Genomic DNA, 72089 nt, shown 5'->3' with positions numbered 1-72089 from the left:
CCCACACCTGTGGCCATGCTTCACCTCATGCCACCATAAAGTATGTGAGTAATAACAATGTTGGCCTCTGTAGCAGGTCTGCTGCTGCTTAGACAGACGGAAACAGGCAAGGACGACGACGACGAAGAAGAAGAAGAAATCTAAATAATATATTTGTATTTCACAGCATCGATAATGTTGAACTTTTTGCATTTTTTACCTGAGTAAGGTATGCCTTGCTCCTCAGTTAATTATTGTATAGTATTTCCATGTGTCCTCGCGTTACTTGATTCTCTCCAATTTTTTTAGTTTTTTGATGGAGAAATAAACTTGCGAAATATATACACTTCGGCAGTTCATTATCGCTTAAAATCTGTAATAGTGCCGTAATTTTTATTGAAATGTTATTGTCAATAACATACAAATATGAAGAGCTTTTCTGTCGAGTAGTTCATATTATCACGAGAGCAGACTGCCGCATTGCGACACGTTTATAAGCGACTAGCTGGAGGGAGTCGGATCATGTTCAGTTTGACGTAATTCATAAAAATTACAGCTCATCTACAGTCCTACAGAATTAATGCGAGGGTACTTTACGAACACTGTTTTGCAGCGATCGATACTACTGCCGTCGCTGTCGAGAGCGCAAACATTGTGTAGCTTTTGCAGAGAGCAGCGAGCCGGGTTTGTTGTAAGCGTGGCGTGATATGTTATCGTATTCAGAATACGTGTAGAACAAAAATCTGAAATTCAGTAATAGTTACTGGAAATATTAAAAACAAGCACCAAAATGTTCTCGTCTTCCATTGGTGCTTACAACTTAGTTGATCACATGATGGTTTTCCAGAAAGATTGAGAGTGCTGTGACTTTAAAGTGGTGGTAAATGTACTCACCTGCTACATATTTCTTTAAGGTTCTGCGAATTGAAACTGAAGGAAATGCTAAGAATAATCTTTTACTCGATTATGTTGTGTGAATAATATGTTGGAAGAACTTGCACATGTGTGCGTGTGCGTGTGCGTGTGTGTTTATTACTTAGTGAGAATTATACCAATAATGCTTTCAATGTATGATAATGAACTAATGATACGTAACCACTTTTTCTTTCTGAAGAACTGATCATAATTTTGTTACTAAAATTCTTACTCTCTACCGTATTTGCTAGATGTTATTGACTCAATATCTCCTACTTTGGAGTGAGATGACACGGAGATAAACATTCTGAATCATGTTTGGTCGAATCCCCAGGACACCCTGATTTTACTGTCTCCCTAGATCGACTGAGGATATTACCTGGATGGTATCTCTGGAAACTAAGCGGTCATTTCTCTTTTTCCCAGTTTATTCCTCATTACATTACCTACTTTTTTGCTATAGTTTTAATGAAAATAAAATTAGTGACTGGAATCAACTGTACCTCGCCACTCACTGTGATTATTGCATTTATATACAGACAGCCAAGTCTGTGTACCCAATACTGAACTTCTGGTGGGTGGAAGGTTACGTGTATGTCTTTTATTCAGTAAGGCCCACCAATGAACTCGCAGCTTTGCCAAGGTGAGCCGCGGATTTACCTCTTGTACAGATTCCACTGTACGCAGTCCTTTGGAAATTGCATCTAAATTTACATGTTGGACAACAGTGCTACAGATTTACATATTTTCTTCCTGACAAGACATTCTAATTGCTGTGTGATTCGTCTTGATCAGTGATTCCCAACGGAGGTTAATTACCAGTGAAGGACAAAATGAAATATTTTGAGGGGTAAAAACCAAAAGGTTCGACTGTGTTTCGGTTACAATAATTGTCACTATCACCATTTCGTATGGCTATAACACTGATTACATAAGTTACTAATAACTAATTCTTTTATTGTTTGAAATAACGCTTGACACAATCTGGTGTATGTTACAGCAGGTGAAACGTAAGTATGAACGTCTTCCATACACTATGTACCGCGCACCTGTGATAGTAAAATCGAGAAATGTAAGTCTCATAAGCTTAAATATCCCATGAAAATGTCTTCTGCGATTTGTAGGCAGTTCGTACAGTTCGCCAGAAGTTGCAGTGTTAAACGAATAAATTGATAGCATAACATAACAGACGTTCGCAGATGATGCTGTAATTTACCGTCTAGTAAGGTCATCCGAAGACCAGTATCAGTTGCAAAGCGATTTAGAAAAGATTGCTGTATGGTGTGGCAGGTGGCAGTTGACGCTAAATAGCGAAAAGTGTAAGGTGATCCACATGAGTTCCAAAAGAAATCCGTTGGAATTCGATTACTCGATTAATAGTACAATTCTCAAGGCTGTCAATTCAACTAAGTACCTGGGTGTTAAAATTACGAACAACTTCAGTTGGAAAGACCACATAGATAATATTGTGGGAAAGGCGAGCCAAAGGTAGCGTTTTATTGGCAGGACACTTAGAAGATGCAACAAGTCCACTAAAGAGACGGCTTACACTACACTCGTTCATCCTCTGTTAGAATATTGCTGCGCGGTGTGGGATCCTTACCAGGTGGGATTGACGGAGGACATCGAAAGGGTGCAAAAAAGGGCAGCTCGTTTTGTATTATCACGTAATAGGGGAGAGAGTGTGGCAGATATGATACGCGAGTTGGGATGGAAGTCATTAAAGCAAAGACGTATTTCGTCGCGGCGAGATCTATTTACGAAATTTCAGTCACCAACTTTCTCTTCCGAATGCGAAAATATTTTGTTGAGCCCAACCTACATAGGTCGGAATGATCATCAAAATAAAATGAGAGAAATCAGAGCTCGAACAGAAAGGTTTAGGGGTTCGTTTTCCCCGCGCGCTGTTCGGGAGTGGAATGGTAGAGAGGTAGTATGATTGTGGTTCGATGAACCCTGTGCCAAGCACTTAAATGTGAATTACAGAGTAAACATGTAGATGTAGATGTAGACGTCAGGCGCCATTTCTCTGGTGTTTTGGCAAACATTTGAAATTTAGTTTCTGCAGTGAGTAGATGAATGCAGCCTGAACAAGTATTGCTCAACACGTCTTTCATGTGACGCCAATTGTCGGTTTGTTTACCGTTACAAATAAAATGGTTTTTAAAATGGAATTTTACTTACCCATTCGCTCAAGCGGTCCTGAATCTGTGTGGTGCAGTATTAGTTTTATCGTACTGTACTAACAGGGGCAGTAAATCACGTAGAATAACCATTACTCCGACAGGGTCAGCACCTCCGTGTACCACAGTGATTGCTACCACAATGCAGCAGCGCTCCTCACTCGCTGTTGGAGAACTGTCATTCTTCGTGTCCTTGTTGGTACATATCGATCGACAGAACGAATATCGCACTAGACTAGTTTGTGAGAGCTGTATCGAACTGACACGTTAAATTCCTCTTTAAAAATCATTTTGTTTGTAATCGGAAACAGACCGTTGCTTTCTGTCTACACTAGGCGTCACATGATGATGACTGATATTTGTTTGGGCTGCTTACAGGTACACACGTCAAAAATTAAATAACAAATATCTACCGAAGCACAACAGAAAATGCTCCTGACGACTCTGTATAATGGTTTCTACATTGCTGTAGGACCTGCGCTGTATTATTGTGATTATGGTTTTTATCATTACTGGTGAAAGTGCTCAGATGCAAGCATTGGCAGCCTTAAGTCTTTCAATTTCTTCCAGCTCAAGTGATTTATAAGCAGTAAGTACAGTGTATATTTTAAATGAAGGTGCAGGGTGTGGGTGAAGCAAGCGTCGCTAGGTAGAGGAGCGCTGCCAAGGAAGCATGTTTTGTAAGAAGCGTCTACCTTCAATGTCGGTAGTTACGTTTGTTTTCTGAGAAGCTGTAAGAAATGAGAACTTTGAATAAGTGTTTCGAGCAATATATAATATCAATGGTGCCGTTGACTCATTAGTTCAGGGATTAATGTCATACCTAGAGAAACTAAATACTGTTTAACCTCCTTTATTTTAAAAATAAAAGTATTTCAAGAAATTTTTATTCTTAAATATATTTAGGTTCTTAAGAGAAAGACGGTGGGGGTGAGGGTGCGGGCACTAGCTAATATCTGATTGTTTTCAGCGGTACTGTCTTAGAAAAGCTGGAAGCACTGGCTAGAGTTTTGTAAAATATTTCTCCAGTTGGAAATCATAGCTAAACACGACGGCTCGTCCTACTGCAATCTTCTCTACGAGGCATAAAAGCGGAGAAACTCCTCGCTAGGTATTCAGCAGCTACGGCGGAGCGATCGGCTATTGGCCATCACCCAAGACAATGGCATAGCACTCGTTTCCACCATAGACTCGCAGTTCTCTAATTTCGCTGCCGTGGTGACTACGTTGCTCCTGTTCTTATCCCATGTTCGGGGTGTCTCCTAAGAGGTGTGCTTCTATTCCTGCAGTTCAGGCGTTAAATATGTTCTGCTTTTCAGTTCTTTAACTCAAAAATACATTAGCAACTGCGAGACTCGATTTTTGTTCGTCTGTATTCGTTTATTTACCACCATTCTTTTTTTATAATCCCGGATGTGGTTCGTTTGTTATGTGAAATGCATTTTCACAGGGTGTTTTCAAATGGTATAGAATTTTGTTCTTACTCATAATACTTCAACACCTAACCAATTCATGGCCTGATTTGTGGAATGCATGTAATAGTACTTGCAGTCAATTTTTACATATCCTGATGATTTCAATCTTTTCTTTTCATGCGGCCACCGGTTGCAAGTCGCACTTGTTCCTCTATTATGAAAGATTTTGTCATATGTGCGCCGAAATTATTCATTGCCTTGTTTTATTTCTGCCTTGTGTACGGAGTTGGGCACAAATATTTCATTGCTGGTATACCATAGAACACGTTTAATGCAAGAATCGTTGTAGTTTACAATGTGGAAAATGATTATTATAGCTTGCATTATTATGAGACATACCTTTGCATTCTAGAGCAGCATCCGAAAATGCTGCAGAGGCAGAGTGGTGCGTGGTGGATTAGAAAGTGGTGAAGGAACTCACCGAGGGAGGCTCACATGGAGAAACCTGTGGACCTGTCTTCTTTTTTGACTTTACTGGTGTGGCAGCGCATACCAGTGGCAGTATCATTCATGCATACGATCTATTGTTTGTCATCACAGCAAATACAGGGATCAGGGCAGAACAAAACGTCCATGGGGAGTTCGACCACATTTAAGTGGTAATATGGTTCAAATGGCAATGAGCACTATGGGACTCAACTGCTGTGGTCATAAGCCCCCTAGAACTTAGAACTACTTAAACCTAACTAACCTAAGGACAGCACACAACACCAAGCCATCACGAGGCAGAGAAAATCCCTGACCCCGCCGGGAATCGAACCCGGGAACCCGGGCGTGGGAAGCGAGAACGCTACCGCACGACCACGAGATGCGGGCTAAGTGGTAATATGTGATAAAAATACGCTCACTGCTACTGCAAAAGACACCACACTTACAGTGCATTCGCGCTGCTGTCTTGCACAATATGGACATACCACGTCACAACCTTCTACTTTATGCGTGTGTACAGCATGTTGACACATCATTTCTATCTTTAGTCGAACAGGGTTAGTAAAGAGTGCCTCTCAGATTCTCTGGGGTGTCTCGTACCGTATCACTGGAATAACTGCTTTGATATTCTGAATACATCTGACAGATCCAAAAAGGACTTTTCCACATTGTCCGAAGTCCAGAGTGTCGCCGAGTCATACATAAAAAAAGGACTCCAGCTTAAAAAATTGCTAGTGGTTTTACGACAAAAGGCGTTAAATCTCTGCAGGCTGAAGAGTATATCCATCATTCCCCAATATCATGGAGTTGTTAGAAATAATTTGTGTCAAATTCAGTCCTAACAAGGAATCCTTTTTAATGGCACACGACCCGTATCCTATATACTGGAACATACGGAATTCAATTAGGAATGACGTGCCCTTGAGATGGAGGGAAACTCTAGAACATAAACTGTAAGTTATACAACAAGTAACTGTAAATGGGTCGTTCTTAAAACTATGTGGTTACTTCAATCCGAGCAAAACTCGGTAACTCTGTAAACATGATCACCAACGGCTTACTTAGGAAATCGCTCAAAGAATTTGTGTGAATCTGCATCTACATTTACATTTATAATCCGCAAGCCACCCAACAGTGTGTGGTGGAGGGCACTTTACGTGCCACTGTCATTACCTACCTTTCCTGTTCCAGGCGCCTATGGTTCGCGGGAAGAACGACTGCCGGAAAGCCTCCGTGCGGGCTCGAATCTCTCTAATTTTAAATTCGTGATCTCCTCGGGAGGTATAAGTAGGGGGAAGCAATATATTCGGTACCTCATCCTGAAACGCACCCCTAAAAACCTGGACAGCAAGCTACACGGCGATGCAGAGCGCCTCTCTTGCAGAGTCTGCCACTTGGGTTTGCTAAACATCTCCGTAACGCTATCACGCTTACTAAATAACCATGTGACGAAACGCGCCGCTCTTCTTTGGATCTTCTCTATCTCCTCCGTCAACCCGACCTGGTACGGATCCCACTCTGATGAGCAATACTCACGCATAGGTCGAACGAGTGTTTTGTAGGCCACCTCCTTTGTTGATGGACTACATATTCTAAGGACTCTCCCAATGAATCTCAACCTGGTACCCGCGTTACCAACAATTAATTTTATATGATCATTCCACTTCAAATCGTTCCGCACGCATAGTCCCAGATATTTTACAGAAGTAACTGCTACCAGTGTTTGTTCCGCTTTCATATAATCATACAATAAAGGATCCTTCTTTCTATGTATTCACAATACGTTACATTTGTCTATGTTAAGGGTCAGTTGTCACTCCCTGCATCAAGTGCCTATCCGCTGCAGATCGTCGTGCATTTCGCTGCAGTTTTCTAATTCTGCAACTTCTCTGTATACTACAACATCATCCGCGAAAACCCGCATGGAACTACCGACACTATCTACTAGGTCATTTATATGTATTGTGAAAAGCAATGGTCCCATAACACTCCCCTGTGGCACGCCAGAGGTTACTTTAACGTCTGTAGACATCTCTCCATTGAGAACAACAGGCTGTGTTCTGTTTGCTATGTAAGTAGGCTGTTTATGTTTTCTTATTGGCAACGTTACGTAGCGCTCCATATGAAAATCACTGGCTGTGCTGTGTGCAGTCTGTGGCTAGTTTGCATTGTTGTCTGCCATTGTAGTGTTGGGAAGCGGCAGCTGGATGTGAACAGTGCGTAGCGTTGCGCAGTTGGAGGTGAGCCGCCAGCAGTGGTGGATGTGGGGAGAGAGATGGCGGAGTTTTGAAATTGAACTGCTATATATATATTATGATTATTAAGGTAAATACAGTGTTTGTTCTCTATTAAAATCTTTCATTTGCTAACTATCCCTATCAGTAGTTAGTGACTTCCGTAGTTTGAAGTTTTTATTTAGTTGGCAGTAGTGGCGCTCGCTGTATTGCAGTAGGCTCGCTGTATTGCAGTAGTTCGAGTAACGAAGATTTTTGGTGAGGTAAGTGATTTGTGAAACGTATAGGTTAATGTTAGTCAGGGCCATTCCTTTGTAGGGATTTCTGAAAGTCAGATTGCGTTACGCTAAAAAAAATATTGTGTGTCAGGTTAAGCACAGTCGTGTATAAATGTTCTAAGGGGACGTTTCAGCTAAAAACTCTTCAATCCAGTCACACAGCTGGTCTGATATTCCGTAGGTTCTTACTTGGTTATCAGGCGACAGTGCGGAACTGTATCGAACGCCTTCCGGAAGTCAAGGAAAATCGCATCTACTTGGGAGCTTGTATCTAATATTTTCTGGGTCTCATGAACAAATAAAGGGAGTTGGATCTCACACAATCGCTGTTTCCGGAATCCATATTGATCCCTACGGAGTAGATTCTGGGTTTCCAGAAATGACATGATACGCGAACAAAAAACATGTTCCAAATTCCACAACAGATCGATGTCAGAGATATAGGCCTATAGTTTTGCGCATCTGCTCGACGACCCTTCTTGAAAACTGGAACTATCTGCGCTCTTTTCCAATAATTTGGAACCTACCATTCCTCTAGAGACTTGCGGTACACGGCTGTTAGAAGGGGCAAGTTGTTTCGCCTACTCTGTGTAGAATCGAATTGGTATCCCGCCAGGTCCAGTGAACTTTCCTCTGTTGAGTGATTTCAGTTGCTTTTCTATTCGATGTCAGCCATTTTTTCGTTCGTGCGAGGATTCAGAGAAGGAACTGCAGTGCGGTCTTGCTCTGTGAAACAGCTTTGGAAAAAGATGTTTAGTATATCAGCTTTACGCGTGTCATCCTCTGTTTGAATGCCATCATCATCCCAAAATGTCTGGATATGCAGTTTCGATCCACGTACTGATTTAATGTAAGACCAGAATTTCCTAGGATATTCTGTCAAGTCGGTACATAGAATGTTACTTTCGGATTCACTTAACGCTTCACGCATAGTCCTCCTTACGCTAACTTTGACATCGTTTAGATTATGTTTGTGAGAGGTTTTGGCTGCATTTAAACTTGCAGTGAAGCTCTCTTTGCTTTCGCAGTAGTTTCCTAACTTAGTTGTTGAACCACGCTGGGTTTTTCCCGTCCCTCACAGTTTTACTCGGCACGTACCTGTCTAATACGCATTTTACGATTGCCTTGAACTTTTTCCATAAACACTCAACATTGTCAGTGTCGGAACAGATATTTTCATTTGTTCTGTTAGGTAGTCTGAAATCTGCCTCCTATTACTCTTGCTAAACTGATAAACCTTCCTCCCTTTTTTGTATATTCCTATTTACTTCCATATTCAGGGACGCTGCAACAGCCTTATGATCACTGATTCCTGTTCTGCGCTTACACAGTCGAAAAGTTCGGGTCTGTTTGTTATCAGTAGGTCCAAAATGTTATCTCCGTGATTCGGATCTCTGTATAATTGCTCGAGGTAATTTTCGGATAGTGCACTCAGTATAATGTCACTTGATGCTCTGTCCCTACCACCTGTCCTAAATATCTGAGTGTCCCAGTCTATATCTGGTATATCGAAATCTCCACCTAGGACTATAACATGGTGAGGAAGTTTATGTGAAATGTATTCCAGATTTTCTCTCAGTTGTTCTGCAACTAATGCTGCTGAGTCGGGAGGTCGGTAAAAGTAGCCAATTACTAACCTAGCTCATTGTTGAGTATAACATCCACTCATAATAATTCGCAGGAACTATCCACTTCTATTTCACTACAGGATAAACTACTACTAGCAGCGACAAACATGCCACCACCGGTTGCTTGCAATCTATCCTTTTTAAACACCATCTGTGCCTTTGTAAAAATTTCGGCATTTGTCTCTGGCTTCAGACAGCTTTCCGTGGTGAAAGTGAAATAAGATAAAAGAGATGTTCATAAAAACCGTAACACTTATGCTCTGTGAAGACCGGACCTGCGCCAAATGATGGCAAATAATGCAGAAACAGAGCACCCACAAATAATCCAATACCATTCATGATGGTTCTTTCATTTGTGATCTGTGTGATCAGTATGCGTATTTATTACACTTCTTGCAAAGAGACAAACAGCTAATATTAGAACTCGCCATGATCAGGAGCGGGCGTACAGAAGTAATACGAACAGTAATACTCAAATAGCGCGATTCGTCCTACAGGCACAAACAGGGTTTATTATGTTATGGAAGGTCACCAAAGGATAGAAGCCTGTGTGTCTATTACATAACTGACACCCATCGGCGAGTGGGTAGGGGACTGTTTCCTCCACTTCTATCTGTAGTTTCACTTTATTCTCTCAACTGCAGCCAGCAAGATTCGTCCTTCAACTACAGAGTTGCAAATAATGTTTCTTTCCTTAAACGCCCTTCAGTTTTCTTGTACAACTGATTATGAAGATTTCTACATTTGCTAGAAAATAGGCTGATTTTTTAATGTGATTGAAATCATCATCGCAGTTGAACACATTTTGAGCTTGATGTTACACAGGTTGACTCAGTTGCCCCTTTTTCTGTGTTTTATGCAACCTGAAACATTTTCAGATTTTACATGCAGGATTTTCATATTCTCTCACTCGCTACACACAAACTCTTAGACCTACAGAAAATCCGGCGGTTCTAGGCGCTACAGTCTGGAACCGCGCGACCGCCACGGTCGCAGGTTCGAATCCTGCCTCGTGCATGGACGTGTGTGATGTCCTTAGGTTAGTTAGGTTTAAGTAGTTCTAAGTTCTAGGGAACTGATGACCTCAGAAGTTAAGTCCTATAGTGCTCAGAGCGATTTGAACCAGTTTGAACCTACAGAAAAACTGAACATGATCTTTGTGTAGGAAATTTAATGCATTAAAATTTTGTACTGGAATAAATTTTCGGTAGAGGCCACGGTTTTCGAGTTATTTAGGCAAAACGTGTTTGAAAGTCACTTTTGTACATTTCTGTTGTTTAAACCTTTCAGACCGTCTAGCTATAATTGTGTACATTAAGCTTTACTGTGTCTTAGCTGCAGCATTGAAAGTTATGTGAATAAATAAAAATTATAGCTGAAGTGTACTGTCTCTGGTTGTAAGCCTGAGCTGTGATAATAATACAACTGTTGTAAAGTGACTTGACTGTCGTAAAGTGAAGGTAAACATGCACAGTATTAGTAATTAAATGTCATAATGAAAAGGGAAGTATTTCATATTGTAGAAGTTAGCACTCTGACTACAAGAATTTTGAACAGAATAAACTGCCTGTTTAACTTGGACATGAAACCAAGAGTAACTGTTTTTGCAAAATTTGATCAGGGCGTCATTGAATAAATACCATAATCAAAATTCTTTCCCTTTACCTCTAATCTGCGCAGATCTGGATAACGCGTTGCAGTACTGCTCGGTCTTGTGCGCCGCTATGCTAAAGCTGTAAATTACTGTATTTCCAGAGACACTAAAGAGGTTCAATGAGTTCTCTGTTAATTACAAATCGAACATACTTCGTTGGATCAACCATCAAAAAAGAATTATAAGAGAAAGGTTGGTAAGAAAATGAAATATGCGCATAAATGACAACACTCTGCTTTCTTCGTATATTGAGAAAAAGTGCTCAAGGCAGATTTTATATTTGATGAACGTCTCATCATCCAAACAACACACTTACCTATCTCTCAAATGTAACAATTTTTTTGTACAATAACCAAGTTAGTTCGATGGCGCAGCAATAGTGAAAAATAATAACATAAATATTGCGTTTACCTGACATTCCATTAGATTTCTTGCTTCACAAATCAATCTCGTAATCATGTTGGTTGCACAAAACGATAAGTTTTAATTTGAATCATAATATTGCCATAGCTTCCTCACCAACACTGTCTGTCCCCTGCGCCCTCGCGCAGCTCAAAGATGTTAGCTGAACTTCTGCAATACAGCTTGCAACATGGCAGCTCGCTCACAATCGATTCAGATATAAAAAATGCACATACCAAAATTATACATGACACCTATCAGCATAAATACACTCCTGTAAATTGAAATAAGAACACCGTGAATTCATTGTCCCAGGAAGGGGAAACTTTATTGACACATTCCTGGGGTCAGATACATCACATGATCACACTGACAGAACCACAGGCACATAGACACAGGCAACAGAGCATGCACAATGTCGGCACTAGTACAGTGTATATCCACCTTTCGCAGCAATGCAGGCTGCTATTCTCCCATGGAGACGATCGTAGAGATGCTGGATGTAGTCCTGTGGAACGGCTTGCCATGCCATTTCCACCTGGCGCCTCAGTTGGACCAGCGTTCGTGCTGGACGTGCAGACCGCGTGAGACGACGCTTCATCCAGTCCGAAACATGCTCAATGGGGGACAGATCCGGAGATCTTGCTGGCCAGGGTAGTTGACTTACACCTTCTAGAGCACGTTGGGTGGCACGGGATACATGTGGACGTGCATTGTCCTGTTGGAACAGCAAGTTCCCTTGCCGGTCTAGGAATGGTAGAACGATGGGTTCGATGACGGTTTGGATGTACCGTGCACTATTCAGTGTCCCCTCGACGATCACCAGTGGTGTACGGCCAGTGTAGGAGATCGCTCCCCACACCATGATGCCGGGTGTTGGCCCTGTGTGCCTCGGTCGTATGCAGTCCTGATTGTGGCGCTCACCTGCACGGCGCCAAACACGCATACGACCATCATTGGCACCAAGGCAGAAGCGACTCTCATCGCTGAAGACGACACGTCTCCATTCGTCCCTCCATTCACGCCTGTCGCGACACCACTGGAGGCGGGCTGCACGATGTTGGGGCGTGAGCGGAAGACGGCCTAACGGTGTGCGGGACTGTAGCCCAGCTTCATGGAGACGGTTGCGAATGGTCCTCGCCGATACCCCAGGAGCAACAGTGTCCCTAATTTGCTGGGAAGTGGCGGTGCGGTCCCCTACGGCACTGCGTAGGATCCTACGGTCTTGGCGTGCATCCGTGCGTCGCTGCGGTCCGGTCCCAGGTCGACGGGCACGTGCACCTTCCGCCGACCACTGGCGACAACATCGATGTACTGTGGAGACCTCACGCCCCACGAGTTGAGCAATTCGGCGGTACGTCCACCCGGCCTCCCGCATGCCCACTATACGCCCTCGCTCAAAGTCCGTCAACTGCACATACGGTTCACGTCCACGCTGTCGCGGCATGCTACCAGTGTTAAAGACTGCGATGGAGCTCCGTATGCCACGGCAAACTGGCTGACACTGACGGCGGCGGTGCACAAATGCTGCGCAGCTAGCGCCATTCGACGGCCAACACCGCGGTTCCTGGTGTGTCCGCTGTGCCGTGCGTGTGATCATTGCTTCTACAGCCCTCTCGCAGTGTCCGGAGCAAGTATGGTGGGTCTGACACACCAGTGTCAATGTGTTCTTTTTTACATTTCCATGGGTGTATATTTCCACAATGAAAATCCTAGGTATATATTTGTGGATGTTCAACTTTTTCATCATATGCAGGTGCTGTCAACTGTTGGGCATCACTATGAAAACATCGGCAAGTGAATGCAGCAGTGCGCAGCAGCTCGTGACCACCAGAATACACGCATGTGGTTGGTTCGCTGTATTCCACGGTTTAATTAAACAATGTTATCGTTTTTTTTCATTGTGATTATGGAATGATCACATTATGTAATACAATAGAGAATATTTCATAATTAGTTATTTTAGTTCATAAACTGAAGCCAATTATAGAAAATATATTTTAGAGTGGGTACATATTCCTGTATAAATATTGTATCTAAAACTATAAAAAAGCACGTAAGAGCATGACCACACAAAAAAAAAATTTCCGGCCTCCAGAAAAAAATTTAGGTTGAAAGGGTTAATTCGGAAACAATAGTCTCAAGCAAACACGTATCCCAGTAAGAAAATATATCTGCATTAAATTTCATACAAAAATTCCAGTTAATTTTTAGTGAAGGACTGGTATGTTTGACATAGCGAGTGAGAGAATATGACAAACTTGCATGTGGTATTTGAAGGTGTTGCGGATTGCATATAACTCAGTTGTAGGGGCAAATGAATCACCCTGTGTATATGCATATGAGACGACTGTGAGTTCTTGTTTAATAAGTCTTGACACCTTTGGAATGAAGAAAATCAAGTATTCTACTTGAGATCGATTTGGCAAGTACTTTAAGGGTTTTGGAGGTATGGAACGCTAGATGGCTACGCTCAGGTCACGCAGTTTCTGTGGTGGTTTGTGGGAGTGGTGCTGTGGTCCTATAATGTCCCAGATGTGTTCTATCAGTTTCAGATGAGGTGAATTTGATGCCCAAGACATCAGCGTGGGTTCTCTATCATACACCTCATGCCACTGTAGTGCTATTGTGGCCTTGAGACACTGACAGTCACCATGCCAGAAGATACCATCAAATCAAATGGTTCAAATGGCTCTGAGCACTATGGGACTTAACATCTGAAGTCATCAGTCCCCTAGAACTTAGAACTACCTAAACCTAACTAACCTAAGGACGTCACACACATCCATGCCCGAGGCAGGATTCGAACCTATGTGATAATGTACGTTATACAACCATTTCAATTGCTCCGCTGGAATGTTGGCTAGTTATCTTACGGAAACTGCATTTAAAGGTCAAGAGGGGTGTGTACATCCCATATAAGACTTCAGTTTCATTAATGAAATATTTGTTAATGGTTCGAGGCAGCAATACTCTATTTAAATAAAAAAAAAAGACTGACAGGCAGATTGCAGACGATATTTGTTAAAATAGAATCTAACACAGACAACGTAGGTAAAATATGAAAGGTAAGGAAGCGTACTAGTTTCTCAATCAAAGGACTTGTTGAAATGATACCAAGCATTACTATTCTGTACTGAGAGAAATAACCCAATATGTGAGCAGGGTTAAACCACTCACTATTAAGGATTTTGAGTAAATAGAGTACATGTGCTGTTAGACGCAAGTGCTGCACTGAAGCTGGTGAAACGTTTTATCGATCCGGGATATTTTTCTCCACAAAACAGTCAAATATACGTGGGCAGTTCAATAAGTAATGCAACACATTTTTTTTCTGAAACAGGGGTTGTTTTATTCAGCATTGAAATACACCAGGTTATTCCCCAATCTTTTAGCTACACAACACTATTTTTCAACGTAATCTCCATTCAATGCTACGGCCTTACGCCACCTTGAAATGAGGGCCTGTATGCCTGCACGGTACCATTCCACTGGTCGATGTCGGAGCCAACGTCGTACTGCATCAATAACTTCTTCATCATCCGCGTAGTGCCTCCCACGGATTGCGTCCTTCATTGGGCCAAACATATGGAAATCCGACGGTGCGAGATCGGGGCTGTAGGGTGCATGAGGAAGAACAGTCCACTGAAGTTTTGTGAGCTCCTCTCGGGTGCGAAGACTTGTGTGATGTCTTGCGTTGTCATGAAGAAGGAGAAGTTCGTTCAGATTTTTGTGCCTACGAACACGCTGAAGTCGTTTCTTCAATTTCTGAAGAGTAGCACAATACACTTCAGAGTTGATCGTTTGACCATGGGGAAGGACATCGAACAGAATAACCCCTTCAGCGTCCCAGAAGACTGTAACCATGACTTTACCGGCTGAGGGTATGGCTTTAAACTTTTTTTTGGTAGGGAAGTGGGTGTGGCGCCACTCCATTGATTGCCGTTTTGTTTCAGGTTCGAAGTGATGAACCCATGTTTCATCGCCTGTAACAATCTTTGACAAGAGATTGTCACTCTCAGCCACATGACTAGCAAGCAATTCCGCACACATGGTTCTCCTTTGCTCTTTATGGTGTTCGGTTAGACAACGAGGGACCCAGCGGGAACAAACCTTTGAATATCCCAACTGGTGAACAATTGTGACAGCACTACCAACAGAGATGTCAAGTTGAGCACTGAGTTGTTTGATGGTGATCCGTCGATCATCTCGAACGAGTGTGTTCGCACGCTCCGCCATTGCAGGAGTCACAGCTGTGCACGGCCGGCCCGCACGCGGGAGACCAGACAGTCTTGCTTGACCTTGCGGCGATGATGACACACGCTTTGCCCAACGACTCACCGTGCTTTTGTCCACTGCCAGATCACCGTAGACATTCTGCAGGCGCCTATGAATATCTGAGATGCCCTGGTTTTCCGCCAAAAGAAACTCGATCACTGCCCGTTGTTTGCAACGGACATCCGTTACAGACGCCATTTTAACAGCTCCGTACAGCCCTGCCACCTGTCGGAAGTCAATGAAACTATACGAGACGAAGCGGGAATGTTTGAAAATATTCCACAAGAAATTTACGGTTTTTTCAACCAAAATTGGCCGAGAAAAAAAATGTGTTGCATTACTTATTGAACTGCCCTCGTATATCCAAGGTTAGTTTGTCATGGAGGACAATCCAATTAAAATGTTAGTAAAACCACTAAGACTTAATTCACATGATAATGCACCACAAGGCACCGGGGAATAACTTTAGGTGAGCATAGGGTGTACTGGATTCACCATGATATTTTACATGCGCAAGGCTTTTACCCATACAGGAAATAGATTTTACAAGTGTGGATGCTTTTCGTGCTAATAGATTAAGTTTGATTAAGGGGGATTTTAATTGCTAACTTAACTGCGCTAGAAAGGCCAAGTATGGGCTGTAGCCATAAGCAAACAGTTTGTGCAGCTGCAACACTTTACTTTCTCCCACATATATCCTGTGACACGACAGAAACGGAGAAACCAGGAAACTGATGCTGGTGTATAGGTTTCCTGTCAATAGCTCTTTGGGTCCATAGCTTAGTTTTCCTTGAGCCTGATGAATAATACCATTTTATGAGCATTTGTTTTGGCAGAGCGGTAAACTACGTAGAAACAGATTACACAGACTGCAACACTATTTACAGCACGGTAGCCAGCTTGCTAGGGTCAACTCCTTGCTACGTTGTCAATCAAATCAAGACCGGGTAGTATCATAATAGTGGGAAACATTTCTTTGCAGCCGGCCACAGTGGCCATGCGGTTCTAGGCGCTACAGTCTGGAACCGCGCGACCGCTACGGTCGCAGGTTCGAATCCCGTCTCGGGCATGGATGTGTGTGCTGTCCTTAGGTTAGTTAGGTTTAAGTAGTTCTAAGTTCTAGGGGACTGATGACCTCAGCTGTTAAGTCCCATAGTGCTCAGAGCCACCATTTCTTTGCGGCGATGCACTGGTAACAGCTCCATAATCCCAGAGGCTTTTCCTTCTCTTGCAAACAATCATCATTAACAAAAAGCGATTGCTGGTTGTAGGCAATCTGTTCATGTTGCTGTGCTAAATGCGTTCCAAGCATATGAAGATGTACGGACACCTGTAATGTAGCTGAGACTATTTTTCAAGGAGCGTGTATTATGTTGGGGTACGCTTCTCTAAGAACAGTCGGAACCCATCATCAGTTAGTCAATAGAAGATGTGTGTGATCACAATCGTTGAAAACGTTACAGATACTTTCACGCTTTGCAGTAAGTGTCGCTTTACTGCCCAAGGGTGCAATACATCCCTCAAGCTACGATAAAGCCTCACTGGAATACGTTACTCACCTCGAAATTTCCTCACTGGGTGGCAGCCGCTGAATTAGAGGTGTTGTGTGTAACGCAGAGGTTTGCAAAAAGCAGAGGGAGTATGCTGCGGGCAGTACATTACTTTTTTGACACGAGGAACATAGACGGTACTGGAAATTAAATTGTAAAATACTCCAAATAGGGTGGATAAAGTTAGAGTTCCGTCCTCATTACCAGTCGTGTGTGAAGTGGAAGGGTCTATTTCATGATGCTGTTAATTGGTGGGAAAACGTCTTGATAACTAGTATCCAGAAACTATTTAAAAATGTTAACTTCAGGCTAAATAACGACTACAGTAAGAAGATCAAATATTACTACCTTCTAACTCGTGAAATGCAAGTGAATGTGGATGTGGAGGAAGATGGAGAAAGAGTTAAAAAAATTCAAAAAAAATTTTAGAGCTGCAGAAAAGTGAACTAGAAGAGAAAACCATCATATTCAATGATTAAGGTCGTGTACCAGATGATAAGTGAACCATTTATCGTCTTAAAAGAGATCAAATGATAGATATAAACAGAAATATGTTTCAATATCGTGTCAGAGGGCGGAAACGAATATGTTCGCTAGGAGGGAGAAAGGGATAAATGATCATTTCCAAAGGCTGTAAGGAGCAGAATCACCTGGTGATACAAATAAACAACACACAAGCTGTTACGAAAATGTGTGTATCTCTGTCACAAGAAAGTGTTACTACTATTTCAGAACCAATATCAGAGAAAAAAGAAATGAGATGATGAAAAGTAATTCCAAACACATAAATACAGGGGGAACGGTATCTCCTGCAAATTTTATATAACTTTCTAGCCATTCTACAAGGAAATCTTCACGAAAGCAGTGAGGGACAGACAACACTACGGGCACTTTCACTATCAAAAAGAACCTGGAACTGTCGTACTCGTTCCCAAGGGAAGAAAACAAATTATGAATGGACTCGAAAATCATATCTTGTTCCACAGCAGCGAGTTTGGAACAAACGCTTCCAGATAGCCTCGGAACACAACAGACGTGTAATGTACCCAGAAAAGCCATCTTTTATTTGTAACGTTTATATTTCATGTAACACACTCGCTTTAGTCCTCGCCCTGATACGCTTGTCATGTTTTTTTCCCTCTTGTCAACATTTTACGTATGTTCTGCTTCATTATTTATGATGCCTATCTCCCTTCCCATTTTTTTCTGTTTTTTATCTTGACTCCTTGATATTTACATATAGGTTGATTATAATTTTAACATATTATTTACAAAGTTTTATTTATCATGTACTCGTGCGTTGTAATGACTTCATGAAGCTCCCATTCTTTTACTAGTGGTATTTAATATATTTATTCTAACAACCACGATTTGCAGACGGACGGACCACTCCGCTCTATTTATTTTTTCGTGTCAATTCTTTGCACCATCCGCGATTCCTATTGGTTTAGACGCACACCGTATGAACCGACGCACTCTCCTAGGCCTTGGAATGTCGAACCACACAGTTCCTTCGTAGTATCTGTGACGTGATCCACAGGCTGCTCGTAGGATAAATGGTTTTTATACAAGCTGTTCGAAAATCCCTGTTACAAATGTCTAGGGCTTGTCGAGGGGAGTGAGTACATAATACAGGGTGTTCCAAAAAGAATCATTAGATTTTGTATGTCGATTTCTGAAAGTGACAGACATATACAATGAATTTTGTTTTTTGGTGAACGGTAAACCGAGGAAGATTTTTTTTCATAATTTTTTAAAGGTGTTCTATATGACCTCTTTTAAATGCACGGAATATGTCAAACTGGTATTCAAATTGTTCCCACGTTGCTGCGAGCATGTATTGAGTTACAGCTTCCACAGCTGTTGTTATGCGATATCTCAGTTCATTCATTGTTGCTGATAACTGAGGCACATAAACAGAGTTTTTTTATAAGCCCCTACAAGAAATAATCACATGTCAGGTCCGGTGATCTAGGAGGCCAATGATGTGAGGCTGAATCATTTGGTTCAGTGGGATCTTTTCATTTAAAAATTCCCGCAGTTCCAGATGCCAGTATGGCGGTGCCTCTTCCTGTTGGTAAATGGAGTCGTTCGAAGCAGTCCCTAACTGTGGGAAAAGATAGTTCTCAAGCATATCGAGATATGTTCTTCCTGTAACAGTGTTCTCGGCAAAGAAAAATGGAGCATACACTTTCTTCCGTGTAACAGCACGAAACCAATTTTGGAGAGTCCCTCTAATGTTGTACAACTTCATGTGGTTATTCCGTACCCCATATTCTCACATTATGACGATTCACTTTTCCATTCAAACAGAATATTGCCTCGTCACCAAACACGAAGCGTAGAAGAAATTTTTCATCCTACATCTTACCATGAACGAAATTGCAGGACTCCACACGTTGTTCTTTGTCACCTTCACTAAGAGTATGCAGTAGCAGAATTTTGTATGGTTTCATGTGTAAACGTCGACGCAACACACGCCAGACGGACATGTTGAGCATGAACTGTCGAACTACCTGGCAAACGGATTTCTGCGGACTCCTTGTGAAACGGTGGCGAATGCGTTCGACGTCTGTTTCAGACACTCGGGGATAGACCGGTGATCTGCCTTTACACAAACAACCTGTTTCTCGGAATTGTTCATGCCATCGTCTAATGCTCTGTGCTGGAGGAGGATCCCCACCACACCTAGTACGAAAGTCACGCTGAACAGTCACTACTGGCCCGCATTGCGCAAAACGTAGAACATAATACGCTTGCTGGTGTCCTGACCCCATTATTACTAGAACTGTAGTGGGCGCACACTGCTGCTTCCTAGTGGGAACTACAGGGTGTTTCAAAAATGACCGGTATATTTGAAACGGCAATAAAAACTAAACGAGCAGCGATAGAAATACACCGTTTGTTGCAATATGCTTGGGACAACACTACATTTTCAGGCGGACAAAGTTTCGAAATTACAGTAGTTACAATTTTCAACAACAGATGGCGCTGCAACTGATGTGAAAGATATAGAAGACAACGCAGTCTGTGGGTGCGCCATTCTGTACGTCGTCTTTCTGCTGTAAGCGTGTGCTGTTCACAACGTGCAAGTGTGCTGTAGACAACATGGTTTATTCCTTAGAACAGAGGATTTTTCTGGTGTTGGAATTCCACCGCCTAGAACACAGTGTTGTTGCAACAAGACGAAGTTTTCAACGGAGGTTTAATGTAACCAAAGGACCGAAAAGCGATACAATAAAGGATCTGTTTGAAAAATTTCAACGGACTGGGAACGTGACGGATGAACATGCTGGAAAGGTAGGGCGACCGCGTACGGCAACCACAGAGGGCAACGCGCAGCTAGTGCAGCAGGTGATCCAACAGCGGCCTCGAGTTTCCGTTCGCCGTGTTGCAGCTGCGGTCCAAATGACGCCAACGTCCACGTATCGTCTCATGCGCCAGAGTTTACACCTCTATCCATACAAAATTCAAACGCGGCAACCCCTCAGCGCCGCTACCATTGCTGCACGAGAGACATTCGCTAACGATATAGTGCACAGGATTGATGACGGCGATATGCATGTGGGCAGCATTTGGTTTACTGACGAAGCTTATTTTTACCTGGACGGCTTCGTCAATAAACAGAACTGGCGCATATGGGGGACCGAAAAGCCCCATGTTGCAGTCCCATCGTCCCTGCATCCTCAAAAAGTACTGGTCTGGGCCGCCATTTCTTCCAAAGGAATCATTGGCCCATTTTTCAGATCCGAAACGATTACTGCATTACGCTATCTGGACATTCTTCGTGAATTTGTGGCGGTACAAACTGCCTTAGACGACACTGAGAACACCTCGTGGTTTATGCAAGATGGTGCCCGGCCACATCGCACGGCCGATGTATTTAATTTCCTGAATGAATATTTCGATGATCGTGTGATTGCTTTGGGCTATCCGAAACATACAGGAGGCGGCGTGGATTGGCCTCCCTATTCGCCAGACATGAACTCCTGTGACTTCTTTCTGTGGGGACACTTGAAAGACCAGGTGTACCGCCAGAATCCAGAAACAATTGAACAGCTGAAGCAGTACATCTCATCTGCACGTGAAGCCATTCCGCCAGACACGTTGTCAAAGGTTTCGGGTAATTTCATTCGGAGACTACGCCATATTATTGCTACGCATGGTGGATATGTGGAAAATATCGTACTATAGAGTTTCCCAGACCGCAGTGCCATCTGTTGTTGAAAATTGTAACTACTGTAATTTCGAAAGTTTGTCCGCCTGAAAATGTACTGTTGTCCCAAGCATATTGCAACAAACGGTGTATTTCTATCGCTGCTCGTTTAGTTTTTATTGCCGTTTCAAATATACTGGTCATTTTTGAAACTCCCTGTATGTAAGACTCGAGAGTTTGCTCTTTCCAACAGTACGTTGTCCTCTTACGTATCTCAGACAACATGGTAGCTACGATTCTTTTTAAATCGGGTGATTATTTTTGATACACCCTGTGTTTTGAATACGAAATCATGTAGACGGTTTCAGCTGAGACATTAACGCGTCCACATTTCCTGAGTGAAAGAGAAAAGTCTCACAGTTGCTTGTCCTGGTATGTGATAGGATAGACGGGATGCCACGTACTACATTAGACGGTCACCTGACGTCCCGTAAGTGGCCGCTGCACTAGAAATTGAGGAGACACGGGATGGGGTGCAGAGTGTGTACTAGAACGTGCTTCGTTGGAACAACGTGTGTAACAACGTTGGAGATCATCACATTGTGTAGGTTCTTTAAATGGCCTACTCATATAAATAAATATTCGTACCGTCTCCGTACGGCAAAGATATCGTAGGGGTGTATGATTATATCTACACTGACAGAAAATAGATTGTACCGATTTCACTGTCTGTCGATCTCCTGAGGTGGTGCGAGAAATACCTACGTATTAGCGCTGTCTCAGTATATCGTAAAAGTTCTAACATGGGGAATCGCAAGTGTTTCGTTCTACTACCGAGCTACGTCCTAATTTCCGTCTCCCGATGAGACGAGGCTTCGCATTTAAAAATTCAGCTATTAGGAGAGAAAGTCAACTCGATGGAAAAAATAGCCGTCGCAGCCATGCCGGCATTGGGAAGAGAAGGTAATAAATTATAGGAACTAATAGTCAAGTAATGTTTCAGAATTGCCACACGCACGCATCTATACCCGCATGCGTTTCTGGGAAGACAATTTTTGGTGCTGCTTCCCAATAATTGATGCGTATCTCTCTTCCCAACCAATACGTCTGGCAGACCTACAGAAGGGCGTCACCATCGGGAGAGAGTGAGCACGCTTGTAATAATTTAAAATAATTATAGAATTTAGTAAATTTTCTATTACGCTAATCGTTGTCTTTCTCTGTTTCATAAATTGGATACTTTGTTAGAGCAACGAGAAACGAAAAGGAAACCACACGACGTGCAAAAGATTCAACATAATCAATTGGAGAATTAATTCCAGAAGGAGCGAGAAAGCCAACGAGAAGGTAGGAAAATTCATGATCCATCGTGTGCATGACTGCGCTTAGTAGCGTCTCTGCCAATAATGATCGTTGTACCTTTCATAATCCAATACCTAAACTGAAGCATTCTCGTAAAATTCGCATACAGTTGGACAGAAAATTTATTTTAGGGAGAGAAATGTGTGCCTATAATTGAGTTATCCCGACAATGTATTTTGATAAATGTTAGCGAGGCACCACTGAATAGGTTTCGTAGTGGTATCTTCACAATTACGAACAGAATATTTTATTTCAAAAGTACTCATTTTTTTCTCATTTTGTAAAAGTATCAAAAAATGAGCACACACAACAGACCCATTTTTGACATTCTATTGCCGGATAGCTAGGCAAAAGTTGTCGCCGAAATGGACGTGGCAACAAATGAGATCTGAACCAAAAATGTCAGTGGCAGTGACGAGAACCAATTACATTTTTGAGTTAACATGGACACAGATGATAGTAACATTATCATTCGGAGTCATACAATGATGACAGTAGATGTGACAGGGTCACAGTATTTTCCAGGGATTATTTTTTCCCCTGGTGAAAATGTAACGCGCAACAACGCAGATTTGTTAAATAATTCGTCGTCTGCCACACTTACGCCTAATGCAAAGTGGTTTGGAGGGGGTACATTGCGCACATCGGAAACCCCGATCACGATGCAGATGTTACAACAGTTATTTAAACAAAGCTCCAATGATTTTTCAAAACAATAAAGCGAAAAATTTAATAAAATGAGCAAAATCAAACATTTAAACAAAGTATTAGTGAAAAATTTAATCGGTTTTCAAAACAACAGACACATACGAAAGCAAACTCTTGATATGAAACTTCCTGGCAGATTAAAACTGTGTGCCCGACCGAGACTCGAACTCGGGACCTTTGCCTTTCGCGGGCAAGTGCTCTACCATCTGAGCTACCGAAGCACGACTCACGCCCGGTACTCACAGCTTTACTTCTGCCAGTACCTCGTCTCCTACCTTCCAAACTTTACAGAAGCTCTCCTGCGAAACTTGCAGAACTAGCACTCCTGAAAGAAAGGATATTGCGGAGACATGGCTTAACCACAGCCTGGGGGATGTTTCCAGAATGAGATTTTCACTCTGCAGCGGAGTGTGCGCTGATATGAAACTTTCTTTCAGGAGTGCTAGTTCTGCAAGTTTCGCAGGAGAGCTTCTGTAAAGTTTGGAAGGTAGGAGACGAGGTACTGGCAGAAGTAAAGCTGTGAGTACCGGGCGTGAGTCGTGCTTCGGTAGCTCAGATGGTAGAGCACTTGCCCGCGAAAGGCAAAGGTCCCGAGTTCGAGTCTCGGTCGGGCACACAGTTTTAATCTGCCAGGAAGTTTCATATCAGCGCACACTCCGCTGCAGAGTGAAAATCTCATTCTGGAAACTCTTGATACTTTCAAAACCGACATAACACCATAGTTCAAGTACTTGGAAATATTTGCGTGCTTGTCTTTCAAATGAATTATCGGATAAATTTGTAAGTACGGACAAAGACTTAAAAACACAATTGCTCAATGATTTGTCACAATATATGTATAATTTAAGCCAAACAGTGTCATCATTAGTCAAGACACAAAAGCAGTTCGCGGAAAAGGTGAAGGAAGTATCTGAGGCTCAGACAAAAATGCAGCAGGAGCAGTCACAATTGTACCAGAATATGAACACACTCGCAGGTACCATTGATGGGTTTCAAGCAGCGTACAAAGGTCTACCTGAACAGGTGCAAGACTTACCATTGCAACTAAGTAATATAAGCTTAAATACTCATTTCATGAGAAGGGGCAAGAAAGAATAGATAAAGACATTAAAGAAATGAACGATAAGGCCGAGGCTGGTATCCTAGACAAAGGCAGCAGCCTGGCGCAGAAGATAGTCCAGGAACGTAAGGGTTATGTGATTGTATTCGAGGAAGCAATAAAGGTATAGAAGGCACAACTAAGAGCTGAAATAGGTAAGAGGTTGAAAGCAGTGGAGGAAAAATCGCGGATTAACATAGTTAGTAACATTGAAAAGGAAAAGGAACATTCAACCCCAAGCTGTTAGCTGTCAACTGACAGGACAGATAATGAGAACATCAATCCGCTCTTGAACCATAACCGATTAGGCGAAACAGATCGCAGCTATATCATGCAACACATGCTGATGACTTCTGTGCCTGTCGCGCAGAGGTATTCGGAGTACGATCCACTGCATCAAGACAATGCCACGCCAGCAACGTATAGTGCTGCATGCTTTTCTACTTTGGTCGCTGATGAAGGCTTATTACGACACAGGCATTTTCCGATTTTTTCTTCCGAAGGTAAGCAAACAAACTCAGCGGTTTTCATAAGAGCCTTCAGGAACATCTTCCTAAGGAACTGGAAGCATAGAAGATGCGCTTTGTGGTAGGTTATACACACGTTGATGTCTTGCTATAGGTCACTGACATGGCGGAAAATGGTCAAAAGTTCTGGTCCACTGCAGTACAAGAGACATTGAGGCTCGAAGTGTTTAACCCGGCGTCATTCAGCGTTAAGCACGGAGGGTTCAGAAGATACTTCGAGAAGTACCTAAATAAAACCCTTTACTGGACAAACCCAACATCACACGTAGATGTCCTAAAAACTTGAAAAGCAGACTACCGGCTAACATACATGAGCAATTAATCACCACTCCTGAGTGCGATATAGAGAATTTTCTCTCAGTTCTGGATTCCATTGACCTTATTTACGAAGAGAGACACCACACAGTGGTAGCGCGGGGCACAATCCACACTAGCGCACAATCCACACTAGCTAACGCACAACACGGTGGGAATGGCAATAATAACCATCACGGTTGGTAGCCGTATCCCCCTCGCAACAATAACAACAGGAACCAGTTTGGTAATGGAAAGGGACAAAAACTGCTGCTGGGCTATAAATATAACCGAGAACAGAATCTCAGTTGGACAGGATTTAATGGCCAGAGGGGTTACAGCCAGCAGGCGTGCAATGCTCCGCCGACAGGGGGCAATGACCCGAACAACCACTGACAAGCGCAGAACGTAAACGGGCGACAAAATAATCCGTCGCTGCCGGGCTATCAGTACAATCAAAATTACGTTTCGAATAGCGGCCAGGGACAACGAAATTTAGAATCTAGAGCCGCGCAAGGTACTAAGTGGCGAAACCAGATGCATAATGTGCACATAATTGAGGTTACCCCTAACGAACATGTCAGTGTTCAGAGCAATTCGGAAGACTAACTGGTCTCGATGGCCCCCTGTTCGATGACCAGTAATGGGGGTGGGGACATGGAATTACTTAAAACGGGTTTTTCTTACCTACAACTGTGGTGATATCAAAGATGACCTGTGTCAGGAGGATATTTCCAGCGGTGTCCATGGAAATGAAGACAGGGCACAGGCAGTAATCAGTGCACAAATATTTGTGTGATGATGATGATGTTTGGTTTGTGGGGCGCTCAACTGCGTGGTTATCAGCGCCTGTACAATTTCCCAACCTTTGCTCATTCCAATTTCGCCACTTTCCTGGATGATGATGAAATGATGAGGACAACACAAACACCCAGTCATCTCGAGGTAGGTGAAAATCCCTGACCCCACCGGGAATCGAACCCGGGACCCCGTGCTCGGGAAGCGAGAACGCTACCGCGAGACCACGAGCGGCGGACACAAATATTTGGTTTAAGTACTGGACATTGGAGCTAACACGAATGTAATTTCACAGAGTCTGTTTAACCAATTACAAAATAGGACATACACTGACGCTTTCAGTCTAAAATTGTAAAATCCAATCAGCTCTAGGAGGTAAGTCTAAAGACATAAAACTGCAGGCATGGATTCCTTTTCAGATTCAGAGATTCACTTCACAATGCATTTTTCTTATGGTTGAAAGGCTAATAGTAAACTGCCTTATCGGCATGGACACCTTTAGGAAGTACTAAGCACAAATCGATACTGGTAAGGGGAAGTGTCATTTCGTTGTGGACGACCGACAATATTCAGTAGACCTAGTCAAGTCAAACGCCAGAGTAAGGAAACCGAAACAACTTTTCTAACCTACCAACATGTTCCTAAACACAAAGGGAATTGAGCAATCACAGGAAGAGGAAATAGGCCCTTGAGATCGCGCACGCAAAGGTAAGTGAGTTAGCTTGTGTTACACGAGAAAAATGCTTTAAAAGCTCCAGCATCTTTTTTTCCTTTCTTTCTTATGTTTCTGAACGACGCCCTGGCATAATCAAAGAATACAAATACAAAATGACAGCGTTCCCACACGAAACCTGCTTTTCGTCTTACCCCATATCATGGGCCAACAAGGAGGCTGTAAGCGCAAAGATCAATAGGATGTAAAACTGTGAAATAGAATAACCGTCCTTATCTCCATACTGTAGGCCCATTTCGGCCCTTAGGAACTCACAAAGTAGTGTCTGTCTCATTCGCGAAGCACGATGAATAAATGAAGTTGTTTTGCCTGTAAGGACAAGGCCTGACAACCTGGAAGAACAACTTCCAAAATTCCATAATGTTAAGTACCACAACATAGCAGATCTTTGACTCTCGTATTGGGAAATTGCACTACATGAAGATAGCTGAAAAGTACACTGTGTTTGTAGGTGGGAGAAGAAGCTATGAGTTTTGTGTTCTCCGTTTAGGTTTAAATGTGCAGGTGCATATATTTCTGCTTTAGATCGAGTCTTAGGACTTGAATTGTTAAGTAGAGTCACTGTGTGTGTTGATGATTTTCTGATTGCCACCCCCACGTGGTCAGAACAGTTAAGGCTCTTGGCTCAAGTCTTGTATCGGTTTTCAGAATACGTAGTCACAGCCAACCTAATGAAGTCACATTTCGGTAAGGAATTCCTTGAACATATAATATCACCTAAAGGCATACTTCCTGAGTCTGAGAATCTCGATGCTATCACTGCCCTGTACCTCAAAATAAGAAATGAGTCGAAGGGATATCTTAGTATTTTTCTTCAGAAAATTTATAGCACAGCATCTTTTAAATAGTGATGCCCTGTTGAATCTTCTATGGAAGAAACATCCTTGATTATGGACCAAGCAATGACAAACTGATTTTGACGACATTAAAAAAGCTCTTTTGAATGCCAACATCTTATATCATCCTAACACGACCCAGGATTTTTGTCTGTGTACAGACGCGTCCCTGCAAGGACTGTGGACTTGTTTACTCCAAATCACTGACACGAATGAGGAGCGTAGCCGCAAGGTCATTAGTTTTGCTAGTAGGAGACTATCTGAAGCTGAACGAGCATATTCCGTGACCAAATATGAAGCTCTCACAGTAATATGGGTGTTTCGAATATTACCTGTGGGGAAAGCATATCAAGGTGTTTTGCGACCATTAGTCTTTGTCTTTCCTTCTCACCTGTAAACTCTTATACAGGAGGATCGTTAGGTGGTGTTTGATTTTGAAACTGTGTATATAAACGGTAATCAAACCGTAATTACTGATGCCTTGTCGAGGCTTCCATAAGGTCTAGGCGAATTCCTGGAATTCGTGGAGAACAATTCAGAAATCAGGGTTCTGTCGGTGAAAGGTAAAACAACAGCCATACTTCGTTAGGAAGTGTAAAAGCAAGGAGCAACTACAGCAGAAGGATCCCAGGTGGCAAGAGATAAGGTTAAAACTGATGTAGAACAATGACGACAGGTTGACTTTTTTTTAAAGATTTACCAATGTATATTGTTTCACCGACACCAGCCAGAGCAGAGCCAATTGAGTGTCTGTTTGCCAGAATGTTAACGAGTTTATATTATACACTCACAATGTTTGGGAAAATTGTAGCGTCTCCAAATGGATTAGTAAGATTGACACTTATTATCACTAACCAATTACAAGACGAAAAGTTCCGCAGAAAGCACCCTTGGAGATATTGTCCTTGGACGCGACTCGACCGTATCCGCAAGTGAAAGGAAATGTGCGATATGCTGTTGCGCGCTATACAACGCTTTCTCCACTTATGCCAAATTGTATACTGTGCAGTCAGTGACAGCCAGCTCCATCGTCAGAAGAATTAGAATGGATTATCCACCCAGAGTAGGCAAGCCGGAAATACTGTTGACGGACAACGCGTCATACTTCACAGGCAACCGTTGGAAAGAGTTCGTGAACACTCACGACATTAAACATGTACTTTTATCCACGTTTCACGCCGAAGCAAGTCCCAAAGAGAGGATATTTAAGGAATTTAACAGATTTATCCGGACTCACACCCCTCACAAACACACAAGGTGGATCGAATACGTTACTCTATTCCAGCAAGTTTTTAATAATGTCCACGTAGCTCAACTGGATTTACACGTACGGAATTACTGTTTCACAAAAGACAAGAAGGCGATTGGGGAAAACCTCTACCCAAGGTCCCTAGGAAGAAAATCTCGCATGAGGAGAAAGTATGTCGGGCACTGGTTGGCATTGAAGGAAAGGCTGAGTACAGAAAACAACTGTACGATAGGAAATTAGGACGCACTGTAGAGTACCACGTGGGACAGCAAGTACTCGTTTGGACCCATCCAAACCCCACAAAACATGGAAAGTTGAATCGCAAGTGACAACTGTTGTACATAGGGCCATTTGTTATATAAAAATCCTCTCACCCACGAATCTATAAGTTAGTATACTTTAACAGTGGTAACGAGAAAAGGGGTCTACCCACACAAAGATTTACGTGAATTTATACACTAAACAGAATTTGACACTGATCCAGCACGGCTTGGAGGAATGTATATAAGTGTATATAAGAGATGACCTACCGTCCACTTGAATATGCTAATTTCGGCTGATGTTTAGTATTAAGGAAAGGTTTCAATTTTGCCTGTTTCATGTGTGTTGCCTTATTAGGATGTTTTAGCTATGTATACTTATGCGCCAGAGTAGCTCAGAAAACATTTCCCTTGCCGAGCGCAAGAGATTCTTTAATTTGACTATACCCTTTAAAAACACTGTAGACATGCGACAGAGACACATTGCACGTAAGTAGCGAAATGGGCTGAGGACATAACTGCGCACTCATAGTACCTAGCTTTAAGGTTGACAGCCGGCCGGGGTGGCCGAGCGGTTCTAGGCGCTACAGTCAGAAACCGCCCTGCTGCTACGGTCGCAGTTTCGAATCCTTCCTCGGGCATGGATCTGTGTGATGTCCTTAGGCTTAAGTAGTTCTAAGTTCTAGGGGACTGATGACCTCAGCAGTTAAGTCCCGTAGTGCCCGGAGCCATTTTTTAAGGTTGACAAATTCCCCGAATGCGCACAGCACGGTGTAAGCCGACGGGTTGCCGTCAGACGACCATCGTAGCTTAGCAAAGAAACGTCAAGTTATCTGCATTTAGAGAAACATTATAATATGAGTTGAATAATAAAGAAATAAAGGTCTACACTACAGAACCAAACTATGATTAAGGAAATTTGGAAGAACTAAGCTAAGGAATATATATGTACAGTGGACGAAGTAAACACTAACTACAGAAAATCAGCTTCACACTATGATACGATGTACAGAGTCATTTACATTTATACAAGGGGCTATTTACACACTACACGAAAGCAGATATCTCCATGAGGAGTGAATGAATATAAATTCAAGTCTTGAGTATACAACGAGGGATACGATTAATCCCCGCCTAAGACAACACTTTTCTTTCCAGGTGCAGAAAATAAGTCAAAACAACCGCATTACTAACACGCGCCCTCTTACAACTCATAAAAAAAATTATGAAGAATGGACTGTGTACTGATCAAAATTTAAAATAAGACTATTGGAAGCGTGATGCATTAGTAACCAGCGAGCAATTATGCACTTAGTCTTACGTTCGTATTGAAGTGACCTTCCAGCGAATGATGCAGATTCACGTCCTGGGTAAAATGGATAACATAATAGTCATGTGTTTGGTACCAAACCATAAGCGCCGCACCGAAAATAAATAGTTGTATGTATAAAAATATGTGAGAGTGTGATGGTGTGAACGCACGTATGCAAAAGCTACAGTAAGCTAGAATTATAGGAAGCTTGAACTTAGGTCTTGTGCTACAGAATCCAAAGGGGTCAGGCCATGCATTGTAAGTCCATGTGAATACGAAGACCTCCAAGCAACACTTATTACAGTACATTTGCACACGAACACCAGTTGTCTCAAATTGTTTTACACTTTTTCATGGGCGTGTTTCAGAAATGTCACAACGTTCTTAACACGCAAGCATCTATACCTGCGTTCATTTCTGGGAAGACAATTTTTGGTGCGGCTTTCCGGTAACTGATGCATATCTCTCCCTCCCCAACCAATATACAGGGTTATTGCAAATGATTGAAGCGATTTCACAGCTCTACAATAACTTTATTATTTGAGATATTTTCACAATGCTTTGCACACACATACAAAAACTCAAAAAGTTTTTTTAGGCATTCACAAATGTTCGATATGTGCCCCTTTAGTGATTCGGCAGACATCAAGCCGATAATCAAGTTCTTCTCACACTCGGCGCAGCATGTCCCCATCAATGAGTTCGAAAGCATCGTTGATGCGAGCTCGCAGTACTGGCACGTTTCTTGGTAGAGGTGGTTTAAACACTGAATCTTTCACATAACCCCTCAGAAAGAAATCGCATGGGGTTAAGTCCGGAGAGCGTGGAGGCCATGACATGAATTGCTGATCATGATCTCCACCACGACCGATCCATCGCTTTTCCAATCTCCTGTTTAAGAAATGCCGAACATCACGATGGAAGTGCGGTGGAGCACCACCCTCTTGAAAGATGAAGTCGGCGCTGTCGGTCTCCAGTTGTGGCATGAGCCAATTTTCCAGCATGTCCAGATACACGTGTCCTGTAACGTTTTTTTCGCAGAAGAAAAAGGGGCCGTAAACTTTAAACCGTGAGATTGCACAAACACGTTAACTTTTGGTGAATTGCGAATTTGCTGCACGAATGCGTGAGGATTCTCTACCGCCCAGATTCGCACATTGTGTCTGTTCACTTCACCATTAAGAAAAAATGTTGCTTCATCACTGAAAACAAGTTTCGCACTGAACGCATCCTCTTCCATGAGCTGTTGCAACCGCGCCGAAAATTTAAAGCGTTTGACTTTGTCATCGGGTGTCAGGGCTTGTAGCAATTGTAAACGGTAAGGCTTCTGCTTTAGCCTTTTCCGTAAGATTTTCCAAACCGTCGGCTGTGGTACGTTTAGCTCCCTGCTTGCTTTATTCGTCGACTTCCGCGGGCTACGCGTGAAACTTGCTCGCACGCGTTCAACCGTTTCTTCGCTCACTGCAGGCCGACCCGTTGATTTCCCCTTACAGAGGCATCCAGAAGCTTTAAACTGCGCATACCATCGCCGAATGGAGTTAGCAGTTGGTGGATCTTTGTTGAACTTCGTCCTGAAGTGTCGTTGCACTGTTATGACTGACTGATGTGAGTGCATTTCAAGCACGACATACACTTTCTCGGCTCCTGTCGCCATTTTATGTCACTGCGCTCTCGAGCGCTCTGGCGGCAGAAACCTGAAGTGCGGCTTCAGTCGAACAAAACTTTATGAGTTTTTCTACGTATCTGTAGTGTGTCGTGACCATATGCCAATGAATGGAGCTGCAGTGAATTTATGAAATCGCTTCAATCATTTGTAATAGCCCTGTAACATCGAGCCGCTGTTGTAATGCATCAGTACTGTTCTGTATGTACTGTACGCTGGGTTCTTTTTAATTTGGAACAATGTAAACACGTAACGTTTATGTGTCAATACAAACAATTGTGCCTAAGTGATAAATGGATGTCTCGCTATATTCCCTTTGGAATTGTTACCTAATAACTGTACAGCGTCACGCCTAGCTATTTCTCAAGCAGAAGTGGATGAAACCTCCTGGCAGATTATAACTGTGTGCTAGACCTAGACTCGAACTCGGGAATTTTTACCTTTCGCGGTTAAGTGGTCTACGGACTAAGCTACCCACGTACGACTCACGACCCGTCCTCAGAGGCTTATTATCAACAGTACCTCATCTCCTAGCTTCCAAATTTCACAGAAATTCTGCGATACTTACAATCATTCCTAGAAGAAAGGATGCTGCGGAGACATAGCGTAGCCACAGCCTGGGGGATGTTTCCAGAATGAAATTTTCTCTCTGCAGTGGAGTGTGCGCTGATACGAAACTTCCTGGTAGATTAAAATGGTGTGCTGGATCGAGCCCCGAACTCGCAAACTTTGCCTTTCACAGTTTAGAGGCACATTTATAGGATGGACGTGGGAATATAGCAAAAACATAGATATTAGTTCAGAATATAAATAAAGAATTACATAAGATATTAATTAGTGAAAGCGGTTTATCGACTGTGGCGTGCAACCGCTGAAACATCTGAATAATTACGCAGTACAGTTGTCCTGCCGAGAAGACGGCACCTTTTTGTTCTGGAAGCCGACTTGGTGGGACACGTATCTGCCATTGCAGCAGATAATTTTTTGGCACATCGCTATTATTACACATAACCGATGATGATGACTGTGGTTTACTGCATAAGCAGTGACGTCTTGGTACTCCTCTACTGTCACACCTGGTTCGGTATGGCAATTTGATGATGTGCTAGGGAGAATATTGTTCATTTTACTGAATCTGTTTCTAGATAACGTTAGTTGGTACTACTTAATATTCCGTTTGCCGTTCGCTTGTATTTGTTTGACGATTCAAGATTTACTTTTGGAGAGGTGGTTGTAGTAGTTGTCATGCCTCAAAGTTCATGGAAAGACGTTTGTAGCGATTTGCTTTGTAGGATAGGAGAGAAAGGTATCTTGCTGTCTTCTGCCCTTCTTCATCTTACATCTTCTGTTCTACTCTTCTTTCTTCCATTCTTCTGTTCTCCTTGGGCTAGGAATATGTGAATTTTAGTGTAGGAGTGATATAGGATTTGTGGGATCTGACTGCCTTTCCAACTGTTACTTGATGAGTTTGTAGATCTTAGTAATTTTTTGTACCTTCATTGTCGTCTCGTCGTATTATGATTCTATCCACGCTCTTCTGTTGTGTAGCAGCGTCGTGACATATGAAATGTCCGTGCTGCGCCTTGTCCTCCCGAAGTTCAACCTGGTTGCAACATGCATTTCCAGTGTGGCGTTGGTCTTCATGTTGTTGTTATTGCCCTAAGTGTTTTCTCAACATGTCTGAACCCTCTCCGTCGCTATCTCGAAGCATCTGGTGTTAAGGGAGCTGGTGATTGGTGTTGGTGGCGATGTCCCTCTGATGCGTAGAAATATTTACAATTTTTGCTTTACATATATTTGTTATTTACAAACAAATCTAGTTTTATATACTGCAAAAATTTTCTGATTGTGGCAAAAATTATTGTATATATATGATTTCTTTTCTTTATTCTAATTATGTCCTACCACTTCTTCATTCTTTTAATTGTTGTGTACCATTCATTGTTTGTGTGCATATTGTAGTATACTTGATACTACTTAGTGTGTATTGTGTCTCTTTTTCTTTTAATTAATGTGTTATTTTGTTGTTTCTTAATTTATTTTTTTGATTTAATGGTTAGTATAAGATAGGGTGGATGTTAGTTTGCCTAACCTCTTCCGCATTTTTCAATTCAATTTTTACGTTTTGCAGTGTTTGATGGCCTAATTTCTACTTCTGGTTTCCCTATGCTGAGTTGTTCTTGACTTTGTGGACCATAATTTCCTCGGTAATTATTCGCGCCCTGGTCTCGCCAGTTGCTGTTTCTAACATCGTGACCTCTTTCAAAGTGCCCTTGAACGATGGCATTTTGATTCCTAAATCCATATCCGCCACTGTATGAATGTCCATTACCGTTCCTATTTCGGTACTAATTATTCTGGTTATCGTTTCTATGCCAATTGTCTTCATTGTGCCACTGTCCTTGTCTGTTAAATTGCCTGAAATTATTGGTGTTAGGATTACGGCTATTATTATTGAAATATTCGTTCGTAGTCCTCTCCTTTTGCTGTTCCCTTTCCTTTCTTTTTTCTTTCACCTCGTCTTCTTTAAACATAAATTCAAGTTCCCTTAAAACTTCTTTTAATTCTTCAGTATTTTCATTTTTTCCTACTGAAGCCTGTTGATACTTTACCGGTTCAAATGGCTCTGAGCACTATGGGACTCAACTGCTGAGGTCATTAGTCCCCTAGAACTTAGAACTAGTTAAACCTAACTAACCTAAGGACATCACAAACATCCATGCCCGAGGCAGGATTCGAACCTGCGACCGTAGTGGTCTTGCGGTTCCAGACTCCAGCGCCTTTAACCGCACGGCCACTTCGGCCGGAACTTTACCGGTAATTTCATTCTACACAGATCGTATCAGCTCTCCGTTATTGTATGGTTTGTCTAGGCATTGATTCTTTTTGTCCATTCTATCAAAGAATTTTACCACGCTTTTCTCTCCTGAGATTTCATATGGTGTCATCTGAAGTAACCCGTATTTAATTGTGTTTTGCGCCTCCTTGGACCAATATCTTTCGAGAAATGCTGTTCTGAACTGTAGGTAAGACGTACAGGTAGCCGCGATCTTCTGCATCACCTCTGCTACTGTCCCTGACATGTGTGCACAAATGAAGTCAAGTTTGTGAGCTACGCTCCAGTGGTTTGGTAAGACTACTTGAAACTGCTCGATGAATGTGGGTGCATGCAAGCTACCGAATTCTTCTTTGAAATTTTGAAATTTTCTAACTGTAAGGAAGTGGTCTGTATCATATCTACTCATACATCCGGTTTGTGGCAGATTCATGGGCTCAAATAATCTGCCACTGCTTGTGTCGTCGTGTTTATTCTCTGGTAATCTACTGCCCGTCTGCCTATTCTCAATTTCCTGACTCATACCCGCGTCATATCGTATCATATCCGCGTCATATCGTATCATTGGTGAACAAAAGTGTTGTTCGTGTGTTTTTACTCTCGTCGTTCGTGGTATAGTACCTGTGCTGTTATTATGTTGTGTCATTGGATATACTGGTTCAGTTGTCTGTCTTTCGATTGGTATCGACTGAATGTATGTGTTCCGTTTTTCTAGGTAGTGTGCCTGGTCCTGTGACATGTCATGTATTACTTGAATCGGGGTTTTCTGTTTCGATTTCTGTGCGAGTGTTACGTCCAGCCTTGGTTCTACTTGAACTTTCTTAGACGGCGCGTGTTCGTGGACTGAATTAATGCTTGACGCGTCAGTTGTTTCGCTGCAGGTGTAATCGGTCTCGATCGTTTCGTCGATAGATTGTATCAACTCTGTTCGAAGCTTTTCAAACTGATCTTTGTTTTTAAGTTCTATTTCATTGATCCGCTGATCATATTTTTTCAGTGCAACCTTTGCGAGCTTGCTTTGAACTGCTTGTTCTTCGGAAATTTGTATTGCTGTTCGAGTGGCTTTTTTCGTAAAACGTACCACCTTTTTGTCAACGTTTACGAAGTCCAATTGGACCTTGTCCACGTCAGTGCGTAATTGCTGCTAACCTTGCGTAAGTACCTGAATTCTCTCTCTAGATTCTTCCGTGTCTTTGTTTATCTGAGTGATCTGACTATCAATTCTGGCGATTCCTTCTTCCATCTGGATTTTAACCTGTTGGATCTGTGTCTTAATTTCTTGTCTCAAGTTCTGATTATCCTGTTTCAATTCCTGATTCTGTTTCGTCATAGTAGCGTTCATTTTTTGTCACATCCCCATGATATGATCGCGTCCTGTCCTGTAACACTACCTCCTGCTGAACAATGTATTCTCGATCTATTGTTTTCCACTCGGCCAGTTACGTCGTTTACTGGGCTATGCTGTGGCGTTTCTAAGTTTGATAACTGCAATAACCCGTGCTGTCTGTGTTGACGACTAGTTGCGTTTAAAATTGAACCATTACATGGCGCAAACAACTCTTCATTCTGCCCTCTCTGTTGTGTATGTCTTGTGTTTGCAGGTACAGTTGCGTCTGTTAGAGAACCTTTTCGTAGCGCTCGTAACTCCGCAAAATTCTGTGTCTGCTGTTGTGGCATATTTAGAATGTGTACGATAGGTTCGACGTATTCTAAATGTTCCCCCTCTTCCTCACTGTCTACTTGTCTTTGAACTTTAGCTAACTGCCGGTTGATTGACTGTATTGACGCGTATTCTGTCCCTCAATATTCGGCAAACAAACGCGTTTCCTGTGCTCGTTTCGCTTCTAATCTTTGCCATTCCCTACGTGGGCTGTCTATTTCTGGCTCAGAATGTGCCAAACCTGGAATTTCGTATTCTGGAAATGCGATGTTCTCATCCCTTCGATTCCCATCTGTCTGATCTGTCTCAATTTTATCCCACTCTAACAGAGCCTGCTGACTCTGCAGTTCCCCGACTGTCCTATTCTCTGATTCATCGTCTGTCCTATTTTCAGGTTCATATTCTGTCCTATTCTCAATAAGCTCTTTTACTTGCTGTCTATCTGGTTGATTCTTCCCCATCTAGTCTGGTCCCTTTAATCCCACAAACCAACCAACCTCCACCATCTTGTCTACTTGCTTTCTCTGACGTAACCTTTTTGCTTGTGCTCTCGTTAACATGGAAATTCTTTCAACACACCACAACCCTATCTACAAAACTGTACGACCACTTACCATTTGGTTGAACCAACAACAACAACAACTTCGTCGTGACTTCTCGGCTGATGTTCTGTCTGCTCTGCTACAGTCTCCAATCTCTACCTGTGCGCCTGCAAAGGGAGAGAAATGTTATTTCTTAATTCTAACTTATATGATGCTGCGTCACACTGCGTCTCTGCGTCACTCTGCGTCTGTGCCTATCACCTGAAAATCCTATGCCCTAACAGCTACACAAAACTAGTAAAAAAATGCAAGATTTTCCAACACAATAACACACGCCTTTTTCCCTAGAATTGTGTTTTCTTCACTACCTGTATCTATTCTGATCCCAATCTTTGCAAATAGCTATATAATACATGAAAGAAAGTTCTTCAAAGTGCTACTGCTGCGACCTGCCGTACCTAACTATCCTGACACTTTCCTATCCTGGTAGCTTACCTGTTTTACCTATCCTCGTAGGGTCGCCATTTTCTGTGAGCGTGGGGTTGACCTGAGATTCTGTAATTCTGCACAACGGATTAATCTGAGATGTACTTTTTACCCCCACACTACTACAGAAGTCAGACAGACGCTCCTAACGTTCTAAAGAGAAATGCCTGAATAACTTTCAGCAATAAATATCGTCTGGAGTCGTCCGCTGTAAGGAAATGACACAAAAACTCACAAAATTTCTTACGTAACTAGTGGGATACTTGGGTACTGGAGTAGTGCTAGTTAATGTAAGAAAAACATGAAACTAACGAAAGTTATTATTTATTTTGCAAAACTTCTGAGAAATCACAATGGCACTTTTAGTTATGAATTGAACAAGTTATATCCTGGTTCTTTTCGGAATGTGAAGTTACCTCTCAAGGATAGGATTCGCTAATGATATTTCTATACAAGTTTCAGATGGTTGTTGACTTGGCAGAATGGCTGAGAGGTGCGCCTTCTCAACTTGAATAATTATCCTTTAGAATATTGCTAGGTATGGTCGAGGCTGTCGCATGTGAAATGCAGTGAAGTGTACTGTTGTGGAGGACATATGGGGCTCGCAATAGCTGTAGCGCACTATACCGTAAGCTGCGATGACTGCTGTCTGCACCGCTCGCTGCTGACAAATAAGATAACTCTCATTCTATCTGGATTGACCTTCGCCAATCAAACTCTCCCTAGCCTTGATGAAGTCAAGGACTCCTATTCGCCCCTAGTCTAACTATTAGCGTGGTACACCAGTCAGATAACCAGTCCACCGCGATGCCAATCAAAAATTCGCTCGCAGGCGTTTAACTATAACTCCGTCCGTTCACACCGCACAATAAGTGTATAGGCCAACATAGCGAACAATGCTTAATCGCAAGGATTCAATATAGAGAGTCGCACTTCTATTCGCTCTCGACAGAGGTGCTCTCCCAGTGAAGTACTGAGGAGAGACTTATTCCTCACTCCAAGAGTGACAACGGAACGGCGCCTCTCCACGCCAGACGTGAAGGGGTATATCTTTTGGTCTCTTCCATTATTTCTTCAGCTCAAGGCGTCAGAAATATCGTCTGCCAATCAGCATTGCTCTTCTAAAACGGGAGAATGACGTTTCGTTTAAGGCGACCAATCCGGAAATCTGTAGTATCGTCGTTTGGCTTTTGTTTTCTGTGAAAATCTCTGAAACTGCGTACTATGTGTAAAGACTGTGTAGGCTGGCCGCTCCCACACAATGTAGCGGAATTTGCTTTTAAGCCGAACATGGGGTCGTTCCTCCTTTCCCTCAGGCGAACGCCTTATACTTCACGGGCGGCCACCGGCCGACGTATATGGGCTGGGACTCGCCTCCTGGCGTGCGGTTGCCTCTCTCGAACTAAAAGCTCCTGTGACCGTCGTGTCTGGAATGTATGTGTGTACGCAGGCCTCGAGTATTTCAACCACGGTGACCACTTGCGATTTATTAGTTATTTGCATATCGTTAACATGAATTCATACAACACTGACTTTATCTTATCGAGTTTGGGTTCGAATGAAACGTCTTGATGTGCAGAATATGATTGTAGGGCGGAATATGTAAGCAATTAAGTTCAGGAGACCCCGACGTGACCGCCATGAAAGTGTATTTCTAAACATTTGAGCGTGGGTACTTTAGTGATGGGCGCTTTCGTTCCCGCCACAGCAACGTACTGCTGAGGCCATTCTAGCACCGTCTATACGTCTTCTTCTAACCTGACCAGGAGTACGACATCGTCGGCGTATTCATGATGATGATGTTTGTTTTGTGGGGCACTCAACTGCGCGGCTATCAGCGCCCGTATAAATTCCCAACCTTTGCTCAGCCCAATCTCGCCACTTTCATGAATGATGCTGAAATGATGAGGACAACACAAACACCCAGTCATCTCGAGACAAGTGAAAATCCCTGACCTCGCCGGCAATCGAACCCAGGACCCCGGCATATGCACGACATCGTAACCTCTCGGTCCGTAAACAAATCCCTTCGAAGCGTCGGCTAAGACTGTGCTCTACTGTTCCTCCAAATAGAACGGCGGGCAAGACTAACCCTGCCACACGGAACGTTCGATAGCAAAGGGTTCTGATCGACAATCCTTCATTACCCTCCGTGAATCAAGCGCATGATTACTTCGACAAACAAAGGGGAGGCATACGAGCTCAATTATCACAAGGAGAAATTATGATCGACGCGGTCGAATGCGTGATCGAAATCCACAGCAACAAGGGTGCCCCGGAGGTTGCACGCTGACATCAGTGCGATTATGCCCATATACTATCCCAACGCCGTATGAACATTGCTCTTTCCACCAAGGCTCTTTTGATCGGCATGTATTGCATTTCTGACTGTGTAGTGCAGACGGGCACTGAGTATGGGTGTTAACAGCTTATAATCGGCGTTTAACAAATTCAGGGGTTGATAGTCCTGCGAGCGCCGCCCACCTCCAGGTTTAGTCACACCTTCCAAAAATTCAGTTGGGCCACAGAAGGTGGGCGTCGTAAGTTCTTTATACACTTGGATCCATGTTTCGCGTCAGATCTGAGAAGGAGCCATAAAACGCAATAGGGAGCCCATCACGCCCAGGCGATTTGTTCAAGACACCAATCTTGTAGGCCTTATCCAGTTCGTCCCTGGTAAGGCCTGGCAGAAGCGTGTCGTAGTCCTACACAGCCTTGGTTCCTGGCATGTAATGCAGCGAGTTCATCAGTCCCATGTCGCCTCTTGAGCTCTCGGCGTAGAAGTTGCGGTAGTATTAGGAAATACCTGTTTGTGCCACAGCTTAACTTTCCTCCGCCCTTTCGACTGCCATAATGAGCGCGTGTCTGCGCTGACGTCTTTCTCGCACTGTGTGATGCAGCGATGCTCGTTCGACAGGAAGACTGTCTTGCATTCTCGCACTGACTCTGACGCCTTCCAGTTGCACTGCAGTGACGGAGCAGGAAGGATCTGATGCTTTTCGTGGCCTGTTGGCGGTAGGATGACGGCGGTTGCGTTGTCAGTTCCCCCAATACCGCGTAATAAAATTCTGAAGTCGTCCGTTCCGAGACAGACTTCTCTGTCATAATGTATAAATTCCCTGCGTATGGCAGGTATGACGCAGCTAACGCACCACAGAAATTTGAAAATGTAAGCTCGTTTGTGCCATTGGCATCAGGACAAGTATCCTCAGTCTCAAGGCGACAGGCCCGTTCGTGGAGGCAGGAGATGTTCAGTTTTCATGGGCCCTTACTATGTCTGTTAGCGAGGCAAGGCAACGGCGCAAATATGATTTTGGTAGTCACTAAAAGCCGTCGGCGATATCTCAACGCTAACTGCCTCCGCGAGGAGCCCTCGAGCTAGATACAACCTATCTAAGCGGCTATCCGGGAGGCTGGTAAGGCACGTGTACCTGCGATTGTCGCCGTGTTGTAGGATCTAGGTACCTTGCAGCGCGAAGTCCAGTACCATTATGGGTAACGCTTGGCAGGGGACGAGGTGCATGAATTGATCGTCGGGCCCCAGAATACAGTTGAAATGGCCGCCCAGTAAGTGATGCTCGGCATTCCCTTGAAACAACGAGGTCACCCACGTGGAGTGAAAGATGGTATTTTCGCGGCGTGCCGCCGAGACTGATGGCACATTAATTTTCACGAAACGGGCTGTACCGACCGTCAGCACGATACCGCGCGCCGACGGAAGGTGAGTCAAATCAGATGCCGTTATATTATAGCCATGCCATCACTATCTTCACCAGCTGGTAATGTAACCTGTGATAACCGTGAAAGCCCAGTCTTATGTCACGTCGCATCTCTCTCGAAGGAAAACAACATCTGTGTCCACCGCTCGTGTCGTATCCCTTAACATTTGTAGTATCGGGGTGCGAAGACTACAAACTAGCCACTTTCATGAATGATGATGAAATGACGGGGACAACACAAACATCCAGTCATCTCGAGGCAGGTGAAAATTCCTGACCCCGCCGGGAATCGAACCCGGGACCCCGTGCTCGAGAAGCGAGAACGCTACCGCGAGACCACGAGCTGCGGACGCAGGAGACTGTTGATGTTAACGGTACATATGCGGCATACTTGTGACATTGCAATTAATGAAGTGGGCTGGAATTGGTCACAGCATCGCTGTGACCGTGGACTGATCGTTGTCGGGTCACCGGGGCGTCCGGCATGCAAGTTGTCACCTTGTATGCAGGGCCCTCCCGACACAGCGCCAGCGGGGGTCATCTGTTGATTGCCTGTCTCCTGTGTCACATCGTTCAGTTCTACGTCGTTAGCCCAGTCTCCCAATGACTAGTGAGGCACGGGTTCCGTAGGCTGGCCTACACTAGTGCCAGCTATCGTGGGGTCATCCTGCTGCACAGACGCCTCAATCTCAACGCCATGCGTTGTGTGCTCCTGGTCGTGCCTGTGGCAGCTGTGTGACGGGAGTGGCTGCATCTAATCCAGCTGGCAGCGACATGTTGGGGTTATCCTAGTCCTCCGGTTGCCCAACTCCCTCGTGCAGCCTTCCTTTTGTGGACTGCCGTCTGACTGAGCTACCCAAGCACGACTCGCGACCCGTCCTCACAGCTTCACTTCCGCCAGTACCTTGTCTCCTACGATCCAAACTTCATAGAAGTTCTCCAACAATACTTGTAGGACTGGCACTCCTGGAGGAAGGATATTGCGGAGATATGGCTTAGCCAAAGCCTAGGCAGTGGCTAAGCCATGTCTCCGCAGTATTTTCCTTCCAGGGGTGATGTTTGAAACGTAGCAGCCGATACAGCTGTGAAGACGCGTCATTATTCGTGTGGGGGTGGAGGAGGGGTAGCTCAGTCGGTAGAGCACTTGAATGTGAAAGAAAAATGTCCTTGGTTCGAATATAGGTCACGCACGTATTTTTAAACTGCCAGGAAATTTCATATCAACGCACATTCCACTATAGAGGGAAAATTTCACTCTAGAAGTGGATGAATTAAACATGTGCCCCGGAGCTCGTAGAATGGAAACGGTACATTTCCAGACAGTGGTCCCTGTTCAAAATATTATATACTCATCTCTCTCAAGAAGTCCCAGAAGTTTGTAACGGGCATATCCTAACACCCTGTACGTGCTCATTATATGGAATTTTGAGTGTCTAGTCTCTACTGGTTACTGAATGCATTGTGGCTTTCAGTCCCTCACACATGGGGCATCGGAGGGAGTGAGTTTCGCTATCCGTACCGATTGTCTTGACAGCTATACCTTTACGATTCTTTCTAATTGAGTTTGACAACGTTTTACTGATTACCCCATTTTTCGTAACTCCTGCACTGATTGCCTTTCCTTCTTGTCTTTGCCATTGTTAGCTTCTGAGGATGGATACTTAGAAATTATTCCTGCAGTTAATAAATAAATCCTCATTACAATAGTAATGGATTGTTAGCTTCGTAAGGTACATACTTTAGGGCAATTGAATTTCAATGAGAGAAAGCATTCGATGATGTCATCTGAGTCTTACGGTCTCTTATCGATTTTGTGTGTGGTTACACTCTTTGAAGGTTACCCGCAACGGCTTCACACGTGGCGCCCCAGAAGACGTGCGCAGCGACTTCTGAGAAGTCTGCAGGCGCAATGGGCTTGCATTAGCGGTCTCCGTCTGGCGGACGAGAAAGAAGGTTTCGGCTTGCAAGAAGAGCGCCGTCCCCCCTCCGAGTCTAGGGCGCTTTCATAGCAGTGCGTGGGCAACTTTGTCGTTGGGGCCTATGCAAGTGTGCGACCAGAAGGCGAAGTTGTCAGCTGTACATCGAATGAAGAATTGTAGCCTCCTGGTGCCCGCTAAAGGAAGACTGGCGCATAACATACCGAACTGTTTCTTTAGTTATATGAAGATGGTATCTGTTCCCGAAAGAACAGATACCATTGACGACCGTGCAGCTTCTCTAGAATGAAATGACAATTAAATATATACCCTTAGCTGCCGACAGGTGTTGTTAATACATCAATGGGGACAGCTGAAAATGTGTACCCCGAACGGACCTCGAGCCCGGGATCTCCTGTTACATGGCAGACGGTCTATCCATCTGAGCCACCGACAGAACAGAGGATAGTGCGACTGCAGGGACTTATCCCTTGCACGCTTCCCGTGAGACTCACATTCGGAACTGTCCACAACCTAAATTCGTAGTGTTCCTAGTATATATTTGCCCACTCACTCATTACTCGTGCCAGACTAAGCTGTCCCGTAAGAGTTCAGGCAAAGTGTTCACATTGACGCAGAAGGTCAATGGCCGTGTAGCCCTTAACTGTATGGAGATGGTATCTATTCACGAAAGAAGAGATACCATTGATGACAGTGCCGCTTCTCTATAATGAAGTGATAATTAAATCGAAATCCTTAGCTGCCGACAGGTGTTGTTAATACATCGATCAGGACAGGTGAAAATGTGTGCTCTGTCCGGGACTCGAAGACGGGATCTCCTGCTTACGTGACACACGCTCTATCCATCTGAGCCACCGAGAGCACAGAGGATAGTGCGACTGCCGGGACTTATCCCTTGCACGCTTCCCGTCCCCACAGATGTATTAACAACACCTGCAGGCAGCTAAGGGTTTAGATTTTATTATCATCTCTCTTTAGTGCTATTTGCCAGAATTTTCTCGCCGTTGAGTTGCCGTTGATTGTTTTACTTGGCGTTTGTGATTGTTTCTGACAAACTACGGAGGAGTGGAATATTTTTTGTTTAAAGTTAAATGGCTTCAAATCTTTCATTTGTTCTTCTCATCATGGGTTGGTATTAAATTCCGTTGTGTCTTAAATTGCTGATTTGTTTGTCAGAAGGCTAAGTGGACCCGGAGAGTAGATTTGAGTCGTACAGCTGGTCTGGTCTAGCTCAATGAATACATCGGATGTAAGATTTTTACCATGCGAATCAATAACTAGTCCTACTTGATCCTGTACATTTCCTTTGTTAGTTTGATTAGCCTTCCTTCATCGGTACTGTTTGTTGCTCGTTTCAGCCAAGCTGTATTAAGCTTTTACTGGGTTTACCATGATTTGTTGTTGGTTTACTGTTGAAGAGTTCAAATGGTTCAAATGGCTCTGACCACTATGGGACTTAACATCTGTGGTCATCAGTCCCCTAGAACTTAGAACTACTTAAACCTAACTAACCTAAGGACATCACACACATCCATGCCCGAGGCAGGATTCGAACCTGCGACCGTAGCAGTCGCGCGGTTCCGGACTGAGCGCCTAGAACCGCTAGACCACCACGTCCGGCCTGTTGAAGAGTTAATAGCTATTGCTGTGAGATATAATTGTTATTGTTTTAACGTGTTGTTATTCTTGTTAATGTGGTTTAGATTGTTTATTAGTGTCATGAAAGACTATTTTAGATACGTTTCTGGGGATGGGCAATGTCTGTAATTTAGGGAATTATGACCTGCTGCCTTCTTTGTTAACTGGTTATTGTGTGTTTGTTAAATAAATTCTGTTTATATGTTTTAGAACTACCAGTAACTGAGCTATGATGCCAGATCCTGTGGAACGGCGCGTTCAGTATTGTGAACTGGAGGAAGGTTTAAGTCCTGCCCACATTCCGTTGATTATAAAAGCTAGCTAATTGGACCTCTGATGCCACTTATGATTGTGCTGTAAACCTCTGGGAAATCTTTTGTGTTTTGTTATTTATGAGCACAGTTCTGGTTTATTTTAATACAGTTGCTATTGTGCGAATGATGTTTATTTGGTGGTCTAGCCCTACGGCGTGCGAGGCACCTTGCTCATTGGCCATATCATCAACCATCACCACCTAAGCAGTGTGTTACGGAAGTAACAACAGATTAACTTGTACGAAATGGTTCCCAAAGTGCAAACAAGCGAACATTTTACAGAAGCTTTCCCAATCCGACCCTCTACCAGATATAGCTGCGCTTTATCGATGATACTCGTCGTCATCTCTTTAGATCCGTGGTATGCTTTCTGTAAAATATTATATGCATGAGAGAAAACTGAATCTACTGACTTCGAAAACTTTCTTTTCCTTAACGTGTACTTCAGGTACCGTATTAAATTGCTGAGCAAAACTCACTGTTGGTTGGCCCCTGCGTTGCACATGTGAACAGTGTCGTGAAGTAAAACTTTAATCTTCATGAAATGCAAAATTTGAAATAAAGAAAATGAATCTAATTAAATGCCAAAAGAACGTAATTGCGTGCTCATTGAAAATTATGAAACTAAAACTGACTACCGAAGTACATTAGGAACGTTGCGTGGTAGGAAGTGCAACGTTTGATTTGGAATATCAAAAAAATAAACTGCTACACTACTTAGAAGAAAATAGCCGTTTGAAATCACCAATACTATTCGTTGGAAATTAATCTGCTTGCTCGCACGCACTTGAAAATTCTGTCAACGCACTGTTCTCAAGAACGCAAGGTGAGATCTGACCTGAAATAAAAGTGAATTAACTCTTGCTCAACATGCCTTTTTTTGTGTAGCGAGTACTGACGTTCTCAAAAGCAAATACAAATCAGCAGATGCAACAGCTGAGGATAAATAATCTGCTCTAAATTTTCTTCTGCTTCTCAGAAGTAATCTGTTGTTGTGTGTGGCGTAAGACACGATGCACACACGACAGAGTATTTAAAACCTTACTATGACACATGAGGTGTGCTTTCGTTTCAATTGAATTGTTTTTAAGAAATGAAACAGATTGAGAAAAAATACTGCTCAACATAAGACTCTTAATAACTACAAACTTCTTTCATTACGAAGAAACTGCAAACATACCTTCAAAATTCCTTCAAAATCTTCTCCATCAGTATAAAGAACAAGAAAGTATTGTAAATGAGTTTTCATCTCCATAATAAAGTATTCCAGATAGGTTCTCCCTGATTCAGAGAAAACAGATTTCATTCCCTGAAAACTCAACTGCACGCTACTGAGCTCAGGCAAGAACGTCCCAGCACTGCACAACTGACTGACTAGAAAATCAACCACAGAGAAAACTAACCACAGAGTCTAAAATCTTATTCACTGCTCATGCAGTGCACTCATTCATCTTTGTCCCAATGCAGTACATCTGAATTATTTACAATAGCAGAAGACATATGAGAATTTTGACCATTGATACGTACAGTCAGCTGGACTATATGTTGGTGCACGTCAATACACCACCAGTGCCTTCGCTGACGACGTTACCATAATTGTACACACTGAACCCCAAGACATCGCGAAAATCTCAGATATAACAGATATTTACAAGAAAGCAGGGGGAGGTGGCAGTAACTATGTGAACTATGATGAAACACACATCCTGTGGCTCAGTGGAAGCTCAGTCCCTTTACAGGATGTTGTAATGGAAGTATTAGGTGTGAAACTAAAGAAAAACCATAGACTACCCAACGGACTTCAGTTTCAAAGAAATTTTAAGAATGGTAAGAAATGCTCTGATACTGAATAGTTCAAGGAAATCGAATATAATTAAAAGGATTGAACACGTTGAAAGAATCCATGCATCGTTAACTGGTCTGTGTACCATATTGGTGATCCAACATTCCTTTACAGCAGATTGACAACATTGCCGGGAGACACTGATTTGTCGAATATGTGTTTTATTTCGTTTTGATCATTAGCACCTCTGCTCCGTGTATTTTAAGTACCTTCCATGAAATTCATGTTAATACCTGTGCAGTGTTCTGGGACAGTATCTGCGGAAGGTATTGCTGGAGGAGGCTTGAAAAAAGTCCCTGTTAGCGTTCGTGCGACAATACCAGAACAGCCCTACAAAAAATAAAGTGGTCAGAAGAACATCTGCTCATAAGCGAGTGGTCAAAGTAACTCGCAGGGCAAATGAGAGTTGAAAAGTGAGGTTTCGCACCGATTTTTCAGGCGAGACGTTCCATTGGCCCTTCTAAATTCGCCGTGTAAGCTTCTAGACTGTTCGAAAACACTTCTCTGTTCTCGAATGAGTCAAGAACGTCGCCTTCCCTCGTTTACTCGCAGGCTCTGATCGGGCCAGTGCTTCGCGCCTTTATTATTGTGTGGCAAGTGGATTGGCCAGATAGCGCTCTCCATAACAAACGCGGGCTCAGAATAGTACTTTGGGGAGAGATTAGACGGTGGACGGTTAACAGGAGACAATGGAGAGTGAGTAGTCGGTAGGCAGCCAGGAGAGAGGATAAGAATATGCCATGCAAAGTGGACGTTCAGTATTGCTCCATCTGCTAGATGAGTGTGTGAGCCGAAATGTAATTGCAAGATGGTTTTGGTAGCAGGTTAGCACGTGAAGGAACCTGACAGAATCAGAGAATGTTCATAATCTTCCAGACTATTTCTCGTGATGAGAAGATAGTCACAGCGAGTCAACGATGATGCCATGATTACAGTCGGCGAATGTTGTCTGGCAACACATGTGGAAAAGTACGGACCTACAGTAACACGTCATGCTACCACGAAACAAAACTTCATTTAATTGAACTCTAATCTTGCTTCTCCTATTAAAATCTGTACTCGACTGATAGAACTTTTCGTTAGTGCACCTACATGTGCCACCATGGCTCATTCTTTTGTGAACAGCACGTCTTTCTAATATGACTATTGGGTGATATTGGCGCCAGTGGTATGAGGCGAGTTAAAAGATTGTGAGACAAAATATTCACCCCTGGTCATGAAAAATACCTGCTTGAATAAAGACTGCGAGAAGTATGGCAGCAGAAGAACAAAATTAGGTTTACAGACAGATTTCAACAACTGTACAGACCGCTACATATCTATTGAAGAAGGCGCCTAATGACAGGCATTATACGACAAAGAAAATAATCGGAAACATTCAGACTAAAACTCCATGCCAGATCAAACATAATGTTTTAAACTGGAAGATGGTATTGGCGAATCTATCAGTTCACAGACATGCTCAGAGGTATATACGTTTATAATGTTTGTCCGCTGGCTGCTTCTGTTAGCATGCAGGTCTAATCTCAGTAACGCAGGCGATACTGGCCGGCGGTCGTCATGAAATGAAGCAACCTTGGAATGCGGCGCGACTGATGCCAGGAGGATGCAATTGCGAGTTCCGCGAGCTGCGCCAATATTACCTCAAATGCGTGGGAAGCTCTTTGGCCTTTGGCAGGAGCGACACAGCATGGAGATTCTCCGACTATCAGGTATGCTTCGGCCGTCTCCCTCCCTGACCCCAACCCCTCTCTCTGTGTGTCTGTCTGTCTGTCTGTATCTCTGTCTCTCTCTAGCTATCTATTTATCCAGTGCGTGCGTGGAATGCTGTTCAAGTTGCTAGCAGCTAAGTCATGCTTCAGTTCTCTCTGTTCCAGACAGAGGTGTGTCGGTACTTGCCCTGCCTTCAAGCTGGAGCGAGGTTGTTTGGCTGGATCTGGTAGCCAAGAGCATAGCACCAGTGAGCTCAGAGCTGTCTGCAGAACATTACACATACAATTTGTTTAGTTCGTTTTTAAAAACAGTGCTCGTCTATGCTGTCTCCATCCTAAGCCGGTGGGGGTAAATTCTTGTACAGTATAAATTTAGAGACGTATTGTGAGAGAACTTTTTAAAAATCTTATTTACCAGTCTGCTATAAGAAATCTTAAAGTGACTTTATTATTTCAACATGCTGGGACGTCAGTTTTGACAACCAGTGGCATTGATTGTTTGCAGTGTATATTTAGCTGTGTGGTATGAGCGAACTAGGGTATTTCTATATTTATTAACAAGTCTTCTTGGGGCAGTCTTACAGTTATATCACACGTTACTAGTTTAGGGATAATGTACACTTGGAGGTCAGAAAGACGGCATCTTTTGCAAATAATGCCTTGTGGAAACTGTTTGACTTCGATGTACTTGTTTAAGTATCACGTTGTGCTAATTGTTTAACATGTGACATCAGTGTATTTTGTTAGATTAGAGTAGATAATGTTAAAATAATACACTGGAATTACAGTAAATGTGAAACATTTAAAGTTATGTATTTGTATGTATCTTAGAACGGGTTGTTGCGGAAGAGGGGTCAAATAGTGAAACTAATTTTAATTAGCATTGGGGTCCGCCACGGGTAGCTCAGTGGTCAGCGAGACAGAATGTCCATTCTAAGTACCCAGGTTCGATTCCCAGCTGGGTCGGAGATTCTATGCGTTCAGGGACTGGGTGTTGTGTTGTCCAAATCATCATCATTTCATCGCCATCGACGAGTAAGTCGCCAAAGTGGCGTCAATTCGAAATACTTGCACCCTGCAAACGCTCTACCCGACGGGAGGCCCAAGTTGCACGACTCTTACATTTCATTAGCTGTGCGAAGTGGTTATAAGATGGAGTGCTTACAGAAAATGTTATGATGTCACAAAATTGTAGTAATTCCACAGATCACCGGCCACGCAAAAAATGTCATAATGTCCTAGCTCGTAAATTACTGCAAATACCGGAATTTACGCCATCTTCTAAGCTGGATAACTCTGCTGCTCATGGGCCTCTCACTATCGTGCACAGAATACAAATGAGGAAACTCGTGTAATTGGAATAGTGATAAATAGTGGGGAGCGGGTGAATGGGACACGTCATTTTAAAGGCATACTACTAATCCAGAGAGAAAAGTGGGGGGATGGCGGGAGGGGTGTTTCCCTCCTTTTTAAGACATCCTACTTGCACAGATTAGTGAAGGGAAGGTGGTCTCACCTTTGATCTATATCTAGATCAAAAGTATCACCTTTATTTTAGCACCAACTTTTAGCTATGCAGTTGCCCAAGATGCGTGGGTGATCTTAGAGGGGAGGAGCTTATCTTGAAAACACATGTCTCAGGTTACACGTTCATCTTCAAGGTATCTTACAGAAGTGCCCGACAGGCATGGGAGGGTTGTCAGTTACGCCATTCTCATATCTTGAGTGATGTACTGCCTAATTTTCGTTGGTACCAGAACTAGCTGTGACACTCTATGACCGTTGACGCCATTATGCCATTATGCCATTATGCCAGTATGTTTCGCACCGTAGACTGATCTGGATGTGTTGCCAACACACTTGCAGTCTTCAGCGCTTGCAGAAACAATGTTTTCTATGAATTAAGGTTCGCGACATTGAAATTACGCTATTTTATCGTGAGCAGCGTAATGTGTTGCCTTCAAGTAGTCAGTAAAGTCGTCGGATCATCTCACCTACTTAAACGCAGTGACACAATGCAGTACTCGGGACAGATCTTGCAGGACATCCGGATATGAAGACAAGTGGTTGCAAGCAAATGGAGCATCATAATAGCTATTTTCAGCATTTTGTGAGCTAAGAAATTGTCCTGTTCATTAGCAAAGGTCAATTCCACGTCCGTTTATAAACATTTTCTAAGTACTTTATTTTTTGCTCATCCTGTAATTATGTATATCACATCAAAGCCTTGTTTCCCAAAAACTCTCAGCACGGATCTTTTTATACTGAGAAAAAAGCTTTAGTTAAAAGTCTGTGCCTTATACAAAGTGGGCCGGCCGAATTGGCCGCGCAGTTCTGGCGCTGCAGTCTGGAACCGTTAGACCGCTGCGGTCGCAGGTTCGAATCCTGCCTCGGGCATGGGTGTGTGTGATGTCCTTAGGTTAGTTAGGTTTAACTAGTTCCAAGTTCTAGGGGACTAATGACCTCAGCAGTTGAGTCCCATAGTGCTCAGAGCCATTTGAACCATTTATCCAAAGTGGTATTTCGTACTCATTTTTCAGTTGCATTATTCTGTTCACGACTTGCTAACAGACCTTTTCTGACTGATGAAAATAATTTATTTGCAGTGACTGGTGACGTTTGGCGCACGTGATCTGCTACACCATAGGTGGTGACACGTGAGACCACACTTCCAAGAGTGGTGACCACATGGGCCAACCCGATCGTCTCCAAGAAGGCATAAGACAAAATACAGATATCATCAATTACAATGGCTTCTTTAACTACTACGCGATGACTTTATGCTCACAACTCACTGTCCCGTCTGTTGGAGCACTAGAGTCCTAGAATACTTCACAACGGCTTCGACACTGCAAACGAAAACGTCCACCCTTTCACAGCCAGTCTGCTTCACATGCGCTTGTGTGTGTGTGTGGGGGGGGGGGGGGGTTTGTGTGTGCTGACAGATGTCAGAAAATAAACATTCAAGACGACAGAAGTGACTGTACATCACTCATACCACCCCGATGACGGGAGTACACAATGAAAATGATATGCGAAGTATAACGAAGTCGTTTCATATCCATGCAGATATCCGCACAGTTTTATGCCGCATGACACTGCAACAACGAATTTTTTCGTTAGGTGAAGAGGTACCTTTCAATGAGAGCTGAAAGCTGTTCATAGGAGGACAAAAGAAATATGGTGATATTTAACTTTTGGAGCGAATATCGCACGGTGATATGAGGAAAAATCGGACCTATATACACTATTGCCCATTAAAATTGCTACACCGAGAAGAAATGCAGATGATAAACGGGTATTCATTGGACAAATATATTATACTAGAACTGACATATGATCACAAGTTCACGCAATTTGGGTGCATAGATCATGAGAAATCAGTAACCAGAACAACCAACTATGGCCCTAATAACGGCCTTGATACGCCTGGGCATTGAGTCAAACTGAGCTTGGATGGCGTGTACAGGTACAGATGCCCATGCAGCTTCAACACGATATCACAGTTCATCAAGAGTAGTGACTGGCGTATTGTGACGAGCCAGTTGCTCGGCCACCATTGACCAGACGTTTCCAGTTGGTGAGAGAATTGGAGAATGTGCTGGCCAGGGCAGCAGTCGAACATTTTCTGTATCCAGAAAGGCCCATAGAGGACCTCAACATGCGGTCGTACATTATCATGCTGAAATGTAGGGTTTCGCAGGGATCGAATGAAGGGTAGAGCCAAGGGTCGTAACACATCTGAAATGTAACGTCCACTGTTCAAAGTGCCGTCAATGCGAACAAGAGGTGACCGAGACGTGTAACCAATGGCACCCCATACCAACACGCCGCGTGATATGCCAGTATGGCAATGACGAGTACACGCTTCCAATGTGTGTTCACCGCGATGTTACCAAACACGGGCACCATCACGATATTGTGAACAGAAGCTGGATTCATCCGGAAAAATGACGTTTTGCCATTGGTGCACACAGGTTCGTCGTTGAGTACACCATCGCAGGCGCTCCTGTGTGTGATGCAGCGTCAAGGGTAACCGCAGCCATGGTCTTCGAGCTGATAGTCCATGCTGCTGCAAACGTCGTCGAACTGTTCATGCAGATGGTTGTTGTCTTGCTATCGTCCTTATCTGTTGACTCAGGGATCGAGACCTGGCTTCACGATACGCTACAGCCATGCGGATAAGATTCCTGCCATCTAGACTGCTAGTGATACGAGGCCATTGGCAACCAGCACGACGTTCCGTATTACCATCCAGAACCCACCGACCCCATACTCTGCTAACAGTCATTGGATCTCGACCAACGCGAGCAGCAACGTCGCGATACGATAAACCGTAATCGCGATAGGCTACAATCCGACCTATATCAAAGTCGGAAACGTGATTGTACGCATTTCTCCTCCTTACACGAGGCATCACAACAACGTTTCACCAGGCAACGCCGGTAAACTGCTGTTTGGGTATGAGAAATCGGTTGGAAACTTGCCTCATGTCAGCACGTTGTAGGTGTCGCCACCGGCACCAACCATGTGTGAATGCTCTGAAAAGCGAATCATTTGCATGTCACAGCATCTTCTTCCTGTCGGTTAAATTTCACGTCTGTAGCACGTCATCTTCGACGTGTAGCAATTTTAATGGCCAGTAGTGTAATTTCCTTACTACTCAGTACACTTCATAACTCCGTTAAGTGAGCGGTCCGATCGCCTTGCAGTGGACGAAATTTATCTTGATGGGGCCGCGGGCTGTATTCCGCTCCGCCTCGTGAGGAGCTCTGCCTTCGCGTTTGAAAGCCGACATTTGTAGAAGGGAAATCAGAGCGCTCATTTTTTGGTCCTCAAATACTTTAGCCCATTACGTCTAAGGCGGACCATGAATTAGTCTTTGGTAGATAAATGTCATACAAAATGTATGCGCGTCACGGTATAATTTCGAGAGTATCCCCATAACAATCGACAAATGGGCGAAACAGCACTCGTCCGTTATACTTTTCCTTCATTTCCTCGATTAAAATATTTCCTCGCTCTTTTTTCAGTGTTCTCGTCGTAGCAATTTCAAAGCATCACATTCAGTTCACTACACATATTACTGGCTTTAAAGCCCACTTAAACAGATCGTATCAAAATATTTCAAGAGTGTGGATATTGCGTCGATCGTCTGTTTCCGGCAACAGTAATAATTAACGGTTTTGAGGTTACCTACCAACAAGAAGACAAATAACACAGAAATATGCACAAGCATCTAAACTATACACACTACCAGAATTCAGTGAGCAGTAGCGAACCAGAGAAGCCAAAACAAATCAAGAAAGCGAAAAATGATACGAACCTGAAAACATGTAAGAATAGTAGATGTGTCGCTCTCATAATTAGTACAATCATTGCACACAGAAAACATTTACAAACTGACTACGAAAACAGATGTTTCGAATATAAATATACCGCTCATAATACCATAAAACGTCAACACAAAACCAACAACCGTAGTCACTTACCAGTAGGCTTACTTGATACTAGAGTAGAATTACTTTTTGGTGAAGAGTATGATGACTGGCTATGAAATCCCACATATATAGAAATAGTAGTAATTTTTTCATAAATTACATAGAAGATCGTAAATTTAAAAGAACAGTCACACATCTGAGAATTAACGATGTGTACCTGCACAGATTTTTAGACGACATAAAAGAAAAGACAGAATAGACATTTCACACAAAAATAAACAAGGCAACGTAAACACAAAATTAACTCTAGAAAAAATAAAACAGAGAAATTTTACTCACTTTACTGCGAGTGTCTGATTTCAATAACAGACATCATTACTGTTGAAAATTGTTCATCAGAGTTTCAGTAATTGAAGTAATGCGCTGCTCTTTTATGTAATTTATGTAATTTGGGGAAGAGTTGCTAGAAGTAATTGTAGTGAAGGCTGTAGTTATTTAGCAATCATGTGGATAATAGAAATGCTCGCCAAAATTGGACTGGCAAGCGTTTGCTAAATTACTGCAATTTACAAGAGTGATGTAGTTTTGCTTGATTTAAGCATTTTATACTCACAGCCTGCTGTGTTCACATATGTATTGCAGTTCAAATCACAGGTAGCATTGTGACAACAAATGGAATTGGGTATCCCTTGTAGCTGATTGATCATATATGAATAACTCGGATAAGAGGGGTATTACGTGCTGTTCTGACTCTTGGATATAGAGTTGGACATAGAACAGCTTGAGTAACATGCGCACATCTGATGGATCAACATCCATTGTAATTAATGAAACATGTACTAAGGCAAAAACAGGCGGAAGTGTTTATAAACAAAGTACAATAACAGAATATGTAAAATGAAAGATATTACATTCGGATGTAAATTTATATCTTTCAGGTTGCTGAATATACTTATTAATAAATTTAGGCACAACAGATGTAACAAAATGTAAATTACATTTATTCAGTTGCACACAAATATGACCTCAAGAATATTATGAATAATCTACACAGAAAATTAGTCACTCTTTCTATACTGACACTCAACATGAACATGATTCCGACATCCTAAATTATCTTTGAAATGCTGTAAGTGGTATGTTAGTGAAGGTACATTGCTTAACTACCTTAGCAGCATCGTATGTAGAAGATGAAATGTAGATATTGACACACTTCTTAAGTAACCTCAGTTTTAGAAATGCAATGAAATTTTTGTCGGAAAAATATAGTATATGTAATTTTAATGGTCAACATTAAACTTTCCTAAGAGAACAGATTATCAGAGACCCTGGACAAAGTAAAAAAATGGAAATACATAATTTTCAAAATAGCAACCTCGGAATACAGTGAACGATGAAACATTAGCAATTGTAGCATGTTTCTGTTACATTGCCTTGAAACCAGCAAAAAAGAAAGAAATTAAATTGTTATTGGCTGCCCCTGCCAAGTCACTTCCGGTAGAAATTCTTACGTGTAGGCAGCGCATAATTATCAGCATGGTCCAACATTCATCGACACAGTAAAATGTCATGACAAGAATTCTGGATGGAGCGCAGGACCATGGGTGTGGAGCACCGGTACTTTGGTGGCCATGGAATCACGAATGCAAATCTTAAACATCATACTTTGTTTCGCAAGAGCTCGTATAGTAGCAGCTGATGTGCGTTGACCCCGTGTACAAGACAAAATGTCAGCATAACCCCAAAGTGATCTGTTAGCACGGCACGGACCCAGCAGCAGTTAAGATGTCCGCAGAAGTGTCGTTGTATCAGTTGCCTTCCGAGAACGTGGCAATGCTGGGCATCCCGTCGACAGCAAAGACGGGAAGCGCCATATAGGAATCAGCCACCGGAAGTGAATCAGGTTTGGGATGCACAGTGGCACGGACTGCGAACATGAGATTTCTTGGAGACGTCCAGGAGTTGATTTACATAGCTGGCAGGAGACTCTAGCCGGATGGAATCCGTTCAGGCACTGCCAGCATCATGCATGGGAGTAGCCTATAGACCAACAGATGGTGTCTATTGGCCGTCGAAGCTAGGTGACTCATTTAGGGTCATTGGATACCTTGGAGTGGTTCTTGGCGTGGACGGCAGTCGGTGATAGACACTGCAAGGTTGGAGTGGCCCGTTCAGTCCTGTATTATTACAAGGTACTGCTTCTGGCGTGGAGGAGCCGAGACTGCACACCATGAGTAATTCCGGGCAAGAGTCTCGCATCATTCCGCCTTGGCGGTATTTCGGCCTTGGCATTGGACATTCCCAGGTAGCAACCGGGCTCGCCAACCCCACAGGTTGTCACGTCTGGATGGAGAGATGTTGGCGCAACACTACTAGTTTCCATAAAACGAAGGTGCTACAATAATTTTATAAGTAGCACTAGTTACATACCGCCGACTGTTACCAAGATACCTAAATATATCCGATGATGGCTCCCACAGAAATTTGTTTGAATTAGAGATCCCGACCCCCCCCCCCCCCCCCCCACAATGAACCGTGGACCTTGCCGTTGGTGGAGAGGCTTGCGTGCCTCAGCGATACAGATGGCCGTAACGTAGGTGCAACTACAACGGAGGGGTATCTGTTGAGAGGCCAGACAAACGTGTGGTTCCTGAAGAGCGGCAGCAGCCTTTTCAGTAGTTGCAGGAGCAACAGTCTGGATGATTGACTGATATGGCCTTGTAACACTAACCAAAACGGCCTTGCTGTGCTGGTACTGCGAACGGCTGAAAGCAAGGGGAAACTACAGCCGTAATTTTTCCCGAGGTCATGCAGCTGTACTCTATGGTTAATTGATGATGGCGTCCACTTGGGTAAAATATTCCGGAGGTAAAATAGTCCCCCATTCGCATCTCCGGGCGGGGACTACTCGAGAGGACGTCGTTATCAGGAGAAAGAAAACTGGCGTTCTACGGATCGGAGCATGGAATGTCAGATCCCTTAATCGGGCAGGTAGGTTAGCAAATTTAGAAATGGAAATGGATAGGTTTACGTTAGATATAGTGGGAATTAGTTAAGTTCGGTGGCAGGAGGAACAAGACTTTTAGTCAGGTGAATACAGGGTTATAAATACAAAATCAAATATGGGTAGTGCAGGAGTAGGTTTAATAATGAATAAAAAATAGGAGTGCGTGTAAGCTACTACAAACAGCATAGTGAACATATTTTGTGGCCAAGATAGACACAAAGCCCACGCCTACTGCAGCAGTACAAATTTATATACCAACTAACTCTGCAGATGATGAAGAAGTCGATGTAATGTATGATGAGATAAAAGAAATTATTCAGGTAGTGAAGGGAGACGAAAATTTTATAGTCATAGGTGACTGGAATTCGAGAGTAGGAAAAGGGAGAGAAGGAAACATAGTAGGTGAATATGGATTGGGGGGTAAGAAATGAGAGAGGAAGCCGTCTGGTAGAATTTCGCACAGATCATAACTTAATCATAGCTAACATTTGGTTCAAGAATCATAAAAGAAGGTGTATACAAGGAAGAATCCTGGAGATACTAGAAGGTATCAGATAGATTATATAATGGTAAGACAGAGATTTAGGAACAGGGTTTTAAATTGTAAGACAATTCCAGAGGCAGATGTGGACTCTGACCACAATCTATTGGTTATGAACTGTAGATTAAAACTAAGAAACTGCAAAAAGGTGGGAATTTAAGGAGATGGGACCTGGATAAACTGACTAAACCAGAGGTTTTACAGAGTTTCATGGGGAGCATAAGGGAACAATTGACACGCATGGGAGAAAGAAATACAGGAGAAGAAGAATATGTAGCTCTGAGGGATGAAGTAGTGAAGGCAGCAGAGGATGAAGTAGGTAAAAAGACGAAGGCTAGTAGAAATCCTTGGGTAACAGAAGAAATGTTGAATTTAGTTGATGAAAGGAGAAAATATAGAAATGCAGTAAATGAAGCAGGCAAAAAGGAATACAAACGTCTCAAAAATGAGATCGACAGGAAATGCAAAATTGCTAAGCAGGGATGGCTAGAGAACAAATGTAAGGATGTAGAGGCTTATCTCACTAGGGGTAAGATATATACTGCCTACAGGAAAATTAAAGAGATTTTTGGTGAAAAGAGAACCACTTGTATTGATATCGAGAGCTCAGATGGAAACCCAGTTCTACGCAAAGAAGGGAAAGCAGAAAGGTGGAAGGAGTATATAGAGGGTCTATACAAGGGCGATGTACCTGAGAACAAGATTACGGAAATCGAACAGGATGGAGATGAAGATGAAATGGGAGATAGGGTACTGCGTGAAGAGTCTGACAGAGCACTGAAACACCTGAGTCGAAACAAGGCCCCGGGAGTAGACAACAATCCATTAGAACTACTGACGGCCTTGGGAGACCCAGTCCTGATAAAACGTTATCATCTGGTGAGCAAGATGTATGAGACAGGCGAAATACCCTCAGACGTCAAGAAGAATACAATAAAAGCAGATGTTGACAGATATGAAAATTACTGAACTATCAGTTTAATAAGTCACAGCTTCAAAATACCAACGCGGACACTTTGCAGACGAATGGAAAAACTGGTAGAAGCCGACCTCGGGGAAGATCAGTTTGGATTCCGTAGAAATGTTGGAACACGTGAGGCAATACTGACCTTACGACTTAACTTAGAAGAAAGATTAAGGAAAGGCAAACCTACGTTTCTAGTATTTGTAGACTTAGAGAAAGCTTTTGACAATAAGGAATGGAATACTCTCTTCCAAATTCTAAAGGTGTCGGGGTAAAATAGAGGGAGCGAAAGGCTATTTACAATATGTACACAAACCAGATGGCAGTTATAAGAGTCGAGGGGCATGAAAGGGAAGAAGTGGTTGGGAAGGGAGTGAGACGGGGTTGTAGCCTCACTCCGATGTTATTCAATCTGTATATTGAACAAGCAGTAAAGGAAACGAAAGAAAAATTCGGAGTAGGTATTAAAATCAATGGAGAAGAAATAAAAACTTTGAGGTTTGCCGATGACATTGTAATTCTGTCAGAGACAGCTAAGGACTTGGAAGAGCAGTTGAACGGAAAGGACAGTGTCTTGAAAGGAGGATATAAGATGAACAGCAACAAAAGCAAAACGAGGGTAATGGAATGTAGTCTAATGAAGTCAGATGATGCTGAGGGAATTAGACTAGGAAATGAGACACTTAAAGTAGTAAAGGAGTTTAGCTATTTGGGGAACAAAATAACAGATGATGGTCGAAGTAGAGAGGATATAAAATGTAGACTGGCAATGGCAAGGAAAGCGTTTCTGGAGAAGAGAAATTTGTTAACATCGAATATAGATTTAAGTGTCAGGAAGACGTTTCTGAAAGTATTTGTATGGAATGTAACCATGTATGGAAGTGAAACATGGACGATAAATAGTTTTGACAAGAAGAGAACAGAAGCTTTCTAAATGTGGTATTACAGAAGAATGCTGAAGATTAGGTGGGTAGATCACATAACTAATGAGGAGGTATTGAATTGAATTGAGGAGAAGGGAAGTTTGTGGCAAAACTTGACTAGAAGAAGGGACCGGTTGGTAGGACATTTTCTGAGGCATCAAGGGAACACAAATTTAGTATTGGAGGGCAGCGTGGAGGGATAAAAATCGTAGAGGGAGACCAAGAGATGAATACACTAAGCAGATTCAGAAGGATGGAGGTTGCAGTAAGTACTGGGATATGTAGAAGCTGGCACAAGATAGAGTAGCATGGAGAGCTGAATCAAACCAGTCTCAGGACTGAAGACCACAACAACAACAACAACAACAACAACAACAACAACAACAAAGAGATCTCGAAACTTCGACTTGTAGACCACACCAATGGTATTTGTTTTTGATAGCTACCTGCCTTTCAAATTCATCAACTTCGAATTTGTTTTTGACAACTGATATAGTGCTATCCACATTGACCGGCTTACCTGTAGAAGCGAAGAATGAAAAGTTTCCATACATTTGTTACTGTCAGGAGCTCAAAATCCAAATGTAGTAATATCAATACTAATGTTTTAATGTGGGCGATGAACATGGTTATTGTAGCAAATGCCCTGGCTTCATTTTATGTAGGTTTGACTTTAAATTTTCATAGTGAGTGATTTTCAATCAGATTTGATTATTTAATACACTCCTGGAAATTGAAATAAGAACACCGTGAATTCATTGTCCCAGGAAGGGGAAACTTTATTGACACATTCCTGGGGTCAGATACATCACATGATCACACTGACAGAACCACAGGCACATAGACACAGGCAACAGAGCATGCACAATGTCGGCACTAGTACAGTGTATACCCACCTTTCGCAGCAATGCAGGCTGCTATTCTCCCTTGGAGACGATCGTAGAGATGCTGGATGTAGTCCTGTGGAACGGCTTGCCATGCCATTTCCACGTGGCGCCTCAGTTGGACCAGCGTTCGTGCTGGACTTGCAGACCGTGTGAGACGACGCTTCATCCAGTCCCAAACATGTTCAATGGGGGACAGATCTGGAGATCTTGCTGGCCAGGGTAGTTGACTTACACCTTCTAGAGCACGTTGGGTGGCACGGGATACATGCGGACGTGCATTGTCCTGTTCGAACAGCAAGTTCCCTTGCCGGTCTAGGAATGGTAGAACGATGGGTTCGATGACGGTTTGGATGTACCGTGCACTATTCAGTGTCCCCTCGACGATCACCAGTGGTGTACGGCCAGTGTAGGAGATCGCTCCCCACACCATGATGCCGGGTGTTGGCCCTGTGTGCCTCGGTCGTATGCAGTCCTGATTGTGGCGCTCGCCTGCACGGCGCCAAACACGCATATGACCATCATTGGCACCAAGGCAGAAGCGACTCTCGTCGCTGAAGACTGCACGTCTCCATTCGTCCCTCCATTCAAGCCTGTCGCGACACCACTGGAGGCGGGCTGCACGATGTTGGGGCGTGAGCGGAAGACGGCCTAACGGTGTGCGGGACCGTAGCCCAGCTTCATGGAGACGGTTGCGAATGGTCCTCGCCGATACCCCAGGAGCAACAGTGTCCCTCATTTGCTGGGAAGTGGCGGTGCGGTCCCCTACGGCACTGCGTAGGATCCTACGGTCTTGGCGTGCATCCGTGCGTCGCTGCGGTCCGGTCCCAGGTCGACGGGCACGTGCACCTTCCGCCGACCACTGGCGACAACATCGATGTACTGTGGAGACCTCACGCCCCACGTGTTGAGCAATTCGGCGGTATGTCCACCCGGCCTCCCGCATGCCCACTATACGCCCTCGCTCAAAGTCCGTCAACTGCACATACGGTTCACGTCCACGCTGTCGCGGCATGCTACCAGTGTTAAAGACTGCTAAGGAGCTCCGTATGCCACGGCAAACTGGCTGACACTGACGGCGGCGGTGCACAAATGCTGCGCAGCTAGCGCCATTCGACGCCCAACAACGCGGTTCCTGGTGTGTCCGCTGTGCCGTGCGTGTGGTCATTGCTTGTACAGCCCTCTCGCAATGTCCGGAGCAAGTATGGTGGGTCTGACACACCGGTGTCAATGTGTTCTTTTTTCCATTTCCAGGAGTGTATATTGGCAATCGCACTGAAATCCATTCCACTATTTACGAAGACGCAATAGCTACCAAGAACTTTCCTGTGATAGTCCACAATACAAGATAAATAACAGGTATGTCTCTTTGAAGCCAAAATTGCAGATATTTTTTTCTAAATTTTATCTCAGTATCTTGGTTAGTAGTACTTATTATGATCACTACTAATTCAAAACATTATCTGACCTAGTTTAAACCTCCATCTGAAGGGTTTTTAAAAGGTGAACGTAGGCTGAAAAGTCATTCTCCGAGGAGTTTATCTGTGACAAATTGAGAAACCTGGAAAATTCGCATTGTCCACTATTACGCTTCATTTTTTTAATTTTGGGAGAGAACACTAAAATGATGGACTTCGCTTTTATAAAAAGTAGTTTTGTATGCGGACGTATTTTTTTTATAACAAGCAGTTTTCTCTCTTGTAACTGCAAGATAACCTTATTAATTTTTGTGAATAACCACGAGTTCAATGTGTTTTTAGTATGTTGTTTACTGCGTTGATGGCAAACTTGACAGACTGACTCAGTCAACGACTCAGACTTGAGCAGCTAAATGTTGTCGTTGGATGGTTCAAATAGCTCTAAACACTATGGGACTTAGGTCATCAGTCACCTAGAACTTAGTACTACTTAAACCTAACTAACCTAAGGACATCATACACATGATGCCCGATGCAGGATTCGAACCTGCTACCGATGCAGTCGCGCGGTTCCAGACCGTAGCGCCTAGAACCGCTCGGCCACCCCGGCCGGTTGTCGTCGGATGACGCAGTATATTCCAGACCGACCGGATACATTTTGTTTCAAACGGGTTATACCCTGAGGCGACAGAAGTAATGGGGTACCCCCTAATATCGTGTCTGATCTTTTTTTTTCAGGCGTAGTGCAGCAAATCGACTTAGCATAGACTCAAGAAGTTGTTGGTAGTTCCCTGCAGAAACACTGAACCTTGCTGCTTCTGTAGCCAGCCGTCAATAATTGCGAAAGCGTAGCCGGTGCAGGAATTTGTCCACGAACTGATCTCTCAATTTGTCCCACAAATAGTCTGCGGGGTTCTCGTCGGGCGATGTGGGTGGTTAAATCATTCACTCCAGCTGTCCAGAATGTTCTACAAACCAATCACAAACAACTGAGGCCCTGTGACATAGTCCAATGTAATTCATAAAAAATTCATCGTTGTTTGGATACGAAGTCCATGAATGGCTGCTAATAGTCTGCAAGTAACCGAAAACAACATTTTCAGTCAATGATCTGTTCCGATGGACCAGAGGACACAGCCCAATCCACGTAAACACAGCCCACACCATTGTGGAGCCACCACCAGCTTACGCAGTTACTTGTTGACAGCTTGAAACCTTGGCTTCGTTGAGTCTGCACCACAGTCTAACCCTACCATGAGCTCGTACCATCTGAAATCGGGTCTCGTATGATCAGCTCACGGTTTCGGTCGCCTAGGTACTTCCGATATGGTCACGAGCCCATAACAGGCGTTGCAGGCGGTGTCGAGCTGTTGGCAAAGCGTCTTTCATCGACCTTCTGCTGCCGAAGTCCATTAACGGCAAATTTTACCACCCTGTCCTAACGAATATCTTCGTCGTACGTCACACACTGATTTCTGCTGTTATTTTACGCAGTGTTGCTTGTATGTTAGCACTGGCAACTATACGCAAACGCCGCGGCAGGTAATGCCTGAAAGTTGGTATTCTCGGCACACTCTTCACACGGTGGTTCTTGGAATATGGAATTCCTAACGATTTCCAGAGTGGAATGTCCCATGGTTCTAGCTCCAACCGGCTCTGTTAATTCCTGTCGAGCGACCGTAATCACGTCGTAGATCTTTTCACATGAATCACCTGAGTAAAAATGAGAGCTCCACCAAAGCAGTACCATTTTATACCTTGTGTACTCGATACTGGGACCATCTGCATTTGTACATATCGTTATCCCATGAATTTTGGCACATCAGTGTAAATCTGTCACAGCTGCCAAAAATGGCAGGTGCTCCATATTATGCCTCTAATTTTATAGCCTACTTGATAAATGATGAAGTCCCATGCTTCTTGACAGACTGCAGGGGAACGATGCGGTAGACCCGCACAGCCGTACTAGGGAGGGTCGTAATGGAGGTGCTTTGCTATTGCCTTCATCCGACCATAATGGAGATGAATGATGGTGATGAAGACAACACAACAACTCCCAGTCATCTCGGGTCAGGTGAACATCCCTGACCCCTCTGGGAATCGAACTAGGGACCCCGTGCTAGGGAAGCGAGAACGCTACCGCGAGACCACGAGCAGCGAAACTACTTGATAAAGAGATGATAATATTTCAACACATAAAATTTTGATTCACCTTTAGTATCTGTTGTCGCAGATCTCGCGATGAAGGAATTCTTGGTCCATAACAAAACATACACTAATGGTCCAGCTTCATTACCATTTGAGTACCACAGATGCAAAATCCGGTAACTGCACGATAAGCGAAGCTGAAGTAATAGCGAAAAACTCGTCGCATCAAAAGCATTAAAGTTATGGACTTCATTTCTTCTTTAACATAAGTAGAAAAATTATTACTCCCCATTAATAGCTAAAATCTGCGATTCTGTTTCATACTTTAAAATCTTACTTAAAATAATGTCTTAGCGGTTTTGGCACACAGTTTATGGAATTAGAGGGATTTGCAAACATATCGATCCAATTACGAAACGAACATTCGGTTGCAAAACTAGATATTCGGTGATATGTTAGGAATGACAGTAGAATGGAATTTATTTATTGCGAATATAACAGCATACTTTTCATTTCAAAGATAAGTCTGAAAACTATGCAAAATTGTCATAAAAATACGAAACTGACAATTTTATCATGAAAAACCGAAAAATGTATCTTCAACATGAGGTTTTTTTTTTTTTTAAAATACACCATCATGCTTTACACAAGATATTGCAGAAAATAACATAAGGTCCTAACTGCATCTTAGTAAGACATTGACAAAATTTTAGAAAATAGTCAGATTGGTGGAAAGTTGTATCTTAGTGAAAACAGCGACAAAAAATTCTATAAAAATTGGCTGAAAATTGCTTTTAAGTGACATCGACCTCGACACTGTGCATCAATTCAAAAAGGTTTCGGCTTCTTCGTCGTTCAGAGGGCTGGCTGCGACAGGAGCAACTCTAGGAGCTTTTCCTGCTCGTCGAGAACTATCTGCGTTTGTCGTTGGACGCCAGGCTTCACCGCAGTGAAGATCGAAAAGCTTTTTGACGCCTCCTAGTTTGGCTTCTGAATGTTCTGCAACTGTTGTGAGGTGTTGGGCCGGTTGCTTAGCCGAAAAATTTCACCCCCTCCCCCTTTCAGGATACTCATCCCCCAGTTTTAAAACTGAATAAGGGCTCTCCACGAACCACACAAATCTGCATGATTTTACTTTTCGTGAATACTTTTTTTGCCTTTCTGAATCTGGAAATTCCAGTAACCTGTACTTTTTCTTGAGCCTTTCACGTATTTTTCCCAGTCTTGGACATTCATGTTGTCGTAGACACACTATCGTTGGGAATTTCTCACTGTGTTGAATATATACAGGAGGGTTTCCAGTTACGCTCTATGACACCAAATACCCTATTGCGAATCATAGTTCTATTTCTTTTAGATTGTCAGAAGGTTCGAGAAGAAACCAGTGACACATCATGCTGATCAGTGTCCTGTTTTCATTCTGATGCAATCGAAGGTTTTTCACCCCTTCGAAGTTCAGGTAAGTTAGTCGGTGGTGATCCATAGACGCTGTTTAGATAGATACTTTGGCGTATTCCGGTTCCAAACAAAAATACGAAACCACCATATCGGTGTTCTGGGGAGGACTCCGAGAAGCCCTGGAAGGTTGTAAAATTGTAAAGGTACATTTGACGGGAATAAGAGGCCATTTGGTTTGTCAACTGCGATAGTACTAGATTCTTTCGACAGTCGGAACTGTTATTTCTCCCTCGTTGTTTCCTTTCATATCTGTATAGATTACGACCGTTCTCATTTTGTGGACTTTGAATTGGGTATGCCCCCTCTTATTTTCGGCGCTTCGGTATTCCGCTTCAAAACGATTTTCCAGCGATGACAATGTCGTGTAGGCATCAACATATGGGGCACCAAAGCTGATATTGATATATTGGCAAAAACGCTCCTGTAGCAATCGTATTTAACAACACATTCAGGGTTCTCTCCACACTACATGGTCAACCTCTATCTTACGCTCAGTTCGCTAGTAAACAAATAACATATACCGTAGCCAACACAATCAACCCCCTTAACCGGTAGCCATGATCGGCTAGTGTCTACGCAGTCGAAGGAACTACATGAAGAAACATTGACAAAAAATTGTTTAGGCTGCTTACTGTTCTCCAGCACTGCCAAACAACATGACGTTATTTCGCATTAACTTTTATGGTAAGGTAGCTGCAGTCTGTTCACAAAGAGATGAACGAGGGCTACGTAGATCTGGATCGACAGAAGTCGGCAGAAGACAAACTTCGGCCCTTTCGTGTATTGCGTATGATCGCTACCAAACTCAGTGACAAAACACAGTACATTGGGTATGTAGTCACTGCGTAATAATTTTTCTGCGTGTTGCGCTCTGTCGCAAATTAATGCAAATTTGGTGAGTGATGAAATGGTTCCTGGCCAATCATGCCAGCGACAGATATTCTTCCCATTCCATGGAGAAGGGCAAGAGGTAGTACTTTAGTGAGTGGAGCTAGAAAAATAATTCAAAAGTCACTAAAAGTTGCGCGTAGTAGAGTAAAAAATAAGAGTTAATCAACCTTCTGTCTTAGCCAAGGACCCAAGCAGTAATGTACTCTTTGAGAAGAATTCGGAATTTTGTTTGATACCTGCCTAAATGGGATCCACTCTAGTTAAAACCCATTTACATCTAAAGGACACTCAATAACACTATGTGATCAAAAGTTTCCGGACACCCCCAGAAACATACGTTTTTCATATTCGGTGCATTGTGCTGCCACCTACTGGCAGGTACTCCATATCTGCGACCTCAATAGTCATTAGACATCGTGAGAGAGCAAAATGGAGCGCTCCGCGGAACTCACTGACTTCGAACGTGATCGGGTGATTGTGTGTCACTTGTGCCACACGTATATACGCGAGATTTCCACACTCTTAAACAACTCTAGGTCCACTGTTTCCGATTTTATAGTGAAGTGGAAGCGTAAAGGGTCACGTACAGCACAAAAGCGTACATTCCGATCTCGTCTGATGACTGACAGAGACCTCCGACTGTTGAAGTGGCTCGTAATGTGTAATAGGCAGACATCTAACCATACCATCACATAAGAATTCCAAACTGCATCAGGATCTACTGCAAGTACTATGAAAGTTAGGCGGGAGGTGAGAAAACATGGATTTCATGGTCGGGCGGCTGCTCATAAGCCACACATCACGCCGGTAAATGCCAAATGATGCCTCGCTTGGTGTAAGGTGCGTAAACATTGTACGATTGAACAGTGGAAAAACGTTGTGTGGAGTGACGAATCACAGTACACAACGTGGCGATCCGATGGCATGATGGGGGTATGACGAATGCCCAGTGAACGTCATCTGCAGCGTGTGAAGTGCCAACTGTAAAATTCGGAGGCGGTGGTGTTATGGTGTGGTCGTGTTTTTTATGGAAGGGTCTTGCAACCCTTGTCGTTTTGCGTGGCACTATCACAGCACAGGCGTACATAGATGTTTTAAGCACCTTCTTGCTTCCCATTGTTGAAGAGCAATTTGGGGATGGTGATTGCATCTTTCAACACGATCGAAGACCTGTTCATAATGCACGGCCTGTGGCGGAGCGCTTAGACCGACCATTACACTCCTGCAATGGACTGGTCTGCACAGAGTCCTGACCTGAATCTTAAACAACACCTTTGGGATGTTTTGGAACGCCGACTTCGCGACAGGCCTCACCGACCGACATCGATACCTCTCCTCAGTGCAGCACTCCGTGAAGAATGGTCTGCCATTCCGCAAGAAACCTTCCAGCATCTGACTGAAGGTATGCCTGCGAGAGTGGAAGCTTTCATCAAGGCTAAGGGTGGACCAACACCATACTGAATTCAAGCATTACCGATGGAGGGTGCCACGAACTTGTAAGTCGTTTTCAAACAGGTGTCCGGATACTTTTGATCACGTAGTGAATATATATGTTGCTCACATGGGCCCCTTTCAGGTTAGAATAGACGCCTTGGAGGCGATACGGTGCCAGAAACAATCTGAAAAGCTTGTATGAGCGTTGAAGGGTAGATTGTGCTGAGAAATAATTATGAAAAAACTCGATACGTTAAAGAGTTAATTACCACTAAAGGTAGCGAATCAGTTGCGCGCAGAAATTCAAGAGACTCATTAGGTACAAACAGTCATTTGACCTCTTAGTTTAGATAAAAACTCAAGAGACATCTCAGACAATGGCTCCTGTTCCATCCTTACTACCGTCCTCTTGTTCGGTTTTAGGAAAACCAACGAAGATCACGTTTGACAATATCATCTCTGTCGAATCGCTTGAATTCACATGCGCAACAGTCCCATTGGCTAATTTCAGTGATAATTAACACGTATACGGTGTAACGTATCGAATTTTTTGTTAACTATTAATCCTAACAATACCAAGGCATTTTCCAGAACACGCATTACCAAGAGAGTAATACTCTGCAGCTACTCTAAATAAACTGAGAAATTAACAAAATTCTGTAACAGTTGTTTAAATATGTTAACAACATACCTTTTAAACAGCTACTGATGTGTGCTTAGGTTCCAGAACCTGCACACTCTTACAATACCGACTTTATGACCATCACATAAAAGTATAAGAAATGCAAATTTTTGGGTTAAGTTTAACTGAAAAATTTAGAACTTATTTGCAGTGGCAAAGAAGAGTTCACTAAAAACAATAAATGTCTTTTTCAATGTTTTAAAATACAAAATAAGTAATTAGATTACAATACATTAAAAAGGTGAGGGTAAAGTACCCCCTCCCCGCCCCACGTTGGTAACGCGAGGGTTAATTCTCAGCACAACCTGTCTCGCAACAACACTACAAGCTTTTCAGAGTGCTTCTTACCAGCCTGTAGACCATCTGGGAAATTACTGGTTTAATGGTCTTCCAGTAAAGCTTGAAATGATGCAGGCACAAATACCTTGAACCACTCGTTCTGTCAAAACATTCTAAGGCAAGCGACCATCGTTCGAGTGCACACCTAAATTCCTTATTTAACCGAAGATAGTAAGCATATTTCTGATATCTCTTCAGAAACAGTACAGGGTGAGGCGAATAATAGTGGCCCGGACGAGTTGATACGACTGCGTGTGATCTTATCCATATAACCACACCCCGCGACTCGCACACCATGAGTACGAAACGTGTTCCACAACGGTTCAGAGTGTAGTGCGGGCTGTGTCGGTGTGTGTAGAGGAGTGCTAAGGCGATGATGGCGCTCGCAGTGGAGCAGCAGGTGTTCACTGTGGAAAGGTACGTGACAACAAAGTCGTGGTAACGGTGTGATCGTTTTCTGAGATGTTTAATGGTGTCAGATAGCCAAGAAAGAGTGCCAAGCAACGCTTAGTCCGAAAATGGCGTTAGAAAGGGTCTGTTTAGAACAAATCAAAAAAACTTCAAGAAACGCGCCGGCACATCAAAAAAGTGTGGCTGCAGTTCACCAGAAAATGCTTCAGAGTCCTACCAAATCAACCCTACGCCTGTTGCAAGAGACCGGAATATCATGTAGATCATGCGGACGAATAGTCGTAAATGCATTAGAACCAGCAGCCTCTAGTTTTGTGAGTGACTGTTCATTGAGGTAACTATGAATGGCTGTTCTTTACGTCTGATTAAACATGGTTTCACAGAATCACAGGTTCTGAGCATCTGGGATCTGCGTATCTTCCAAGAAACTCCACTGCATGACCAGAAGATTGGGGTTTGGTGTGCAGTGTCTTCATGCTACATTATTGACCCCATCTTCGTTCATCAGACGCTGACTTCGGCGCGTTACACTGCCAGCGTTTTGAAATCATTTGTGGCAGTATTAACGGAGGAGAAAATACCTACAGTTTCTTCCAACAGGGTGGAGCAACTGTCCATATAGCCGACCCAACTGTATTGCACATTATCAGAATATTCACTCCTGACAGTTATTAGCGTAGGCCAGTCTGGTCACAGGTCCAGGTGGCCACCCAGTTCACGTGACGTGTCATTGTGGGACTATTTTGTGTGGGAATTCAGAAGTGTATCGAGTCTAAGGTGTATCGCAAAAACTCCCATGGTTTTCAAGAACTGCAGCAGAACATTTCAGATGGGACTGCAGTAATTCGAGCAGTCCAGCTTCTATCCACCTTCAGCAACTTGCTGACCAGAGCCAAAAAGTGGCAACAGATAAATGTTGGTCACCTTTAAAATCTACTATATTCAGTTTGGCACTATATTTCCTTTGCTCTGGTGTGTTTCTTTGTTTCCAGGTACTCTGTTCTCTGAGCCACTTTTATTTGCCCCTGTAGATGAAGTACAGACTGAAGTTTGGGTAGGCTAGTTTAGAAAATCCGCCTATCTTTCTTCAAAACTCATGAATGGTGTGATTGGTGTTTGGAAGCGAATAGCAACATGCTGGTAGAGTCACCAACACCTGTGCTCATTATGTACTCAAACAGATTCATCGGCGAAAATAAATGAAGAGGGAACTAGCCCTTTCACACCAGTACACATAGATTGAATGTCACTGTCACCATAGCTCACATCTGAACATCACGGCCTGCACTGTAGGCCCAGATAAGTAACTGATAACTAAATAAAACTTCGCAAGCCAAGATCGCTACAAAATAATTTTGTTGGATAACCGAGTAGTTTGAACAGCGTAGGAATTACGCCATCGTTTCTCAAACTCCTTTCATTCTGTTTACAGCTATCTTGAAACAGTTGGTCATGTTTGGAAAGCTTACAAGACCACTCCGGTGTAGCTTGACGGAATTCGTCTCTCTAACGTTAAATGTGAGAGTATCTAAAAATATGCTTGACATAATGCTGAACTTTAAAATGTTGGAGCACAATGTACGACTGTTTATATGTATTGTTGTTGTTGTTGTTTGTATGTGTATGTGTGTGTGTTTGTGTGTGCGTGCGTGCGTGCGTGTTGCCACCGCGAATTTTAAGACAGAAGGAATGTTTTCTTGTGGAACGTTAGCAACTTGCGTCTTAATTTTGATAAAAGCCAGCTCGCAATATCACGTCGCATGAATATTTTATTTCGTGTCAGAAAGCAAAGGAAATGAAAAGCAGCGCAGATTTGTTTTCATTTTACACCGGAGATTCTTTTTGTTCTGCCGGAAATAAGTTACGAATCTTCGCAGCACCCGGTGGCATAACTCCCGCACCTAAAACATTTTCACGAGTCGGAATCAATTTAAATACATCTCTGTGATTCGAAATAATGAGACACGCTAGAAACAGCACGGAAAGTGGGACGTGATGGAAGGTGTTGCAAAACTGTAAGTAAAAAGTTCCTCTGAGTACTGATAACTTTGATGCAATTATTTACATTTTTACGTGATCATAAAGTAACACAAAAAGTACCAAAAGTTCTTCAGCCGAATTCGAATGAGGAACACAACAACTTTCTGGCGAGAAGTCGGATGAAGTGAGGCGTATTAGCACCCCAATCATATATTTAGTCATAGTAGATCGATTTTCACATGTTAAACTGCTGAATATTTGTAAATCAACGAACACATAAGTTACACCTGTGGAGGTTTAAATCGTGTAATAATAACTAAATAAGTGATTTCAAAAGTTCACGCAGAAGTTGTGAAGCATCTACATGACAGATTATACTGAGAGATGCAGGAAAAGTGAACGAGAGTTTCGTAATTTCTTCGTAATATCTATGTGATGCGACCATAGACTACTGTTTTAAACTGATACTCAAAATGTCTACGGAAAAAGGATCAAAACGAAACTTAAAATATTTCCAACACTATGAAGAGTCACATGAATAATTCTTTTATGGGACAGGTAAACACATGGATATAGTGTTCTCATTTGGAGGTGAAGGACCACATCGCAGCTTTTAGAGCAGCGAGATGAAAAGTAATGCCACCAATTTTTTTATGTGAAAACTCTTCAAGCTTCTTAAATATATCTGCACCTTTACTCTTCATTTCTACAGATTTGCAGCCAACTGCCGGTAGCACGCACCAAATTGTAGCGTTTAACGTAGCGGTTTTTAATGTAACTACGCCAGTGCGTGAGAAACAGCGTATTGTAATCGAATTTCGAATTCAGAGTGTTAGTCCACACTTGGAGCACCCTCTCCTTTAGAACGACAGTGCCAGA

This window comes from Schistocerca cancellata, chromosome 3 (assembly GCF_023864275.1).
Source record: "Schistocerca cancellata isolate TAMUIC-IGC-003103 chromosome 3, iqSchCanc2.1, whole genome shotgun sequence".
NCBI classification, from domain to species: Eukaryota; Metazoa; Arthropoda; class Insecta; order Orthoptera; family Acrididae; genus Schistocerca; species Schistocerca cancellata.
Note: the sequence above shows the minus strand (reverse complement) of the source record.